The sequence below is a fragment of the Mangifera indica genome, chromosome 14, assembly GCF_011075055.1.
Source record: "Mangifera indica cultivar Alphonso chromosome 14, CATAS_Mindica_2.1, whole genome shotgun sequence".
NCBI lineage: Eukaryota > Viridiplantae > Streptophyta > Magnoliopsida > Sapindales > Anacardiaceae > Mangifera > Mangifera indica.
The window spans coordinates 13,246,998-13,319,086 of NC_058150.1; the positions used below are offsets into that span (position 1 = coordinate 13,246,998).

At 31.5% G+C, this 72,089-nt stretch overlaps 2 protein-coding genes across 4 annotated transcripts in view; both read left to right on the top strand.

The window, feature by feature from the left end:
- The window catches only part of LOC123196756 (BAG-associated GRAM protein 1-like), a 12,237-nt gene extending 5,735 nt beyond the window's left edge, over positions 1-6,502 (top strand). For 2 of the 3 annotated variants that reach the window (XM_044610867.1, XM_044610868.1), the window contains 10 exons: positions 1,110-1,139; positions 1,265-1,364; positions 1,609-1,715; positions 2,646-2,789; positions 2,883-2,987; positions 3,794-3,940; positions 4,120-4,173; positions 5,384-5,447; positions 5,976-6,037; positions 6,203-6,502. In XM_044610867.1, coding sequence (XP_044466802.1) covers positions 1,110-1,139; positions 1,265-1,364; positions 1,609-1,715; positions 2,646-2,789; positions 2,883-2,987; positions 3,794-3,940; positions 4,120-4,173; positions 5,384-5,447; positions 5,976-6,037; positions 6,203-6,337 — 948 coding nt within the window. In that variant the 3' untranslated portion in view covers positions 6,338-6,502. Of the gene's footprint in view, positions 1-1,109; positions 1,140-1,264; positions 1,365-1,608; positions 1,716-2,645; positions 2,790-2,882; positions 2,988-3,793; positions 3,941-4,119; positions 4,174-4,301; positions 4,369-5,383; positions 5,448-5,975; positions 6,038-6,202 lie in introns of those variants that run through there. The other variant, XR_006497734.1, reaches the window with a different exon arrangement.
- A 7,722-nt stretch (positions 6,503-14,224) lies between these two features.
- LOC123195679 (proline-rich protein 36-like) lies at positions 14,225-47,429 on the top strand. Its single transcript, XM_044609495.1, has 4 exons — positions 14,225-14,315; positions 28,007-29,159; positions 36,301-36,630; positions 47,176-47,429. Exons 1-4 carry the CDS (start codon positions 14,225-14,227, stop codon positions 47,264-47,266), a joined length of 1,665 nt encoding a protein of 554 aa, XP_044465430.1. The 3' UTR covers positions 47,267-47,429.
- The last annotated feature ends 24,660 nt before the right edge of the window (positions 47,430-72,089 follow it).

Consider the following 72,089-nt stretch of genomic DNA (forward strand, 5'->3'; position numbering starts at 1 on the left):
TTTTGTCAGCATTTGCTAAGTTCAAAAAAATTTTATCTTCTACTAATTTATTGGATGCATTGAGAATGTGCATTTTTAAGTTACTTTTCATGTTCTGTTTATAACCTTTTGGAAGAAAAGTGTAGATTTGCTTTTCTTGTGGTCAAGTTAAAACTTGATGCTTAGTTACATTTCTTGTGTATGCATGCTTCTTTATGTATGTTTATTTTGGCTTCTAAAATGCATGTTTGTCTTTGCAATGTGTTTAATCCCTAAAAACCAACTTTTGAGCATATATGATGCAATCCCATGATCTTTATGGTCACATTTTGAATTACAATTTTTTCATTTATGTATGTTTGATTTGGTGATTATGGAATTTTGGTGAAATGGTAAAATGATGCTTAAAAAATAAAGTGCTTCCAGTGTTCTTTTGACCTTCAGTCTGGGGTGTCAAAAGCGCACCAATTTGAATGTCTTGACATTTATGTTTGGCTTTGGGGAATTTATTTGGACTTATCTTGTGCACAGTTGAATCAATGTGAGCTTCTTAGGTGTTGACATATATATATTGAACAACATTAGGCATTTTACTAATTTATGCAAGGTAAGCATGAACAAGAAGGAAAAAGGTCACTAGAGTTGTTCAATTGAATGTAAAGTTATAGCATCCTGAGCCTCTGCAGAACTTAATATAATTTCTCTGATGTAATTTGCTTGTGATAAATTTTTTTTTCTGTGCCTTTTTGTACATAGTAGCTATGTAATAAGGGGGGTTGGATTTGATTTAAGTTGCTTGAGCTTGAATTCAAGTTTGGATTGAACAAGCCAAAGATTGGGCTCGTTTTCATAGACAAACTAACCTCAAGCTGGCTTGGATCAAGTATAAAGTTGAATTGATTTTTAGTCGAGTTCGAGTTTTAGCTCATCGATCTTGAGCCGATCTCAAGTTGGGCCTTGTTTGGGCTTGTCCGAATTGAATCCAGCCCTATGTGTAATAGATCACAGGTCTAAAGGCTTAGATTTCTTCTCTTTATATGAATAATATCCTGTTCATGCCACATGGTTGATGTGGATAATATCCTTACCAGAAAAATCCTTCTTTCTGACTATTTTTTTAAACATGGCAGGTGATTATACCATTGGGAGATATTGACGAGGTAGTCCCCTCCTTTTGAAGATATCTCCTTTAGATTATTTTCTTATTTGATGCCTGTTTTGATGAATGCTACAAACTGCTTATATGGACAGGTATTTTTTTTTTTTTTTTTTTTGCTTTTTGCAGATACGTAGGAGTCAGCATGCATTCATTAATCCTGCTATAACAATTATTCTTCGTATGGGTGCTGGTGGGCATGGTGTACCTCCCTTAGGGAGCCCTGATGGTTAGTAGCAATTTCATTGTTTAGAGTGGCTTCATTGCTGAGATCTCCATGAGATATTTATTTAATACTCCTTGAAATACTGTGTTTATAGGTTTTAAAAAATTTAAATATGACTGAGTAAAATGTGCATGCATGTTTGGGTCGATCAAATTCATGTAATTCCATATAGGAGCACATGATATATTTTCAGTTTAAATTGAGTTAGTGTGGTGCTTTTATATAGCCTCTTTCTTGCCATTTTCAGGTAGAGTCAGATATAAGTTTGCATCATTTTGGAACAGGAATAATGCATTGAGAGCATTGCAACGGGCAGTAAATAACTACCACACAATGTTAGAAGCTGAGAAGAAGGTCTATTCCTTGCTTCATTAATTGTGATTTCTCTAGCTTCTCTTATTATTATAATTTGCCTTGATAAGACTGTCTTGATTAACAATCACTAGGAATAAGGTGGTCATGATTTCGAAAACTTTGAAGGGATTTGAAACAATCTGTCTCATATGAGAAACAAAAATAATTAATATTGGTCAGGATGGAAATTAGCAGTTTGTTGTTTGCTCTAACAAAATTAGTCTGCTATGAACTTCCTGCACAGGGATGTACCATTTTATTGGATTTCAATACCAAATTTCTTGTCGTGTATATACAATAGGCTCAGTTTAAAGTTCTGAACTGTAAAGTAGGCCTGGATTTATAAATTTGTATTGAAAGCGATAGTGCGTTCTTTGTCGTTTGGCCACTAAAGTATTGTAGAGTTAATGGCTGTGGTTATAGCTCTGGGAATTGCTTACGAGCAAAGATCGATTTAATCTGAAAGGAATTCGAGTTTATCACAGTTCATTGTCTAATGAATCCTTTCTCTCTCTCACCTTGGAATTATATACTTGTTGAATGAATTGTTGGAAGCTCAGGCATGCATTTGGATATCTGGCTTATTTACCATGAGGGTAACTCTGGCAGATGCTTTGGTTAATTAAGGGCCATAGTATGATGATATTACATGTTGGATTTCTCCCCCTGTTGAAATTCAAGCCTTGCTTCTGATCTCTGGTGTTATAACATATTCAACTATCATAAATTAATTTCTTGAAATTAATTCTTATTTAATAAGTGGAGAATAAATTTGCTGAAAATTTTCTTGGCTGCTATGACATAATCATCTATCATAATTGAACTAGGATAAGTTCCAGGGATCTCAGATATATATCATGTTGAACTTTTTCTCTGAATTTTTTTATTATACCAAGAAATTTTTATCTATGTTTCTTACTGCTTTTATAGGAGAGGGCAGAATCAGCACTGCGGGCACATAGTAGTTCTATCAGAAGTAGTATTAGGGAGCCTAAGGTTTCTCAAGATAATGTGTGCAAACCTGAAAAGATTCAAGCATTTGTCAAAGAAGAGGCTCTTGTTGGTATACACAATGTATGAATCTTCTTTTTTACCATTTTCATTTCAAAATTCATGAGATCAAACATTATGCTATTATCATTATCTTACCGTTAATCTATCTTGCAGAGTGTTTTACCTTGCACAGCTGAACAGTTCTTTACTCTAATTTTAAGTGATGATTCTAGTTTCACAAAAGAGTATCGCTCACAGCGGAAGGATACTAATCTTAATGTAAGTCCAAGGTCTTCAATGAGAAATACTAATTCTAAAATGATACTATTATTTTTATTAATCTGTCTTTTGGCCAATTTAGTTTACTCCAGACCAACCAGGAAATAGATGAAGAAATTAAAGAAGAAAAACAAAGTAGGGAATCTTGGAATTCATGACTTTAGGAATTTTTATGATAATTTATGATGCTTATTGTGAGCTTAAGAGGAAAAAGGATTAAAAGAATATCTTAATATTATTGCATCATGATTTATATTAATCTTTTACATCCCCCATCTCTGTACTAACCGATTAACTGGATATTAGAAGAAAAATAAAACCACACGTGAAAGAATCAATAGGGCTTGTGAAACCTTGAAGTTTAACTTGACATGTAAGTGACTAACAATAGTATTGAAGCTATAAGTCACTCTTTCTTGTGGAAGGTGTGTGAATCTAAGAAAACTATGCAAAATGCAACATAATCAATGCAAAGGGTTACTTAAACACATAACCACTTGATCATCTAGGCTTTAATATAATGTTAAATGACCACTTCCCAGAAACTCAACTCTATGGGTTATCTGCTTAATAATGATAAAAATAGTCATTGTGGGTAAAGGCTATCCATTCCTTTCTGTCCAAACAAAGTTTTAGAGATTGGTTAAGCTTTGGAAGTGAAGCCTTCTGTATGATCATACCAATTCTTTGAGGTCTGCCCAGATTATTGAGGGCAGGGCCATGAACTTACCTATCAAGGCTTTATATTAATTGTTGGTTGATATGATCTGAACAATATTTGTTTATTATTTTTTTCCTATTTCCAGATTGGACAGTGGCATGCGGCAGATGAATATGATGGTCAAGTAAGAGAGATAACATATAGATGTCTCTGTACCAATCCCATGTGTCCCCCGGACACAGGCATGACAGAGTACCAGCATGCAGTTCTATCACCAGATAAGAAAACACTTGTGAGACCATGTCTCATTTTTCTTTTATGTTCACATCAAGAAAACAGTCATTCTTGTTGCCTCTTAATTAATTTCTATAATGCTCAGAATTGTCTGTCTTTTTATTGCTGTCTTTTGACATCAAATGCTTGCTTATTACAAACCATAATTTTTCAATTAAAATTCTGATCCTTATTCAGGTTTTTGAGACGGTACAACAGGCACATGATGTTCCATTTGGATCTTACTTTGAGGTATGAAATTGGTTTTGGTTGACACACTTTTTCTTAGAAATTTCTCATTGGACATCAGTTTTAAACTTAAATACCTTTGACATATTCATATGCTTTACAAGACCTTCACTAGCTAGTCTCATAGGCAGATCTGAGTTTTCTCGTTCCAGTGCCGAGCATTATTCTACCATCGCTCAAGCCAGAGATTTATTTCAGGTTCTCCATTTCATATGCCTAATATTTCTGACCCCCATCTAAACTATCATACCTGTGACTGCTGTTTGACACCTGATTTCTACTGAGCTATATTGTGCTTTGAGAACTTGCAATTAGTGTTACTTTCTGTTTCTGGGTAACATTGAAGCAAATGAATCACAAGTCTCTGGCATTGGTGGTTGATGCAACTTTATAAAACCCAGATGATGAGCCCTAAACTAGTCACTAGTTTAGGGCAGAAATGAGTCTTTGGAAAAGTTACAATTGATGTCGAAAATGAGTCAAATGATAAGATTGATGTTGAAAGTGATGAGATTGATGCCGTCAATGATGAGATCGATGTCATAAATGGTGGGATTGACACTGGAAAGGAATCAAATGGTGAGATTGATGTCGGGAGGAGATGAAAATGATGACTTTGCCGCTGGAAGGAGCTTCCAGTGAGCAGATCAACAGCGGAGTGAAAAACGGAAGAGATTAGTGTGCAGTACGCTAGGAGTTTTCGGCCTTGGTTTTCATGCACTTAGGGGAAAATTTTTCTTCTGTCCCTGCACAAAATAAAAATGACGAAATCACCCTTGAATACATATTTGTTTAACCCCTAAACAAAACAAAAGATACAATATCACCCTTAAATAGTTTACTGGTCTGACTGTCAGTTGACTTGGATTGGCCCCTTCATCGAGTCAATGTGTTGACCTGCTATTCCTGCACCAGAACACAACACCTCAGGCATCACACTTTAGGCTGATCTAAATTCAGTATTATACCTTAGTCTAGAAGAATTTTAAAGTGATCTTTTTAAAAGTAGTTGCTTTCTACCCATATCATTTGATGCAGCACTTAATTTTTCAGTTTAGATGGCAAGTTTTCAAATTTGGTTATACGTCTCTGCTTTTATGGTGTTCTAGTACATGAGGAGCATTTATTTCTTTTTTTTAATTCTTATTTCTTATATCTAATGTCATCTTAAATTTTACCTCACTAGTGACATCCAATTATTCTGTGATATCAGATTCACTGTCGGTGGTGTCTAGAGACCAATATTGAAAGCACATGTGCCTTGGATATTAAAGTGGGTAAGTTCGAATCAGCCTCTAGGCTTCATCTTCTCAATTTTATTTCTACTAAATCTGCAATTCTCTAGAACTTCTGGAAGACACATTGATAGCCATTATTACAATATATTTAAAATGATTGTATGATCTCATTCATTGGTGTCAAATTTGGGATAGGAGGAAAGATGTTGATTGATTCATGTTGCTCGTTGATGGGGAATATAGTTTTGGATCATGTTTTACCAAATTGTTTTGGTGCCAGTTGATATACTTCATTTACGCATAATACCATATTTTTATTATAATTCATCTTAAAGACTAATATGAATCTTGGGATACCCATGTCTTAAAGACTAACTATTAAGATTGGTAAACCTAAAACAATATAAATCTCATACCAAAAGTGTATACTTTCCGATGTAGGATCTATATCTTATACATTGTACTTGAGATCCTAACAAAGACACTCTTCTTTGCATAGAGTATTTCCATGAATTTACATTGTTGTTTTTTATTGAGGATGATAAGTGATTTTTGCCATATCTACAGGTGCACATTTTAAGAAATGGTGTGTGATGCAGTCCAAAATCAAGTCAGGGGCTGTTAGTGAGGTTGGTGTTTCCTGTATTCAATCATTTTCTTTCTTTTAAGCGTTCGTTTCACTGCAAAGATGAATTTAATTCTTTTAATATACTGACAAATCCTTTAATTAGTTTCAAATGGAAAACAAAAAAAAAGTTAAAACATTCATCTTAACGTTTATGGTCACCTTGTAGAACAAGAAAGAGTTGGAGATGATGGTAGATATGGCTGGTTCATATGTCAAGTCATGCACTTCCGGGGGTGAGACAAGCAAGTCATTGCCATCACCATCGCCGTTGCCCTCTTCCTCTGTAACACAAGATTTGTAAATAATATTGTTCTCATATTTTTTCGGTTCAGTGTTGTACTGTTCTCTTGCAACTGCCCTTGATCTCTCTGTGCTTCATTTCGCCTTTTTCTCTGCTTAGAAATAGTGTGATGTAGATTTTGATAGTTAAAGAATATATATGATCAAATTTGAGCTGTTGTACACATTTATGCGTAGTTGTCGGCATTCTGACTTGTTATGCTGGAAAATTATTCTGTTGGGATGTTTGGTTTAGAATTTTCTGAACTGATATGATATTAGGGTGTGAAGACTCTTTAATTTCCTGAAGTCTTCTGTTTGTGGGAGATTCTTTGTTCCATCAACTTGATACCAGATATTAAGTATTAAATACAGAAAGGTTGATAGTATGGTCATGAGCATGGTTATTAGTATTGTTAGATAAGAAACACATATTGTATAATACGATAGAAGTAAAAAAATATATTAATATTATTAGTGAGTAAAAAATTGGAATGATAAGTGGGCATATCATACTCTATGTATCGGCCTGGATTGGTTGTTTTACTTATCCACCAGTTTGGAATAGTTATATGATAAAATTGTGTTTGAAACATTTTAGATTTTTTCTGGTGTTTTGTGTATTTTTAAAATGATAAAATAATGATTGAAAATTTTTATTATGTTATTATTATTATTATTATTTTTAAAGCGTATATCTTATAATATGATTATGTAATTTAAAAAATTTAGATTTTTGATATATAATATGGTATATAATTTAATTACTAAGATTGACTATTTAGTATAATTTAATCAAATCATGTAAGGTTTGATGAAATATCATATTTTCATCTCTCAAGTTTGAAAACACTAATTTTTCTCCCATTTAGTGACTGTATAAACAATGGATATTAATGAGAAAACATGAAATAACTTATCATAATATTAAATTTTATGATGATATATTAATTTGTTTACACTAATATTTGATAATAAAAAAAAATGCCTTGTGACATAAAATCAATAATGAATTAGTAGATGGCTAATAATGCAAAAAATCATCTTAAGCATGGAACTTAAAATACAAAATTCTAACGTATCTAGGGGAATTATGCAAGAAATTTTCCCTTTCTAATGTTAACTAGACCAACTTTAAGTTTGGTTCGGTTAACATTAAAAAGGGGTTTACTTGTTAACTCGATCAAAATCAATAAATTGGATAAATTGATCAAAATCGATAGAATTAGATTTAAGCAAAATTTAGGTTTTTTTAAAAAATTTAATTATTTTTGAGTAATTTAATTAATTTAGATTAGACTGGATGAATTTTTAAAAGTCTACAAGAAAAACATAAATTTAAAAATAAAATGAAAAAAGAAAAAAAATGTATCTCATACCTATTGAAATATCTTCTGTAAATAATAACTTACAAAAATTTTTTATATTATTATAAGGTAGAAACATTTTTTTATCTAATTGTTTCATTAAAAACAGATAAATAATTATTATTTATTAAAAATGATATATTTTAATTACTATAGAGTTGAGTATACTAATTAATTTTATTATTTTTAAATTTTTAAATAAAATTTATCTATTGATTTGATATTATTTAAAAGTTTTATTATAATTTTATAATAAATTAAATCGGTTGGTATTCAATGTAACCATAAATTAATAAAATAATTAATTCAATTTTAAAAGGCCAAACGACTATTTCCCACCCAAGGTTTAGCGTTTTCTCAAATGTCCCCTCTTTAACTATGGAAACACCAAACACCCACCCATAACCAGTTAGATTTAACCAAACCCTAACGCCTAAAAATTTTATCTCATTTTGTCCCCCTAAACTTTAAAAACTAAAATTTTCCCCCAGCCTAAGTTTTAAAAAATCACAATTTCACCCTAGGGTTTGGTTTTGAAATCTCCGACGACCGTTCTGACTCTGTTGCCGACGGTCTCTCCCTCCCGAAGCAGCCTCTCCTTCCGGCGAATGCTTTCCTCCCATTTGGAGGCTCGATCGGCGTCGAAAACGGGAAGAGGGACGAAGAACTTCGTTGGGGAAGACGAAGTTCTTCGTCTCCCCAGACGAAGACGAAGCCGTAAAGAAAAGTTTGGCCATCTCTCTAGGCCACAAAATCGTCTTGATTCTTTTAGATCGGATGAATTTGTTAAAATAAATATTATTTTATTTATTATTAAATAAAACAAGGTTATTTGATCATACTGTATCAGAATTTATGTTAATTAACTTTTTTACATTGCAAATCCTTACGGGAAAAATGCTAATCAAAATATTATTATTGCTTACTTTGTTTGATCGGCCAACACTTTAAGAATATTTTGAATTGCGATCCCAAATTAATGGTGTTATATATTATCATTGCATGCATATATTTTCTATAAAATAAAATTATATACACTAATAAAAAAACATAAATTATTTGAAATTTTATTTTGGTTTATATTTTTTAATAAATTAAAATTATTTTTTCTAGGTAAATTTGGGTTCACATTTTGATATAAGTGGTTTGATATAAAACAAATGTCAAAATGAGTTGTGACGCAGTTCACACAAACAATAAAATGTTTATCTCCTTCAACAAATATAGAACAATAATGCAAAAGTAATTCTTATGAGTTTTGATAAATGAATGATATAAAATCCTAGCAATTCTTTTTTTTTTCCTCAGTGTTATATTGTTCAGCAACTCAAATGAACTAGTCATTTTGAATTAGAGTCAAGGTCAAGTTGACATTTTTTCAAATTTGACTCGACTCACATATGCTCCTAATTATAATTTGTGTTATTATTTAAATTTACTTACAAAAATTTTGGACTCAACAATATATAGTAGATGATGATATTAATAGGTACAAACAACAATATATCATTATGTGATAAAATATTACTTCATATTTAATTCAAAATTTTTAATCATATAATACTATGTCAATAAGTTGAAAATGGAGGAATACATATTCATGATTGAATATAGAGGAGAGCTTTTTGGTTATGTAGGTTATGTAGGTATTCACATAAAGGTGGCAAAGGGGTTGGATAAGCTTGAGACCACACCTTAGCCCCCTGTTTTTAGCCGATCCGCAAGTGCACAACTTACAACTATAGTAGATTGTGCCAAACCCATGGTTGTCCAAGTCGTGCTGCGGGCTTAGACTTCAAGCTCGCAAGTTGGCCTAACATGACCTACAACTAAGTAAATGTTTAAAAATTTCCTTATTAATTTTAATTTGGTTTATATAGATGCAAAACGGCTTTTGCACTCGCAAAAGCTATTGACTTGGCCAAAAAGTAACTTAACATCTTGATTGAGAATTATTTTATTTTTATTCAAAATCATTTAATCATATAATAATATATATTAATTTGACAATGAATTGTAATTGTGGCTAGGGTTGACTATCATGATTTGAACTTTTCAAAATCATATATATATATATATATATATATATATAATTAAATGAATTATAATTTTATAAAACATAATATAAATATGTAAAATAAATATAAAATATATTTTAAAAAATGATAAAATAAATATAAAAAAATAGAAGTTGTATATCTAATTCTTTATTGAAAATTTTTGTTAAATATAATATATATATATATATATTAAAGAAATATAATTTACGTTTTGGTTTAATTTAAAAATTATTAAAAGATATCTCATTCTAAAAAAATTAGTTTAAAAAACTTTTGAGCTAAATTAAACCTTTTTATAAACTAAATTAAATCAAATTGTAATTAAAAAATAGTTTAAAAATTTTTTAATTCAAATTAAATAATTTTATAAATTGAACGAAATTAATCTATAATTTTTAAATATTTTAATTTAATTTTATAATCTGAAGGGAAATTATTAAAAATAGACAAAATTAAAGGGGTCAAAGCGAAATTGCCCAAAAAATTTAGATTCAAGCAAAAATGCCCATGTTTTGTGAAATGACGAAACTACCCCCATATATAAACTTAACAAATTATCACTGTACAACGGAGAGAAAATTCCAAAGTTTTCCACCTCCCACGGCAATCCCACGGCGAACGTCATTTCCGTCGATTTTCTTTCGTTCCGGCAACCGAAAATGACAAATAAGGTTAGTATATCTCTCGTAATCTTCTTTGGATCAAGTTATTACTATTATTACTGAGATTTGATTGAGAATTTTAGGTTTGAAATTTTAGGGTTTACGGGTTGAATAATGCTTAAAATGTTTCGATTTTTGGTTGTTTTCGTTGAATTAATTGAGGGGTTTTATGTTATACAATGTGTAGATTTGATTTATGTGAAAATCGGAGGTCGAAAAGACCAAAAATTGGCCGAAAATGCTGCCGAATGGATCGGCTGTCTTGCCGTAGAAACGAAGTTTCCCACGGCAAGAGATTTCTCCCACGGCAGCTAAATGGACAATGGGTTTTTTTTGGGGGGGGGGGGGGGGGGGGGGGGGAGGGGGGGAGGGGTGAAATGGCTTTTTTAAAACATTGGGTTTTCGGGGAAATATTTAGCCCACGTCGGGTTTTTATGATATTTCGCACGTTGTCGTGGGAAAAACGTAATTACGAAACTGCCCCCCTTTATAAGCACAACAAAATTTCATTTCCTCCCACGGCAAGTTTGCGTTTTCACTGTGCATTTCCACGAAAATTCCAAAACCATTCCACCTCCCACGACAATCCCACGGCGAACACCATTTCCGTCGATTTTGAAGCTTCCCGGCAACCGCAAATGGCAAAGAAGGTTAGTATATCTCCCGTAATCTTGTTTGGATCAAGTTATTGCTGAAATAATTGAGATTTGATTGAGAATTTTGGTTTTGAAATTTTAGGGTTTACGGTTTGAATAATGCTTAAAATCTTTCTATTTTTGGTTGTTTTGGTTGAATTGATTGAGGGCTTTGATGTTATACAATGTCTAGCTTTGATGTATGTGAAAATCGGAGGTCGAAACGACCAAAATTGGGTCGAAAATGGCTGCCAAATGAATCGACAGTCTGCCGTGGGAACGGCGTTTCCCACGGCAGCACGAGTTTTCCCACGGTAGCGAATTTTCCTGGTTTAGTTGGGGGGTGAAGTGGGTTTTTTAAAACCTTGGGGAGTCGGATGAGATTCGTTATAGCACAGGGGGTTTTATGGAAATTTGTCATGTAACAATGGACTTTTTTTATTAAAGAATTTTCATGAGGCGTTAAATTGAGAATTTTCTTATCTACGGTTTCTGATCGTGTAGTTTTCGAATTTTATATCTATTTTTTCTGTTTTAGGTTTTTCTATATCTATTTTTCAAATTTCAAATTCGAGTTTTCGAATTTTGGTGCTTTTTGACACAACTTACGATGTAACGACGTAATTTCAACTTAATGTTTTGATTTTTTCGTTTATAGGATATATTGATTCGTTTTTTCCAATTTTTCAAATGATTTTTCAGTTAGCGACATTCATAGGTATTTCAACGTATAGAATTCGAATTTTAGTCTCATTTTTTCGAATTTCACCATTTTAGGATATATCGATTCGTATTTTCACGATCTCCGAACGATTTCCCGAGTATCATCACTTTTAGGTATTTCAACGTATAGAATTCGAATTTCAGTTTCGTTTTTTCGAATTTCACCATTTTAGGATATATCGATTCGTATTTTCAAGATTTTCGAACCATTTTCTGAGTATCGTCACTTTAAGGTATTTCAACGTATAGAATTCGAAATTCAGTTCCGTTTTTTCGAATTTCACCATTTTAGGGTATATCGATTCATATTTTCAAGATCTCCGAACGATTTTCCGAATATCGTCACTTTTAGGTATTTCAACGTGTATAATTCGAATTTTAGTTCCGTTTTTTCAAATTTCACCATTTTAGGATATATCGATTCGTATTTTCAAGATTTCTGAACGATTTTCTGAGTATCATCACTTTAATCTATTTCAACGTGTATAATTCGAATTTTAGTTCCGTTTTTTCAAATTTCACCATTTTAGGATATATCGATTCGTATTTTCAAGATCTTCAAACGATTTTCTGAGTATCGTCACTTTAAGGTATTTCAACGTATAGAATTCGAATTTTAATTCCGTTTTTTTGAATTTCACCATTTTAGGGTAAATCGATTCGTATTTTCAAGATCTCCGAACGATTTTCTGAGTATTGTCACTTTAAGGTATTTCAACGTATATAATTCGAATTACAATTCTGTTTTCCTGAATTTCACCATTTTAGGATATATCGATTCGTATTTTCAAGATTTTTGAACGATTTTTTGAGTATCGTCACTTTAAGGTATTTTAATGTATAGAATTCGAATTTCAGTTCCGTTTTTCTGAATTTCACCATTTTAGGATATATCGATTCATATTTTCAAGATCTCCGAACGATTTTCTGAGTATCGTCACTTTAAGGTATTTCAATGTATAGAATTCGAAATTCAATTCCGTTTTTTCAAATTTCACCATTTTAGGGTATATCAATTCGTATTTTCAAGATCTCCGAAAGATTTTTCAAATATCGTCACTTTTAGGTATTTCAATGTATAGAATTCGAATTTCAGTTCCGTTTTTCTGAATTTCACTATTTTAGGATATATCGATTCGTATTTTCAAGATTTCCAAATGATTTTTCAAGTATTGTCACTTTAAGGTATTTCATTGTCTATAATTCGAATTTCAGTTCCGTTTTTTCAAATTTCACCATTTTAGGATATATCGATTCGTATTTTCAAAATCTTCAAACTATTTTTCGAGTATCGTCACTTTAAGTTATTTCAACGTATAGAATTCGAATTTCAGTTCCGTTTTTTTGAATTTCACCATTTTAGGATATATCGATTCGTATTTTCAAGATTTCCGAATCATTTTTTGATTATCGTCACTTTAAGGTATTTCAACATTTAGAATTCGAATTTCAGTTCCGTTTTTTTCAATTTCACCATTTTAGGATATATCGATTCGTATTTTTAAGATTTCCGAAATATTTTCCGATTATCGTCACTTTAAGGTATTTCAACGTGTAGAATTCGAATTTCAGTTCCGTTTTTTTGAATTTCACCATTTTAGGATATATCGATTCGTATTTTCAAGATTTTCGAATCATTTTCTGATTTCGTCACTTTAAGGTATTTCAACATTTAGAATTCGAATTTCAGTTCCGTTTTTTCGAATTTCATCATTTTAGGATATATCGATTCGTATTTTCAAGATTTTCGAAATATTTTCTGATTATCGTCACTTTAAGGTATTTCATTGTATAGAATTCAAATTTCAGTTTCGTTTTTTCGAATTTCACCATTTTAGGATATATCGATTCGTATTTTCAAGATTTTCGAATCATTTTCTGATTATCGTCACTTTAAGGTATTTCAACATATAGAATTCAAATTTCAGTTCCGTTTTTTCCAATTTCATCATTTTAGGATATATCGATTCGTATTTTCAAGATTTTCGAACCATTTTTCGATTATCGTCACTTTAAGGTATTTCATTGTATAGAATTTGAATTTCAGTTCCTTTTTTTCAAATTTCACCATTTTAGGATATATCGATTCGTATTTTCAAAATTTTCGAACAATTTCCTGATTATCGTCACTTTAAGGTATTTCAACCTATAAAATTTGAATTTCAGTTTCGTTTTTTCTATTTTTCGTCATTTCAGGATAACTTAATTCATATTTTGTTATTTTCGATCGAATTTTTGATTGTTAACATTCTACGAAAGTTGAACGTATAGAACTCGAATTTCAGTTCTTATTTCTTAAGTTTTGTCATTTTCATTTTGATTATTTGATATTTCTCATCTTTTTATATTTTTTTCACTAATATATTTGTTTACATATTTATTTTTATGAATGTCTAACAATTTTTACGTGATTGTTACAGGATATTTCTCGCAAAAGAAGACGAGTTGATAGCGAGCTACGCATGCCCGACGAGTCCAGACACTTCCAAGCAGATACGATATCTCGTGCACAGCGTACTGCATTATCTCAGATTTCTGCTATATTGATCCCGCGTCAGCTGCGACTATTTGAGAGGACATGTTTCGGGTCCTTCCTTCGTTTACCCGAAACCAAATTCTGCGGGATATTAGTTCATGCATTTCTACTACGACAGTTACATCCACCCTTTGCCAGAGACGAGTTTTGGTTTAGGATTAGCGGGGTCGATGTGAGGTTTAGCCCGTTCGAGTTTGTGTTGGTGACAGGGCTTTCATTTAGCTGTCGGACTGATGTTTCTTCATATATTCCTCGCTCCTCCGGACATAGGATCAGATCTACGTACTTTTGCGGTTGTTCGAAGGTGCAGTATCACGACATTGAGTCTGTTTTCTTGTCGAGGCCATGGGGTGATGACGATGTTGACGCTGTCAAGCTCGCTATCCGGTGACTGTGGCGTGTTTATGTTACGATTTTTTGAGTGTTTGGCGTTGTCACGGAGCTACGTTTTCCCCCGGGAGTCGTCTACCTCTATGTGTCGACGATTAGTGGCGCAGTTGTACTTTCACTGTATCGAGTAGCACATAGATGTATATTTATCGTTCTTCCTATGTTTATATGTATATATTTATTGTCTAGTCGTCTACCTCTATGTGTATGATATACTTTATCTGTGGTTATATATGGATATGTTTCGTATTTGATTTCATTTTTTTAATCATCTTGACATGAAAAAACAATAAAAACGTATGATTACTCAAACATGTAAAAACTTAAAACAAATAGAGGAAATCTAGTAATACTGAAATAACTCATAAGAAACACTAAATTTATTACATCAAATGACAATACAATTACACGTTTGAAACAATAATAAAAGTACATCGGTTACATATCAGTTCCACAATGAAGAATAATATAACAAACAAAATTAAGTATAAGCATGTCAAGATCTCGTTCCTTTGTCTTTTGTAGATGAATGCTGCGGGGCAGAGCTCGGGACCGGTGTTGGGGATTTACAGTGGGTTCGTGTGTGCCCAGTTCATGGCAACGACTACAAATCCTTGGTGTAACTATTTCTCCTTGCGATGGACGTCGATTTCTGTTTGATGGACAACCTGCACGACGACTATCAAGGACAGGGGGCAATATAACTCTCTCCTCCGGTGAGTGTAACCAATCAGATTGATTTCCAAGAGGATTGATCGGTTCTTGATATATTGCACGGTAAATGTCGGTGCGAAAGAATGGATGAACCCAGACGTGCACATTCGTGAGTCTCATATGTCGTGCAACGGCAATGGCATGCTTGCATGAAATACGTGAAAGCTGAAACTTTCTACACGTGCAAGACATGTCACCAAAGTCCACAATACCCATGAATCCACTAAATCCAACAACCTGATACCGAGTAGGTGTAATCGGTCGAACCTCCAGACTTGCAGACTTTGAAAGGCGATTGTTGATCTTCTCTTTTGCCCAAAGGGTGAGGAAGTTATGAGATTCACCTGTAATTCGGAAAAAATATTAAGAATACATTTGGTAATATGATTAACAAAGTGGAAAAAAGTATATGAGATAACTTTTAATTAAGATCGATTTGATACTTACTTGCATGGGTTCTCCTCTCGTAAAACCATCGTTGCATGGTACCACGAATAAACTCCAAAAGCATGGTTATAGGTAGGCCCCGAGCGTGTCTGACAAGGGCATTAAATGACTCAGTAATATTTGTGGTCATGATGTTGTATCGAGTCCTGGAAAGTACGCTCTACTCCAACGGTGAAAGCCGACATCCCGTAGATAAGCTCCAGCTTGGGGGTTCATTGAGTCAATGGATTGCATCATCGAACCAAATTCAGACTCTGTGTATGATTTAGCGGCTTTCCAATATGCCCCGGCGACCTGTAAGATGGTAAAAAATATGAAAACTCATTGTAAGCAAAATGTTTGAAAATGATAAACTGTTATAAATTTAATTACTTGTTTACAATATACCTTTGAGTCTCGTTTATACTTTGCCCGTATGTTACACAGAAGGTGATGACAACAACATCCATGGTGGACATCTGGAAAGACTTCAGCCATTGCCGAGTAGATAGCATGATGTCGATCGAAGATTATTGCAAGCTCAGAGAGGTCAGGGATGCATTCTTTAATTCTCATAAGAAACCAACACTACGTGTCGTGATATTCTTTTTTGCCGACATCGAAACCAATAGGGTATATTTGATTATTACCATCAAGAGTCATCGCAATAAATAAATGCCTCAGATATCGACCTTTAAGGAAAGCAGCGTCAATGCAAATAACGGGGCAAAGATATTGACTAAACGCACGAACGAAACATCCTAACGCCATGAAAAAATTTGTAAATCGATGCTCATCATCTGTTTCAATAGCAGTAATGGTGCCCGGATTAGTATGTTGTAAATTGTAACAATAATCTGGTAACAGCATAAAAGATTCCTCCGGTGAACCCCTCAATGAATTGATAGCCCAATTTCTTGCCCGCCAAGCCTGTGAGTAGGAAATATCAATTTTATATTGGTCGACGATATCAACAATTATTTCTTTAGGCCGATAAATTCGATCAATCATCACAAACTTTGATCTCATTAATTGACCTAAAGCTCGGGCGCCAACTTGTCTGTGATGTGGCAAGATTTGATCAACTAAGCATGTGTGGGTAGGATTCATAGAGTTGATACCCCACACATCACCAACAGTGGACTTGGTTGCATGTATATACCACTTACAATTTTCGACCGTGCACTTAATTTCCCACCGTTTCTTGTCAGACTTTTTGACATCAAATTGAAATCCTTTCAGTAAGGCGAATTGCTTCATAACGTCTTTCAATTGGACTTTATTATGGAAAATATCCCCTATCTTAACACCATGCTCCTCTCGGATCGATCTGAAACTACTTGATGATGCTGATGGCTGTAGAGGAAAATCAGGAAGCCACCTAAATGGATCAGTGGGGACATTGTCAAAAAATGGCCCAGAATAATTTCCACCACCTGAAATAGGATCTTCAAGCTGTAAACTATTCATACCCTCGGTAACTGATGTCATATACTCAGGCTCTACATCTTCTGAAGGAATGTCGGACATATCATTTCCATCAAAGTCACCCTAATAGGGAACTATATCTTTTTCTCCATGAGCCCATGAGTTTGCAATATACAACGGGTCATTATTGAAATCAATCAACTTTTCCAAATCATATTCTTTTTTGACCCAACTACTTTCGTTTTCATCTTCATCCTCCTGCCCTTCAATTGGGGTACATGCAACAAATACAGGAATACATTCCTGAAAGTACTGGGACATATCAAGAAGACTCTGGACATCTTCATCATTTTGGATCTGGATGGGGCTGTCGAGCTCAATTTTTCTTGGCTTCATTGATACTTGAATGTAGTTTTTCATTGGATCAATACTGCAAGACTCCGTCAAAAGCTCAATAAATCCCTCGAATGTTGTTCCATAAGGGATTTTAATCAATTGTTTGGCTCCTCCAACATATTTCATTGTGTTGTTGCGACCTTGAATCCATTCTCCCTGATAACGAACTGATGCATAACCATCCATTTTAATTATGAATCCTGCAATGACCAGTTTTTGAAGATAATTATTCATTTATAATAAAAAAATCAATAATAACTATGAAAAACAATCGTACAATTATTAATAATTAAAAAAAACTCCTAATATTTTTCTAATAATTTATTTATTCCCCTATAATTATTTGACAATTTATATAACAATTTATATAACACTTCGTATGTTATTTTACCCCTCAAAATGCATCTATCTGTTTGTAACGTTCTATTTAAAACGTTTTTATAATATCTATACTTTGAAATAGATATTCAAATTCTATACTTTGAAATGCTTTAAAATGTCAATAATAAAAAATTTCTTCAGAAATCTGGAAAATACTAGTGGATATATCTTAAAACAATAAAATTCAAAAAAACAGAACTGAAATTCAAATTCTAAAAATTGAAATACCCTAGAATGGTAATAATCGAACAATTCTTCGAAAATCTGAAAAATACAAGTTGATATATCCTAAAACGGTGAAATTCAAAAAAACAGAATTGAAATTTGAATTCTAAAAGTTGAAATACCCTAGAATAACATCAATCAAAAAATTCTTCAGAAATCTTAAAAATACGAATTGATATATCCTAAAGGGATGAAATTCAAAAAAACGGAACTGAAATTCGAAATTTAAAAGTTGAAATACCCTAGTATGACAACAATAAAAAAATTCTGCAAAAAACTGGAAAATGTGAATTGATATATCCTAAAGGAGTGAAACTCGAAAAAACCTATAATTTCAATTATAATGCGTCTACCATGTTTAATATGAAAATGCGCTCTAATTTTAAAACATTTCATTTGACATTTTAGAAAAATAATTAAATAAATAAATAAATAAATATCAAAATGTCTTTATAATGTAAAATATCTAAAAACCCCCATATTTATCCTAAATTATTTAACCCCCTATACTTGTGAAACATTTATTTAACCCCCATATTATAGCATAAAAACTAAACTTAACAAATGAAATTAAGTTTTAGACTAAGATTGACATAAATACCTTTTTTTGATAAATAGTATTTTTTCGAGTCGAATATAGAAATATGAACTTCTTCCGTCCGAACGAATCCTTACTAATTGATGTTGAATAAAAATGAAAGTGAGAGTGAGTGTTTGAGTGATATGAGAAGTGTGTGTAAATAAAGGGAGTGAGGAGGGTTTATATAGATGAGAGGAAGGGTAATTTTGACATTTTAGAAAAAGTAAATAAATAAATAAATAAATAAATATGAAAATGTCTTTATAATGTAAAATATCTAAAAACACCTCATATTTATCCTAAATTACTTTAACCCCCTATACTTGTGAAGCATTACATTTAACCTCCATATTATGACATAAAAACTAAACTTAACAAATGAAATTAAGTTTTAGACTAAGATTGACATAAATACCTTTTTTTGATGAATAGTGTTTTTTCGAGTCGAATATAGAAATATGAACTTCTTCCGTCCGAACGAATCCCTACTAATTGATGTTGAATAAAAATGAAAGTGAGAGTGAGTGTTTGAGTGATATGAGAAGTGTGTGTAAATAAAGGGAGTGAGGAGGGTTTATATAGATGAGAGGAAGGGTAATTTTGACATTTTAAAAAAAGTAATTAAATAAATAAATAAATATGAAAATGTCTTTATAATGTAAAATATCTGGAAACACTCCATATTTATGCTAAATTACATTTAACCCTCTATACTTGTGAAGCATTACATTTAACCTCCATATTATGACATAAAAACTAAACTTAACAAATGAAATTAAGTTTTAGACTAAGATTGACATAAATACATTTTTTTTGATAAATAGTGTTTTTTTGAGTCGAACACAAAAATACGAACTTCTTCCGTCCGAACGAATCCCTACTAATTGATGTTGAAAAAAAATGAAAGTGAGAGTAAGCGTTTGAGTGATATGAGAAATGTGTGTAAATAAAGGGAATGAGGAAGGTTTATATAGATGAGAGGAAGAGTAATTTTGACATTTTAGAAAAAGTAATTAAATAAATAAATAAATAAATATGAAAATGTCTTTATAATGTATAATATCTAAAAAACCCCCATATTTATCTTAAATTACATTTAACCTCCTATACTTGTGAAGCATTGCATTTAACTCTCATATTATGACATAAAAATTAAACTTAACAAATGAAATTAAATTTTAGACTAAGATTTACATAAATACCTTTTTTTGATGAGTAATATTTTTTCGAGTCGAATACAGAAATACGAACTTCTTCCGTCCGAACGAATCCCTACTAATTGATGTTGAAAAAAAATGAAAATGAGAGTGAGTGTTTGAGTGATATGAGAAGTGTGTGTAAATAAAATGAGTGAGGAGGGTTTATATAGATGAGGGGAAGGGTAATTTTGACATTTTAGAAAAAGTTTGAAATAAATAAATAAATATGAAAATGCCTTTACAATGTAAAATATCCAAAAACCCCCTATATTTATCTAAAATTTTTTAACCCCCATAATGAGTGAGGGGAGTTATATAAATGAAGAGAAGGGTAATTTTGACATTTTAGAAAACGTTTGAAATAAATAAATAAATATCAAAATGTCTTTATAATGTAAAATATCCAAAAATCTCTCATAGTTATCTAAAATTACATTAAAACACCATAGTAAGTAGGAGAGTTATATAAATATGAGGGGAAGGGTAGTTTTGGTATCAAAAAAAGTCATAGGCTTTTTTTTTGAAACAGTAATTTTGGGCATTTTGGCTTGAAAATAATAATTTTGGGTATTTTTGCTTAATGGGGGGGCATTTTGTCCATTTTTTAAAATTTCCCTAATCTGAATCTAATTATAATCATCCCTAACGTTTAAGTTACACCGTAAGTTAGTTATCCTGGTTAACAGTTGTCGGCGCTCAAGTCAAAGCCACTGGCTGAAATCAGTTCGTGCGTGCATCTTACGACTGACACGTCAACTGATACAAAATGATAAGACTGGCATGGACCCACGCGTTTCACCCACTAGCTTTAATTTTCGCTGTAGTCATTGTCAGCAATCAAATCCATAAGGCCAAAGATTTACTCCCACCCAAGCTACAGTAAATTTTCCAACTTTTATCCTTACAAATTCAAATACTTATCTAGAAAATTTTTATTAAAAATTTTAATTAAAATTAGAAGTAAAATTATTATTTAATAAAGAGAATTTAAAAAACTAAATTTTTATCATATTCTTTTCCTTCAAATTAGAAACTCATAATTTTTTCCTTAAAATTTTTTGTAAAGTTTAAAAAGTAACAATTTTTTTATAGAAATTTTTTCTTTTTACTCTAATGACAATTTGTTATCTCTGCTTATCGGTCATTCTCTCTCCCACTTTATCTTTCCCTCTACTGTTTAGCCACAGATCGACAAAAATTATTTTAAAATTCAAACCATTTTTGTTTAAATATCGTTGTGTAGACAAAAAATCACTAATTGATTCTTTATCTGGCCAACTAAGGCAACATCTAGACAACAATGCCTTCATCGTCTAGATGAATCATCTGGATTCATCGAATCTAAAAGAATTAAGATGATGTTGTGGCCTAGAGAGAGATGACCAAACTTTATTTTGCGGATTAAGGTTGAAAGTACTGTCGCCGATGGTTGGAGAGTAGAGGAAGAAAACCCTAAGTTTTGGGGGGCTGGGAGAGAATGCTACTTTTCAAAGATTGAAAATTTTTGGTATGGGTGAAGTTATTAATTTTTAAAATTTAAAATTCAGGAGAAAAAATGTAATGAATTTTATGTTTTTAAATTATTTAGTTAAATGATAGTTTTACCTATAATTTTAATTGAATTTCTTAACAAAATTTTGCTTATAGATGGATAATTGAGTATTCTAAAGTTAGAAAAGATCATTTTAAGATTTCACTATATCTTAGATAGAAACAAATGTTTTGACTAATCCATAATCAACGAGGTGGATCAGTGCAATCTAACTCACGGCTAGTAATTAGTTTATTTAGTTTGGATATAAATAACACATAAATCATATCAAGTATTTGTTAAAATAAATATTATTTTATTTATTATTAAATAAAATAACGTTATTTGATTATATTGTATCAGAATTTATGTTAATTAACTTTTTCACATTGCAAATTCTGATGGGTAAAGTACTAATCAAAACATTGTTATTGCTTTGCTTGATCGGCCAACACTTAAGAATATTTTGAATTGCGATCCCAAATTAATGGTGTTATAGATTATCATTTCATGTATATATTTTCTATAAAATAAAATTATATACACTAATTAAAAAACATAAATTATTTGAAATTTTATTTGAGCTCATATTTTTTTCAATAAATTAAAATTATTTTTTTGGGGTAAATCTGGGTTCATATTTTGATAAAAGTCGTCTGATATAAAACAAATGTCAAAATGAGTTGTGATGTGGTTCACGCAAACAATAAATTGTTAATCTCCTTCAACAAATATTGAACAATAATGCAGAAGTAATTCTTATGACTTTTGATAAATGAATGATATAAAATGCTAGCAATTCTTTTTTTTTTTCGTAAATTCATTTTATTTATTCGTGTTATATCGGTCATCAACTCAAATGAAATAAACTCAAACTAGTCATTTTAAATTAGAGTCAAGGTCAAGTTGACACTTTTTTAAGTTTGACTTGACTTAGATATACTCTTAATTACAATTTGTGTTATCATATAAATTTACTTACTTACACAAATTTTGGACATATATAAATAGATACAAACAATAATGTATTATTATGTAATAAAGTGTTACTTCATGTTTAATTCAAAATTATCAATCACATGATACCACGTCAATAAGTTGAATATTGAGGAATACATATTCATGATTGAATATAGATGAAAGCTTTTTGGTTTTCTAGGTTACGTAAGTATTCACATAAAAGTGGCAAGGGGGCTGGCCGACCTTAGCCCCCCTGTTTTTACTCTGATCTACGAGAGCACAACTTACAACTATAGTAGCTCGTGCCAAACCCGTGACTGTTTAGGTCGTGCTACGGGCTTGGACTTCAGCCTTGCGAGCTGGCCTGACATGACCAAAAACTATGTAGACATTTAAAAATTTCCTTAATAATTTTAATTTGGTTCATATAGATACAGTAACTTAACATCTTGATTGAATTCAAAGTCACTTAATTATATGATAATATATATTAAATATATAATTATTGATACACCCAAAATAAATATGCATACTTTTACTGTTCTTTTAGACAGTTATTTTGCTAAACCACCAAAAATTATATTAATGAAGAGACTTGACTGCTTCTAACATTCTTTGTTTTTTGCCATTATTGGCCAACTTTGATCATTTTCTTGTGATTATTTGCAGAATTTGTATAAACTGCTCTGATGGGATTCCAATAAATAAACAAGTCTTCACACCTCACGATCCTCCTAATTGCCTTGAAATGAACTGACAAATTTTTTACTTTTTGGAAAAATTAACTTTTGAAAATTCATTATCTAAAAGTGTCATTTCAATTAGGAAACATAACCCAATAACATTGCCAATTGTAAATAGGTGTTATTATTAATTGGGATAATATCAGCTGTTCGAGTTATATTCTTTTTTATCTTTTATATATATATATAAACCTATTTACATTATAGATTTAGACCACATACAGGTTTATGTTATTTGGTTTATATATTTGTAGTATGTTTATGTAATGGTAGAGCATGGTATATGTATTTGTATGCCTCAATTTTGTCTGGAAGCCATGGGTTGCTCCAGACACCTCACGGACTGATCTGCATTCAGTGTTATGCCTTATGCTAGAAGAATTTTAAAGTGATCTTTTCAGGACTAGTTGCTTTCTACCCATATCATTTTTGAATTCTTATTTCTTATATCTAATGTTATCTTAAATTTTGCCTCATAAGTGACATTCAATTGTTCTGTAGTAACAGATTCACTGTCGATGGTGTCTAGAGACCAATTTTGAACGCACATGTGCCTTGGATATTAAAGTGGGTAAGTTTGACTCAGCCTCTAGGCTTCATCTTCTCAATTTTATTTCTACTAAATCTGCAATTCTCTCGAACTTCTGGAAAACATATTAATGGTGTGAAAATTAAACCAACTTTTATTAGTGTATTTAATTAGTTTTTGTAGATTTGTTTTCACATTATTACAGCCCTTAAGTTAGTTTTATATTACAAAGGTTATTGTAAGTTTCTTTTAGAGTGGTTGATTTCTTTCTTTTTACATCTACTTTGCGGTTAGCGTTGAGTAAAGTTTTTTTTTTGTTTTGTAATTATTCTATGCAATAAATTAAAAATTAAAAAGTTCTGTCTCACAAATTTGGGATAAGAAGAAAGATATTGATTGATTCATGTTGCTCATTTATGGAGAATATAGTTTTGGATCATGTTTTACTAAATCATTTGGTCGTGTACTGAGTGCCATGTATACATACATCTATACATATACATACAAATTAAAAAGTAAAATTTTAACTATCATTATCCCAATTGTCAAATTACATTTTGGTCTTTAAAGTTTTGCAAAATTGTAATTCAACATTAAAGCTCAAGAAAATCTCCATTTAATGCAAATTCAATAAAACAGGGGTAAACTAGAATTTTTAATTATGTCAGACGTGCAAGTATGACATCCAACCGTGCATATGGAATTCAATAAAATTCTAAAATATTGCCTAATTGGAGTCACAACTTGGGAATGGTTGGAGGGTAACCTAAAATCTTGAGTGGGGGAAATTGCAAGATTTTTAAATCTGTGAAGGAAAATGTGATAAAAATTTATTTTTGAATTTTTTTAATAAATAACAGTTTTACCTCTAATCTTAATTAAGATTTTAAACAAAAATTAACTCACAAATAAATATTTAAGTTTTTAAAAGTTAAAAGATGAGACTTTAGATTTTTACTATAGCTTGGATGTGAACATGTCCTTTGGCCTTATATGTATAATACAAGTTGCTATATTATTTTGCTTATATGTATTTAATTTCGTCCAACAAATCATTAATAACAAAATTTGGCAGTATATTTTGTAATTTTTATCAATATTTTCTTCTTTTATCATTATCCAAAATATCTCCAAATATGAAATCTGACATTCAACAATGGAGGAAAAATTTGATAGAAAGGCAACTTAACAAAATTGGGAAATTTTAACTTGAAAATTAAATTAACTTTGAAATACTAAATATAAAGAGGCAAATAAAAAATGTATTCTTTTTTAATTTTTCAATGAAAATTTGTCACGATATTAATTTTTCAGCATCATTTATTTATGTTTTGATGATAACAATTAAACCCATCTAATATTATCCATTCAAGCATTATTTAAAAAATTAAAAAATGTATATATTAAAAAAAAAAACCTAATTTTACGACTAAAAAACATATAATACATACAATACAAATTGTATAAACAAACAAATTTTACTAATTTGTCTCTTACTCTAAAATCATCCAATCATATATATTATCACATCAATTTGTATGAATAACTTAATAAAATTTGTTTTTATATGTAACATCTCTAATCAATATTGCATATTTTATGTTCAATAATATTTCAGGTAGAAAATATTAATGGGTACAAACAATTGAAATTGTTATCATATGATTAACTGATTTTAAATTATAGTTGAAGTAATGTTCAATTACATAATGATAAATCAGATTATTTATACCCATTGGTACCTACTGTTTATATATCTTTTTTAAATTTTTTTTAAAAGACAATATTTAGGGGTCGTTTGGTTCCAGAGATTTAAAGATTATCTTAGTAATATATCGTTTATTACTTATATTAACTTGTTTGGTTTATTAATAATAAAATATAACGATAATATTCAATTATCAATGCTAACGTCATAGGTAATATATGTGGTAATCTAATTATCACCTCCACCTTAGGTATTAAAAGATTATCAAGGTAATTTTGATTTTATTATAATTATATTATTATTTATTAATTTTTTGAGACAAAAATAAATTTATTTTTAATTAATATAACAAATAATATAAAAATATTTAAGAATAATTATATTCAAAGGTATTTAAGCAAAATAATTTACTAATATTCTTTTATTCATTTTAATCAAATACAATAATTATTTATACTTATTAAATTTTATTAAATATAATAATAATTTATATTCAGTAATTTTCTAAATAATCTATTTTCAAGATAATCTCTCTATTTTGATAATAAAACATTACTTAAATCAAACGTCATGTTTTTTTATTGCCTCACTAACACATATAACATTAACTTCATATCTAAAAGGGGAACTTTAATATTAAACGATTATGATATATTTTTTTTGTTATTAAAACTATTTAATGACAAGAAATATATTTTTAACAATTATTTTTTTTATTAAAGTCATATATTTATTTAGTTTTAATAATAAGATAAACAATTAATTATTAAAATCATAAAAAAAAGTACTTATAACAATATTCGTTAATTATTTATTCTCTTCTTACTATAAGTCAAATTAAAGCAAGCGTATATTCTAGGTCAAATGCAACGCAAGCTCCAGAAACTTTGCATTTTCATGAAAGTAATCGGTTTTATTTAAAGGGAATATAAAATTTAGTTTTATTTAAGTGAAAGAAAAATATATATATTTTTATATTTATCAATATTATATAATATACGATGTAAATTAAAAAGTGATAGGTATTTTATAATATATCAAAAATTTTTATAATAAAATGTGTGAATTATATAATACTATATGTATCAATAACATTAATGATACAAATCAAACACCATTTTTAATAAATTGGGCAGGTCAAACTTAAAACTAAATTATCAAATTGAATTTATTTTTTATTGTAAAGTTAGATATTTAATATATAACTACATATTTTTATTTATTTATTTTATTATACTATGTATTTTGTTTAATAAATTTAATAAAATAATTTTAGCCTTTCATTAATTTATGTTTTAAAAGCAGTGATTATATTAAATTAAAGTAAAACAAAAAGTATAAAAACTTCAACTTATTCTTTAAGATTTTAATTGATTTGTTATTAATTTAATTTTAAAAGAGGGATCTTAGATACGATATAAAATCGTGATTCAATTATTATGATCCTTTTGCAGAACGGTTGGAAAAGAAATAATTTTTTTTCTTTTAAGTGGAAAGAAAATTGCTTTTAATATGTACATCGGGTTTGCAATTAAAAAATTAAAAGGGGAAAATTGTCTAAACCACTCAAATTAAATTCCAATAAAGAAATAAAGAACCGGTCTTTAACTTTCTTCGCTAGTCAGATTCCTCAAAAGATCAATAAATTAATTGTGAATCGTCCCTTGAAATGGGACCTAACTCAGTTTGACATTGTTGAATGTTGACCATTCACTTCCAATTACACAGTGACAATTGTCCAAATGCGAATCTTATCCACCGTATAATTTGTTGGGCTGGAAAAAGTGTTGGTTGTATTTTTATTTTTTTGTTTTCATACCGCATACACACCAACCTCATTTTCTGCCTCTTCGTCTTGTTGTCTTTCTCAGCAGCGGCTAAGTTTGTTTGTTGGCCGAAGGTCTAGTTCTCACCCAAGGTATGTTGCATTACATTTCCCCCATTTTTACTTTAAAAATCTTAAATACATATCTATAAGTACTTAAAATTAACAAAACTTTAACTTCTTTAAATTTTATCTCTTTTTATCTTCTTAAATTTTAGAAACTAAAAATTTTTCTTAACTTAAGCTTTAAAAAATGATAATTTTCTCTTAGAGTTTCGTTTCCAAATCTCTATGGCTCCTCCCATGCTAATTGAGCATCCAAATGAGAGGAGAGAGACCATCAGAGAGAGTGGAGGCTTTGAGAGGGAGAAACCACTGACAATAACACTAGAGATGACATTAGGGATCTGAAAATGAAACTTTAGAGAAATATTGTTATTTTTTAAAATTTAGATTAGAAAAAACTTTTAGTTTTTAAAGTTTAGGAGGACAAAAGTAGATTATATTTTAATTTATTTTTAATATTATAGATAAAATAATGATTTTATCTTTATTTATGTTAATTTTAACTATTTATGGGTAGATATTTAAGAGTTTTAAAATTAAAAAAAAAAAATTTGAGAATGCAATATACTTTGGGTGGGAAATGGTCCTTTGGCCTTGTTTGTTCTAGGGTTTTATAGCTCTAGTGGGAGCTACCCCACAAGCTCTAGCTACCCCACAAGCAACACGGTTAGGATATTTCCGTCAATTGTAACGGCTTCCTCGTTGTATAAAAGGTATATTCGCTGCCGGTACGGCACATCTCTCTCCCTCTCTCTCTCTGCTTTCTTCTTTATTCTCGATTCTTCTCTCCGACCACAGCCTCAACAGCCGGAAAGTTTGTCTGTTCAATCTCTGATGGCAGCGAGCCCACCAGCATCACCCCTTCTCACTCCACCACCGCCTCAGCAGTCACCAAGTTTGTCCGTCGGTGCTCCGATGGCTGATGGCCGACCAGCGCCGCCTCGGCAGCCTCCATATTTGTTTGTTGAGGATCCGATGGCAGCGAGTCCACTAGCACCACCACTGCATCAGCGGCTGCTAAATTTGTTTTTAGTAGCTCTGATCGCACGTGGCCAACCACCGCTATCTCCCCCCGTTCCACCACTGCCTCAGCAGTCTCCAAGTTTGCCAGTTGAACTACCTCTCCTCACCCCACCACAGCCTGAGGAGCCGCCAAGTTTGTATGTTGAGGCTTCGACGGCAGGGAGCCCACCAGCACTGCCTCTCAAAACTCCACTGCCTGAGCAGCCACCAAGTTTGCCCGTTGAAGTACCTCTCCTCACCCCACCACAGCCTGAGGAGCCGCCAAGTTTGTATGTTGAGGCTTCGACGGCAGGGAGCCCACCAGCACTGCCTCTCAAAACTCCACTGCCTGAGCAGCCACCAAATTTGTCTGTCGATGCTCCGATGGCTGCTGCCCGACTAGCACCACCTCTCCTCACTCCACCACTGCCTGAGCAGCCACCAAGTTTGCCCGTTGAAGTACCTCTCCTCACCCCACCACAGCCTGAGGAGCCGCCAAGTTTGTATGTTGAGGCTTCGACGGCAGGGAGCCCACCAGCACTGCCTCTCAAAACTCCACTGCCTGAGCAGCCACCAAATTTGCCCGTTGAACTACCTCTCCTCACCCCACCACAGCCCGAGGAGCCGCCAAGTTTGTATGTTGAGGCTTCGACGGCAGGGAGCCCACCAGCACTGCCTCTCAAAACTCCACTGCCTGAGCAGCCACCAAATTTGTCTGTCGATGCTCCGTTGGCTGCTGCCCGACTAGCACCACCTCTCCTCACTCAACCACTGCCTGAGCAGCCACCAAGTTTGTCTGTCAATGTTCCCATGGTCGCTAGCCGACCGGCACCGACTTCCCCCGTTCCAGCACTGCCTGAGCAGCCACCAAGTTTGTCTTTGGAAGCTCCGATGCCCGCTGAAGAACCAACAGCACCTCGTCCTAGTTGTGGCAAAAGATGGTAATTAAGCAATTGATGGCTCTTTTCACTTACTATTTCTTTAAAATTTGTTAATATATTTATGACTAATAGTTTAATTTTGTTTTTGTCTTGAATGAGGATGAAACGGTGGATGTGCCTGGTTCGTACGGAGAATTGCTTCCACCACTGTTGGGACTACGTCACTTGCTCCGAATGCGATACGGAGTGAGACTCAGACCTTCCTGTGAAAGCAAATCGGGATTGCTTCAATCTTTTATCTGCTATGTAAATAGTGTCCTATATATAGCTGAGTGACATAAATAGTTGTTATATATGTTGTTTATTGAATGGATTTCTCCATGGAATGATACATTATATAATTCCATTTGTAACTTGTTGTGAATCAGAGCAGAAGAAGTAGAAGTAAACCCCAACGGAAAATGCCATGGCTGGATGCAATACATTAACACTAAAAGTTTAACTAAAAGCCTAATTAAAGCAAGAATATATTCCAGATCAAGAGCATCATGGCCCAGTTTTCATCATTGTATCGTGTTTTCTTGGTATTACTTGTAGAATTTGAATTCCAATAAAGAAACACACAACCTGAGTCTTTAACTTTATTCACAATCCTCCTAATTCCTTAGAAGGTAAATGAAGTTTTGAAAGATTTTATTCTACTCCTCGCTAAATCTCAATCTTTATATTTCAATCCTCGTTTGATTTCTATTACATTTACAATAGGAGGTACTTTTTATTATCATTTAACGAATATTCAGCATAAATGTTAAGCAAAATCAGAATCTAGTAAAATAGCACTTTTGTCCTAACTTAATTGGCGAGAAAAAGAAATGAAATGAAAAGAAAAGAAAAGAAAAGAAAAGAAAAGAAAAGCGAAGGGAGCAGAGATTAAAGTGGAAGCCCTACAGGGACACATGTTCCAATGGGTTAGTTTGAAGGTAGGGCCGCCACTGTATAGATAATTGACGTCTGTCAGAAATATTATATATAATAACAATTACTTTCGCGGAACGGGACCTCTAGAGCCACTGTTCACACACAGAACAGTGAAGTTCACAAAACAGTGTCAGTGGAGATACTGTTCACAGATTGAACAGAGATTTCATGAAACAGCGCTTCGTGAGCGTGAACAGTGATTTCCACGGAATATGCGTCGTGAGGTTCAGTGTTCACACGAAGCACTGTTTATTACAAATTTTAATCTCCAAAAATTAAATTAATTGTTCAAAAATAATAATAGGCCCAAAGCAACAATAAATTCATCCAAAACACAAAAAAAATTACCATATAATCAATAGTACAAATTAAAAAACCCTAACCTAAATAATATTGAACATTTTTGTTTTGAGAATAAATTATAGTTTATATTTAGATTCATATAAATATTTTATTATTACGAAATGATTTTTTTTATTTGAACTCAGAACATGAGTTTATATGGAAGAAAGAAAATTCGTGATGACTATTGCCTCATGTGAACAGTAAATCTCACGAGACCCTGTTATGTGAAATTCACTGTTATTAGGGTATTTTTGTTTTTAAGTGTAAAATTAGGGTTTTCTTTTTTTAGTTTTGAATATATTAGAGTGTTTAATTTAACATTCTTATATCATCAAACACCAATTATAATCTTACTTTGTATAAAACAAGTAAATTTATACTGTCTGTTTGAGATCGAAAAGGTACATGTTAAAGGTGGCAGAAAGAAAGATGCTGTTGTCAGGATGGACAACAAACATTTCATCTGATTTTTAGCAGAACTTTGATTTCAGATGATTGGCAGAAAATTCTTTCTTCATTTCAGAATTTCTGTCAGGGGTTGGAAATAATTAAGTAGAGTTTCGTTTGAGGTACGATGTGGCAAAGGCCTCTCTCAGGCTTTCAAGAGTATATGGTAACAGCCTGGCCAGATGGAAATGGAATCCTAATAAAGAAAATAAGAACGAAAGCATGAAGTCATATACACGCAAGGAGATCAAACTCGCTCCTTCTGTGACACGTGGATGACAAATTGAAAATAAAAAAGACATGTAGGGTTTGCTGGGATTTCCCTGGCATTACTAGTTTTTCTTGTATGTTACAATATGTGGCCCATATAATAGGATACAGACTGAAAAAGAAATTTTTTTTAAAGTACATTAAATTTTGATGTGATGTATTAAATTCATTATATGATATGATAAATATTATAAATATAAATATATATATTTTTTAAGAATTAATAACATGATATGGGTGTATTTAAAAATTTTAGAATTTTAGTAGATGTTTATGATATTTTATTAAGATGATAATATAGTAATTAAAATTTTAGTTTTTTAAAATAATAAAATTATGTAGATAAATAATATGTGTAATTTTGTATATAAAGAATGATAGATTATATAATAAAATATTATTTTATCTTAAATTTAAAACTATTTAATTATATTATAACATATTATTATTTATATATAAATTTTATATATTATTTATGTATATAATATTATTTTTATTAAAACAAAAATATCTCACACTGAAAATTAGATTTACAATTGTAGGGCTTTGGGGGAGAAGTCTTAAAAAGAAATTGCATTTTCCCCGGCAATTATCTTGGAATAACATACGCATAGTTTTCGTGCATGTAAAGTAAATGCACCGTCTTTGAAAATGGCTTCTAGCCTTCTAAAAAACAGATGATGTAAGAATGTCTACGACCGTAAAGATGATCTAAACAACGAGAAAATTAAAGCTAGTGGGAGACGGGAAATTTCTTATAGAATATATTAATTGTATATTCTCCCTGCAGAAAAAGAGTGGCGGAGATTGAATACGCTACCTATGTTTCTTGTACTCTAGTTCATTTTGAAGTGAGTCGGTTGTAAATATCAACTAGGCACTAGAAGAGGTGCAGTGGGTCTGTCCGGTCCCACATGTTCATATTGGCTTGGTTTGGGTAGGCGTGACAAAAAGAATACGTGTAATTTGGATAATATTTTACAATTAAAATTAAAATATTATTTTAAATATAAATTATTTAAAAAATTATTTAGATATAAATAATTATTATATTTGATAAAATTTGATAAATATAAATAATTATTGTATTTAATTAGAGATAATAAAATAATATTAATAAATTATTTTACTTAAATGACTTTTAATATAATTATTCTAAAATATTTTTATATTATTTTATTATATTAATTAAAAATATGATTAATTTTATATTAACAAATTAATAAATAAAAATATAATTATAATAAAATCAAATTGTTATAAGTAATTATTTTGTTAACTTTTGTTTTTGGTATAATTCCTTCTTTTATCATAATCCAAAATATCTTGTTGGAATAAAATTACAAGATCAAAATTATGCATACTCGATTTGTATTCTATGCGTATACGATGATGATACCAGTTTTGTTGATGATCTGAGCTTTTCATAATTATTTTCACTACACTCTTTGCTATTTCTTATATTGTGCTTTCTGTGTGATTTTTTGTAATATTAGAGTATAGAGAAAAAATAGAGGAGAGGGAGTACAGTGTTTTATGATTTGTGTATTTTGCCTTGTCAGTTAGTTATGTGGCAATTTTTTTTTTTTTTTTATAATTAAAGATACCTGCTTCCATAATAGCCATGGGTAGTGTAGTAATTGTGCCTTTAATTATCATGGGTAGTATCATAAATCCATGTCGTATTGGGCGAGAGTCGAGTCAATCCATCATGGCTAGACCAAACCCAATATCTCTTACTCACATACGATGGGTAATTCGAACTAAAAACTTATATACAAAAATCTCAAGTAATAGTATATTTCATACTTACAAATATGTCATACGATCTTGCGAATAATTTGCACTTAAAAGCTAATTTATTATGTATCTATTAGAAATAATATAGTCATTTCAATCCGAACAAAATATAATAAAATATTAGTCTTGTTGTACCCTGAACTTACTCGATAATACTAAGTCTCTTTAATCTCTCACTTATTATTATGTTATTTTTTTATGTATTTATGATTAATTCAAATATCTCATATGATTGATAAGATCGGTCAATCAATAGATACACATAATATATAACTTAACATCTTGATTGTGAGCTGCCTGACATGACCCACAACTGTGTAGACGTTTAAAAATTTCCTTCTTAATTTTAATTTGGTTTATGTAAATGCAAAACGCAAAAGCCATTAACTTGGGCAAAAAGTAACTTAACATCTTGATTGATTATTATTTTATTTTTATTTAAAATTAATTAATTATATAATAATATATATTAAATATATAATTATTTATATATTTAAAATAAATACACATAATTTAAGTAGCCTCCTTGACAATTACTTTGCTAAACCACCAAAAACTAGATTAACGAAGAGAATTGACTGCTTCTAACATCCTTTCTTTTTTGCCATTATTGGCTAACTTCTGATCATTTGCTTGTGATTCCGTGCGGTATTATTTGTCGAATTTGTATAAACTACTCTGATGGAATTCCAATAAATAAATAAATAAACAAGTCTTCACACCTCCTAATTGCCTTGAAATGAACTGACGAATTTTTTACCCTTTGGAAAAATTAACTTTTGAAAATTTATTATCTAAAAAGTGTCATTTCACTTATGAACCCTAACACAGCCATATTGCCAATTGCAAATAGGTGTTATTATTAATTGGGATAATATCAGCAGATCGAGTTATAATTTTTAATTTAAAATCATCTAATAACATAATAACATATTATTTATGGGCTCAAATTTTATAAATATATATATATTAAAACTATTTAATGATAAGAAATATATTTTTGATAATCATAGTCTTCTTATTAAAGTCATATATTTATTTAGTTTTAATGATAATATAAATAATTAAATATTTTAAAAAAAACTTATAACAATATTTGCTTATTATTTCTTCTCTTCTTACTATAGGTCAAATTAAAGCAAGCGTATATTCTAGGTCAAATGCAACACAAGCTCCAAAAACTTTGCATATTCATGAAAGTAATCGGTTTTATTTAAAGGGAATATAAAATTTAGTTTTATTTAAGAGTAAGGAAGGTATATATCATTTTCATGTTTATCAGTATTGTATAATATATGATATAAATTAAAAAATGGTATGTATGTTATAATATATCACAAATTTATACGATATAATACATATAATACAATATATATCAATAATATTAATGATACAAATCAAACACCTTTTTTAATAAATTGGGCATATCAAACTTAAAATAAGTCACCAAATTAAATTTATCTTTTATTGTAAAGTTAGATATTTAATATATATAGTTATATATTTTTGTTTATTTATTTTATTGCATTATTTATTTTGTTTAATAAGTTTAATAAAATAATTTTAATCTCTCATCAATTTATATTTAAATTAAAAAAAAGTAAAAAGTATAAAAACTTTGATTTATTCTTTAAAATTTTTTGTTGATTTGTTATTAATTTAATTTTAAAAGAGGGATCTTAGATACGATATAAAATAGTGATTCAATTTCGTTCCTGAAGTTAGGCAGACTTCCTTTGCATTATAGAATTTTTTGTAGTCACATTATGTCCCCTACTAGCTAGGGTTGGATCTAAGAGTCCAAAACAAGCTGAGTCAAGTAGTATTTAGTTTGAATTCGACTTTTATATATATATATATATATATATATATATATATAACTCAAGCTCGTTAAGTTGGTGGAATCTTAACTTCAACTCGAGCTTGAGATAAAAATAATTGGCCTAAGCTGGGCTAAAAAGTTACATTTTAATTCCTAAATTTGTTTAAAAATTCATTTAAACTTTTATAACTTCTATATTTATTAATTAATCTTTATATTTAAAACTGAAAAAAAAAAATTAAATGGTGTAAATACATTACTTGAAATTATTATTAATATTTTATGTGAATCAAATCATAAGTTCGTGAGATTATCAAGTCAATCAACATCAAGTTTAAACCCAATTCTAGAGTATAACTTGAATCAAGAGTCAAATTTAAGTGACTTGAAACTAGCTTGTCTTGAGTTTAAACAAGATGAGGCAGTTCAGTCTTGGTTTAGTATTCAATTTATATATACATCGGGTTGGAAAAGAAATTATTTTTTTTCTTTTAAGTGGAAAGAAAATTGCTTTTAATATATACATCGGGTTTGCAATTAAAAAATTAAAAGGGAAAACTTGTCTAAACTGCTCAGACAAAAGTCCAATAAAGAAATAAAGACCCTAGTCAGAATCCTCAAAAGAGCAATCACTAAATTGTGAATCGTCCCTTGAAACGGAACCTAACTCAGTTTGAGATTGTTGAATGTTGACCGTTCAAATCCAATTACACAGTGACACCTGTTCAAATGCGGATCTTATCCACCCTATAATTTTGGTTTTGGGGGGGGGGGGGGGGGGGGGGTGGTGTGGTTTGTGGAGAAAGTATGGGTTGTATTTTTCTCTTTTGGTTTTCATTACCTTATGCACATCTACCTCACTTTCTCCCCCTTCGTCTTGTCGTCTTTCTCTCAGCAGCTGCTAAGTTTGTTTGTTCTAGGCTTGTAGCCCTAGTGGGAGCTACCCCACAAGCAGCACTGTTAGGATATTTCCGTCAATTGCAATGGCTTCCTCACTGTATAAAAAGGTGTACGGCACATCTCTCTCTGCTTTCTCGATTTTCTCTCTGATAGCAGCACGACCTCCCCCAGTTCACCACCACAGCCTCAACGGCCGGAAAATTTGTCTGTTCAATCTCTGATGGCAGCGAGCCCACCAGCATCACCTCTTCTCACTCCACCACTGCCTCAGCAGTCACCAAGTTTGTCTGTCGGTGCTCCGATGGCCGCTGGCCGACCAGCACCGCCTCAGCAGCCTCCAAATTTGTCTGCTGAGGCTTCGATGGCAGCGAGTCCACTAGCACCACCTCTCCTGACTCCACCACTGCATCAGCGTCTGGTAAGTTTGTTTTTAGTAGCTCTGATGACACGTGGCCAACCACCGCGATCTCCCCCCGTTCCACCACTGCCTCAGCAGTCTCCAAGTTTGCCCGTTGAACTACCTCTCGTCACCCCACCGCAGCCTGAGGAGCCGCCAAGTTTGTATGTTGAGGCTTCGACGGCAGGGAGCCCACCAGCACTACCTCTCCAAACTCCACTGCCTGAGCAGCCACCAAATTTGTCTGTCGATGCTCCGTTGGCTGCTGCCCGACTAGCACCACCTCTCCTCACTCCACCACTGCCTGAGCAGCCACCAAGTTTGTCCTTGGAAGCTCCGATGCCCGCTGAAGAACCAACAGCACCTCGTCCTAGTCGTGGCAATAGATGGTAATTAAGCAATGGGAAATTATTAAAAATAGGCAAAAGTAAGGGGGCTTAATTGAAGTTACCCAAAAAATTAATATTTAAGCAAAAATACCCAACATTTGTGAAATGTCTAAACTACCCCTATATATAAACAAGCTAAAATTTCATAAATCCCACTGTAAAACGCCCATAATCACTGTGCAAATCCAAAAAAATTAGACTTTTCTCCCACTGTGAACTGCGTTCCACTGTCGGCCCACTGTGAAGCGATTTCCGACGATTTTCTTGCTCTCCGACGACCGAAAATGGTCAACAAGGTTAGTATATCTTCCGTGATCTTGTTTGAATCAAGTTATTGTTCATATTATTGAGATTTGAGTGAGAATTTACGGTTTGAAATATTAGGGTTTGCAGTTTGAACATTGCTTAATATGTTTTTATTTTTGGTTGTTTTTGTTAAATTGGTTGAGGGGTTTTGTGTTAAAGCATATCTAGATTTGATTCATGTTGAAATTGGAGTCCGAAAAGAGCGATTTTTGGCCGAAAATTGCGTCGAAAGTCATCGGCAGTGCGACAGTGGAACACTGTTTTCTATTGTAAAGATGAACAGCCCACTGTGACAGTGGTTAGGGAGGTTAAGTGGCTTTTTAAAAATATTAGGGATCCATTTGTTATTGTTTGTCCACTGTAGGCGTTTCTGATAATTGCCATATCACAGTGGATTGGGGGAAAATTAACAATTTTGAAACTGCAGGGCGGTAAGAACTTCAAGAATTACTGAGGGGCAAGGGATAAATATTGGACCTGTTTGTAATAGACATTTTATCAGGGGGTAAATTGAGATTTTTCACATCCAGGGTTTCTCGACACGTAGTTTTCGAATTTTATATCCGTTTTTTCTGTTTTAAGATTTTTCAATACATAGTTTTAGAATTTTAGATTAAGTTTCTCGATTTTTGTGCCTCTTGGACATATTTTACGATGTAATAACCTCGTATTTTTAAAATTTCCGAAAATTTTTTCGATTATTACCATTATATGGGATTTCAACTTTTAGAATTCGATTTTTAGTTCCGTTTTTTCGAATTTTACTGTTTTACGATAATCGATTAGTACTTTTCAGATTTTCGAAGAATTTTTCGATTATTGCCGTTCTAGGGTTTTTCAACCTTTAGAATTCGAATTTCAGTTCCGTTTTTTCGAATTTCACCGTTTTAAGATATATCGACTCGTATTTGTCAGATTTCTAAAGAATTTCTCGATTGTTCCCATTCTAGGGTTTTTCAACCTTTAGAATTCGAATTTTAGTTCGGTGTTTTCGAATTTCACTGTTTTACGATAATCGACTTGTACTTTTTAGATTTCGGAAGAATTTTTCGATTATTGCCGTTTTAGGGTTTTTCAACCTTTAGAATTCGAATTTCAGTTCTGTTTTTTCTAATTTCACCGTTTTACGATATATCGACTCGTATTTGTCAGATTTCCAAAGAATTTCTCGATTGTTGCCATTCTAGAGTTTTTCAACCTTTAGAATTCGAATTTCTGTTTCGTTTTTTCAAATTTTACTATTTTACGATAATTGACTTGTACTTTTCAGATTTCCGAAGAATTTTTTGATTATTGTCGTTTTAGGGTTTTTCAACCTTTAGAATTCGAATTTCAGTTCTGTTTTTTCGAATTTTACCGTTTTATGATATATCGACTCGTATTTGTCAGATTTCCAAAGAATTTCTCGATTGTTGCCATTCTAGGGTTTTTCAACCTTTAGAATTCGAATTTCTATTTCGTTTTTTTGAATTTCACTATTTTACGATAATCGACTTGTACTTTTCAGATTTCTGAAGAATTTTTCGATTATTGTCATTCTAGGGTTTTTCAACCTTTAGAATTCGAATTTCAGTTCTGTTTTTTCGAATTTCATCGTTTTATGATATATCGACTCGTATTTGTCAGATTTTTAAAGAATTTCTCGATTGTTGCCATTCTAGGGTTTTTTAACCTTTAGAATTCAAATTTCAGTTCGATTTTTTTTAATTTCACTGTTTTACGATAATCGACTTGTACTTTTCAGATTTCCGAAGAATTTTTCGATTATTGCCGTTCTAGGGTTTTTCAACTTTTAGAATTCGAATTTCAGTTTCATTTTTTTGAATTTCACCGTTTTATGATATATCGACTCGTATTTGTCAGATTTCCAAAGAATTTCTCGATTATTGCCATTCTAGGATTTTTCAACCTTTAGAATTCGAATTTCAGTTCCGTTTTTTCAAATTTCACTATTTTACGATAATCGACTCGTACTTTTTAGATTTCTAAAGAATTTTTCGATTGTTGCCGTTCTAGGGTTTTTCAACCTTTAGAATTCGAATTTCAGTTTCGTTTTTTTGAATTTCACCGTTTTACAATCTTGAAATCTTATTTTTAAAATTTTTCAATCACCTTTATTGTTTTGTATTTTTTTTTCTTTTTATGATTTTTCCATGAAGACATTTTTTTATATATTTGCTATTTATGAATGACTAACGAATTTTGTAAATTTTCATTGGAAATTTCTCGCAAAAGAAGACGTGTTGAAAGCGAGCTGCGAATCACCGATGAGTCCAGACACTTCCGGACAGATCTGATATGTCGTAGACAGCGCACAATATTATCTAGGATTATGTCTACACTGACCCCGGAGCAGTTACGACTATTTGAGAGGACATGTTTCGGGTATTTTCTTCGTTTACCCGAGACCAAATTCTCTGGTATATTAGTTCATTCATTTATACTATGGCAACTACATCAATTTTCTGCTAGAGATGAGTTTTGGTTTCGGATTAGCGGGGTTGATGTTCGTTTTAGCTCGTTTGAGTTTGCTTTAGTGACGGGTCTTTCGTTTAGTCGACGCACTGATATTTCTTCATATATTCCTCACTCCTCCAGTCATAGGATCAGAGATACGTACTTTCGAGGTTGTTCGAAGGTGCAGTATCATGACCTAGAGCGTGTTTTCTTGTCGAGGCCGTGGGGGGATGACGATATTGATGCAGTCAAGATGGCCTTATTGTATGTTCTTCACATGGTTTTGTTAGGGAATGATCGGCGAAAGAAGGTGTCTTTAGAGTATTTACAGTTGGTCGATCATCTGGATGGGTTTAATTCCTATCCCTAGGGTGTTCCCGTGTGGCAGATGACATACGAGTCTATGTCACAGGCGAGTGATAGAGTATGCTCTGGACGGATGCCTGAGATGCGTAGATACGACCTCTACGGATTTCCTTTTGCATTTCAGGTTAGTTTTAATTTATTGATTATATATATTAATTTGAAAAAATGTCAAATGATTTATTTAAATTGTAAATAATTATATTGCAGTATTGGATATATAAGACTCTGGATATATTACACGATTGGATTGACCTCGTTGATCTCTATGTGGCCCCACATATGTTTAGGTGGCGTACGTGAGATGTCCCTAGTTGGACTCATATCGGTCGTATTTTCACTGGTGATCCGGTATGTACAAGTTAATTATTAAGTCGATTAATTCATTATATGTTACAATTATTTTGACTTATATATCTTCATCATTAGGAGGATGTCACATTCCCTCTTCGTCCATCATTGATCGAGGAGGGTTTACCCTGGTACGGTGAGATTCGTGAGTACACTGGTTTACCCGATGCTGATTCCTCCTCATCTTCTTCGATTCCGACCGTGACTAGAGACGGGGCGTCTCCAGCATCAGGACCTTTAGTTATACCCGTCGAGTCTTCTGAGTCACATGAGGAGCCTATTTAGCCTCCTGTTATGGAGCAGCCTATATGTTTCCCTGTAGTTCAGAGCCCACGGACGGCAGACCATCCTGGAGAGGAGGACTATCCTAGAATGGAGGACCATCTTGGAGAGGAGGACTATCCTAGAGTGGAGGACCATCCTGCAGTGGAGGACCGCACTACCCATCATGCCACTGAGTAGTGTCCCCCATTCATAGCACCCAGTATTTCTACATTAGATGCTACATTAGCGCACTGGGGTGCTACGATTTTACGTGAGATATCGAGTTTTTGTGACGATATCTCTTCCCAGATGTCTCGATTACGTGACGATATCTCTTCCCAGATGACTCGATTAGAGGATCGTATGACTCGTTTCGTATGACTCGTTTGGAGGACATCGTCACACGTACATATCTAGCCCCCGTCGCTCAAGTTGTAAAACCACTTCTAATTTATTACTTAAAAAAATGTCTATAGTATTATTATTCTGACAACTATTATTACATTCGTATAGGAGAGAGACGATGATATCCGACCGACGTCCCCCATTGATACCGCAATACCATCTCATCACTCACACGAGGTTCGTATGACATTTTAAATTTATATTTATTGTTAAATGTCACTAATTAAGTTATTATTACTATTATCTTAGGGTAGTCACCAGGAGGACGCATCGGTTAGCCCTTCTGTTGCATTACCTGTCCGAGCTGAGGTATTTCACTTATCAATGGAACTTTATTTTGTATTTTTTCGAATATCGATTAATATAGGGAATATATATTCGTATAGGGTCTTCCTCATGAGGGTCATCCGGTCGGATCTCATACAGGTTCTTTAGATCCTCTACATGAGGTATGATAATTATTATACATTATATCAACTTTTAGATATGATATTATCTTTTATATGAAATATCATTTACCATTTTGTCCTTTTCATGTATATAGGAAACCGTTATTGATATATTATCGATCGAGGGTTCTCTCCGAACACCTTCCCCGGAAGTCCAGGTTATAGGGATTTAAGAAATATCATTGATCAGTTTGTTTTTAATATTATATTTTTTTTAATGAAGTTTTATCTCTTTTTCAGGACGAGCGACTATGGTTACTTGCTGATATCCCGAGCTCGACCAAAAAGCTTGTGGATATTAGTTCACAGGAGGAGGACTTCCAGGAGGATGTTTCTGAGACCGTCCACATTGAGGTTTGTCAATTATAATTAGTAAATAAATATAATTGATAAATATATGTCACTAAGATGTTTTTATATATAATTACGTAGTCTGTCGAGGGAGCACGCGATGTGGACATGACCGTGATTCAGGATTCTCCAGCCAAACCTCTTCCCGCATACGTGGAGAAGGTAACATAAATCGAATAATGTGTATGATTTTATAGAATGAAATAATGAATTAATAGTTTTTTGTATCATGCAGTTGTTTCGTACAGCACGTGGTCGGATTGTCCAGAAGGGTCCACTGGTTCGCACCCCGTATACAAATCCACTCAGAGGGAGGGCGAAACGGTAACTCACGACGATTCCATCCTCTGCGTCACAGCGTGAGGAATCTTTCCTCACATGGTATACCAGAGCTGTGACTTCTGACACACATGATGTCTACTTCATAGGATCGAAGTCGAAAGACAGCTTTTGGAGGCTTGTAGTAGAGTTGCGTGAGTGGTTGATCGACGATGTGAGTTGTCTATACTATATAAGGCCAAACGACTATTTCCCACCCAAGGTTTAATGCATTCTCAAAAGTCCCCCCTTTAACTATGGAAACACCAAATACCCACCCATGGTCGGTTAGATTTAACCAAACCCTAACGCCTAAAAATTTTATCTTATTTTACCCCCCTAAACTTTAAAAACTGAAATTTTCCCCTCGCCTAAGTTTTAAAAAATTACAGTTTCACCCTAGGGTTTGGTTTTGAAATCTCCGGTGACCTCTCCGGCTCCGTTACCGACGGTCGCTCCCTCCCGAGGCAACCTCTCCTTCCGACGATCTCTTTTCTCCCATTTGGAGGTCCGATCGACGCCCGGAGACGCCGTGGAAGACGAAGAACTTCATCGGGAAGACGAAGTTCTTCGTCTTCCCAGACGAAGCTGACGCCGTCGTCTTCGTCTGGAAAGATGATCGTCTTCCCAGAAGAAGACCTCTGGGAAGACGAAGAACTTCGTCTTCTCGACGAAGTTCTTTGTCTCCCACGACGTCTCTGGGCTCCGATCGGACCTCCAAATGGGAGGAAAGAGATCGTCGAAAGGAGAGGTTACCTCGGGAGGGAGCGGCCGTTGGCAACGGAGCAGGAGAGGTCACCGGAGATTTCAAAACCAAACTCTAGGGTGAAACTGTGATTTTTTAAAACTTAGGGTGGGGGAAAATTTTAGTTTTTAAAGTTTAGGGGGGCAAAATTAGATTCTATTTTAGTTTATTTTTAATATTATAGTAAAATGACAATTTTACCCCTACCACCGTTAGGGTTTGGTTAAATCTAACTGGCCATGGGTGGGTGTTTGGTGTTTCCATAGTTAAAGGGGGGACTTTTGAGAAAACGCTAAACCTTGGGTGGGAAATAGTCGTTTGGCCACTATATAATTTGGTAAAAAGCTTGATATATTTATTAATAACTAACACGTGAACTTGTTTATACCATTTTAGCATGTGGATTCCTTTTTGGCTTTATTACGTCGGCATCAGGCCGATCGCCAGTCGACTGTCTCACAGCGTTGGACGACTACCCACACATTCTTTGTAGGCCATATTGAGATGGCTTGGAAGAGTTGGCAGACCACACCGATTGGCGAGTTTGAGTTTTCAGGGCTCTTTACGAGGATGGTTGATGCAGCGTACACCCCGGGATTACTGTACAAACCATGGGGGATGATCGATCAGGTATAGTATATATATATATATATATTTATATTACATATTACATTCAATTGATTAACGACAATGATAATTAACTAAAATGTGTCACTGTTTATAGGTTTTCATCCCTATAAACTTCGAGAACGCACATTGGGTCGCTGGAGTTATAGATTTCCGTGAGTGGACGATTACGGTATACGATTCGGAGGTATCATATTCAGGGAATATAGGGACTCTTGAGCAATGGATGCGACCGTATATGACATTCATTCTCGCGTTATTAGAGGCGACGAGTTTTTGGACAGCTTCGGGGAGGCCTCCACGATGTGATTCCCTCACTTTGCATCGAGCGACGGATGTCCCTCAGCAGGGAGTGGGCTCCGGTGACTGTGGCGTGTTCATGTTACAATTTTTTGAGTGTTTGGCGTTGTCACGGAGCTACGGATTTCCCCGAGAGTCGTCTACCTCTATGCGTCGACGTTTAGCGGCGCAGTTGTATTTTCATTGTATCGAGTAGCTCACGGATGTATATTTAGTTGACTCATTGTTTATTTATTGTTCTTTCTATGTTTAGATGTATTTATTTATTGTATGTGCGTATGTGTATGATATACTTTATCTGTGGTTATATATGGATATGTGATTTCAGTGATGTTACTATTAAGCATGAGTTGATATATCGTAAAACGGTAAAATTTGAAAAAATGGAATTGAAATTCAAATTCTAAAGGTTGAAAAACCTTAGAATGATAACAATCGAAAAATTCTTTGAAAATCTGAAAATACGAGTCGATATATCGTAAAACGGTAAAATTCAAAAAAATAAAATTGAAATTCGAATTCTAAAAGTTGAAAAACCCTAGAATGACAACAATCGAAAAATTCTTCGAAAATCTGAAAATACGAGTCGATATATCGTAAAACGACAAAATTCGAAAAAACAGAACTGAAATTCGAATTCTAAAAGTTAAAAAACCCTACAATGGCAACAATAAAAAATTTCTTCAAAAATCTGAAAAATACGAGTCGATATATCGTAAAACGATAAAGTTTAAAAAAACGGAATTGAAATTCGAATTCTAAAAGTTGAAAAACCCTAGAATGGCAATAATCTAAAAATTCTTCAGAAATATGAAAATACGAGTCGATATATCGCAAAACAATAAAATTCGAAAAAACGAAACTGAAATTTGAATTCTAAAAGTTAAAAAACCCAACAATGGCAACAATCGAGAAATTCTTCGAAATTATGAAAAATACGAGTCGATATATCGTAAAACGATAAAATTCAAAAAAACAGAATTGAAATTCGAATTCTAAAAGTTGAAAAACCTTAGAATGGCAACAATAAAAAAATTTCTTCAAAAAGCTGAAAAATACGAGTCGATATATCGTAAAACGATAAAATTTGAAAAAACGGAATTGAAATTCGAATTCTAAAAGTTGAAAAACCCTAGATTGACAACAATCGAAAAATTTTTCGAAAATCTGAAAATACGAGTCGATATATCGTAAAACGATAAAATTCAAAAAAACAGAACTGAAATTCGAATTCTAAAAGTTAAAAAACCCTACAATGGCAACAATCAAAAATTTCTCCAAAAATCTGAAAAATACGAGTCGATATATCGTAAAACGATAAAATTTAAAAAAACGAAATTAAAATTCGAATTCTAAAAGATGAAAAACCCTAGAATGGCAACAATCGAAAAATTTTTCAGAAATATGAAAATACGAGTCGATATATCCTAAAACAATAAAATTCGAAAAAACGGAACTGAAATTCGAATTCTAAAAGTTAAAAAACCCTACAATGGCAACAATAAAAAAATTCTTCGAAATTCTGAAAAATACGAGTCGATATATCGTAAAACGATAAAATTCAAAAAAACGGAATTGAAATTCGAATTCTAAAAGATGAAAAACCCTAGAATGGCAACAATCAAAAAATTCTTCAGAAATATGAAAATACGAGTCGATATATCCTAAAACAATAAAATTCGAAAAAACGGAACTGAAATTCGAATTCTAAAAGTTAAAAAACCCTACAATGGCAACAATAAAAAAATTCTTCGAAATTCTGAAAAATACGAGTTGATATATCGTAAAACGATAAAATTCAAAAAAACGGAATTGAAATTCGAATTCTATAAGTTGAAAAACCCTAGAATGACAACAATAAAAAAATTCTTCGGAAATCTGAAAATACGAGTCGATATATCGTAAAATGATAAAATTCGAAAAAACAGAACTGAAATTCGAATTCTAAAAGTTAAAAAACCCTACAATGGCAACAATCAAAAAATTCTTCGAAAATATGAAAAATATGAGTTGATATATCGTAAAACGATAAAATTTAAAAAAACGGAACTGAAATTCGAATTCTATAAGTTGAAAAACCCTAGAATGGCAACAATCGAAAAATTCTTCTAAAATTTGAAAAATAAGAGTCGATATATCGTAAAACGATAAAATTCAAAAAAACAGAATTGAAATTCGAATTCTAAAAGTTGAAAAACCTTAGAATGACAACAATCGAAAAATTCTTCAGAAATCTGAAAAATACGAGTCGATATATCGTAAAACGATAAAATTCGAAAAAATAAAATTGAAATTCGGATTCTATAAGTTGAAAAACCCTAGAATGGCAATAATCGAAAAATTCTTCGGAAATCTGAAAATACGAGTCGATATATTGTAAAACGATAAAATTCGAAAAAACAGAACTGAAATTCGAATTCTAAAAGTTAAAAAACCCTACAATGGCAAAAATCAAAAAATTCTTCGAAAATCTGAAAAATACGAGTCGATATATCGTAAAACGATAAAATTCGAAAAAACAGAACTAAAATTTGAATTCTAAAAGTTGAAAAACCCTAGAATGGCAACAATCAAAAAATTCTTCAGAAATCTGAAAAATACGAGTCGACATATCGTAAAACGATAAAATTCGAAAAAATGAAACTGAAATTCGAATTCTAAAAGTTAAAAAACCCTAGAATGGCAACAATCAAAAAATTCTTCAGAAATCTGAAAAATACGAGTCGATATATCGTAAAACGATAAAATTTGAAAAAACGAAACTGAAATTCGAATTCTAAAAGTTGAAAAACCCTAGAATGATAACAATCGAAAAATTTTTCAGAAATTTGAAAAATACGAGTCGATATATCGTAAAACGATAAAATTCGAAAAAACGGAACTGAAATTCGAATTCTAAAAGTTAAAAAACCCTATAATGGCAACAATCGAAAAATTCTTCGGAAATCTGAAAAATACAAGTCGATATATCGTAAAACGGTCAAATTCGAAAAAACGAGATTAAAATTCGAATTCTAAAAGTTGAAAAACCTTAAAATGACAACAATCGAAAAATTCTTCGAAAATCTGAAAAATACGAGTCGATATATTGTAAAACAGTAAAATTCGAAAAAACGGAATTGAAATTCGAATTCTAAAGGTTGAAAAACCCTAGAATGGGAATAATCGAAAAATTCTTCAGAAATCTCAAAAATACGAATCGATATATCAAAATGCGTCCAAAATTTTAACAACATTTCATTTAACCCCTCAATTATCTATTTCTAATATTTCATTAATACTCTTAGAATATTTAATATCAAAATACCCCCTAATTTTAATAAATTTCATTTAACTCTTTTTAGTTAGTGAGAAGGTTTATATAAATGAAAGAAAGGGTAATTTTGATATTTTAAAAAAAGTAATGGGCATTTTTGTTTAGGAATAGTGAATTTGTCTATTTTTGCTTGAAAATAGTGATTTTAGGCTTTTTTGCTTAATAGGGGGGTATTTTGGACATTTTTAATAATTTCCCTTAAGCAATTGATGGCTCTTTTCACTTACTATTTCTTTAAAATTTGTTAATATATTTATGACTAATAGTTTAATTTTGTTTTTGTCTTGAATGAGGATGAAACGGTGGATGTGCCTGGTTCGTACGGAGAATTGCTTCCACCACTGTTGGGACTACGTCAGTTGCTCCGAATGCGATACGGAGTGAGACTCAGAGCTTCCTGTGAAAGCAAATTGGGATTGCTTCAATCTTTTATCTGTTATGTAAATAGTGTCCTATATATAGCTGAGTGACATAAATAGTTGTTATATATGTTGTTTATTGAATGGATTTCTCCATGGAATGATACATTATATAATTCCATTTGTAACTTGTTGTGAATCAGAGCAGAAGAAGTAAAAGTAAACCCCAACGGAAAATGCCATGGCTGGATGCAATACATTAACACTAAAAGTTTAACTAAAAGCCTAATTAAAGCAAGAATATATTCCAGATCAAGAGCATCATGGCCCAGTTTTCATCATTGTATCGTGTTTTCTTGGTATTACTTGTAGAATTTGAATTCCGATAAAGAAACACATAACCTGAGTCTTTAACTTTCTTCACAATCCTCCTAATTCCTTTGAAGGTAAATGAAGTTTTGAAAGATTTTATTCTAATCCTCGCTAGATCTCAATCTTTATATTTCAATCCTCGTTTGATTTCCACTACATTTACAACAGGAGGTACTTTTTTGTTTTTTTCAATCATTTAACTAATATTCAACATAAACGTTAAGCAAAATCAGAATCTGGCAAAATGGCCCTTGTGCCCTAACTTAACTGGCAAGAATAAGAAGAGAAAAGCGAAGGGAGGAGAGATAAAAGTGGAAGCCCCACAGGGACACATGTTGCAATGGGTTTGATTGAAGGTACGCCGTCCACCGTGTAGATAATTGACATCTGTCAGAAATATTATATATAATAACAATTACATCAGCGGAGCAGTACCTCGTGAGCCACTGTTCACACGACCGAACAGTGAATTTCACAAAAACAGTGTCAGTGGAGATACTGTTCACAGATTGAACCGAAATTTTATGGAACAGCGCTTCGTGAGCGTGAACAGTGATTTTCCACGGAATGTGCGTCGCCAGGTTCAGCGTTCACACGAGGCACTGTTTATTACAAATTTTAATCTCCAAAAATTAAATTAATTGTTCAAAAATAATAATAGGCCCAAAGCAACAATAACTTCATCCAAAACACAAAAAAATTTACCATATAATCAATAGTACAAATTTAAAAACCCTAACCTAAATAATATTGATCATTTTTGTTTTGAGAATAAATTATATTTTATATTTAGATTCGTATAAATATGTTATTATTACGAAATGATTTTTTCTTATTTGAACTCACATCATGAGTTCATATGGAAGAAAGAAAATTCGTGATGACTACAGCCTCGTGTGAACAGTAAATCTCACGAGACCCTGTTATGTGAAATTCACTGTTATTAGGGTATTTTTGTTTTAAGTGTAAAATTAGGGTTTTCTTTTTTCAGTTTTGAATATATTAGGGTGTTTAATTAAACATTCTTATATCATCAAACACCAATTATAATCTTACTTTGTATAAAACAAGTAAATTTGTACTGTCTGTTTGAAATCGAAAAGGTGTTTGTTAAAGGTGGCAGAAAGAAAGATGCTGTTGTCAGGATGGACAACAAACATTTCATCTGATTTTTAGCATAACATGATTTCAGATGATTGGCAGAAAATTCTTTCTTCATTTCAGAATTTCTGTCAGTGGCTGGAAATAATTAAGTAGAGTTATGTTTGAGGCAAGATGTGGCAAAGGGCCTCTCTCAGGCTTTCAAGAAGATATGATAACAGCCCGGTCAGATGGAAATGGAATCCCAATAAAGAAAATAAGAACGAAAGCATGAAGTCATATACATGGAAGGAGATCAAACTCGCTCCTTCTGTGACACGTGGATGACAAATTGAAAATGAAAAAGATATGTAGGGTTTGCTGGGATTTCTCTGGCATTACTAGTTTTTCTTGTATGTTACAATATGTGGTCCATATGATAGGACACAGACTGAAAAAAAAAATAAAATTAAAAGTATATTAAATTTTGATGTAATGTGTTAAATATATTATATGATATGATAAATATTATCGGTATAAATATATATATATTTTTTCAGAATTAATAACATGATAGAGATGTACTTAAAAAAATTTAGAATTTTAGTAGATGTTTATAATATTTTATTAAAATGATAATTTAGTAATTAAAATTTTAGTTTTTTTTAATAATAAAACTATATAGATAAATAATATGTATAATTTCATATATAAATAATGATATATTATTATATGATTAAATATTATTTTATCTCAAATTTAAAACTACTCAATTATATTAGAATATATTATTATTTATATATAAATTTTATATATTATTTATGTATATAATATTCTTTTTATTAAAACAAAAATATCTCACACTGAAAATTAGATATACAATTGCAGGGCTTTGGGGGGAGAAGTCTTAAAAAGAAATTGCATTTTCCCCGGCAATTATCTTGGAATAATATGTGCACCTTCTCTGAAAATGGTTTCTAGCCTTTTAAAAAACACATGATGTAAAAATGTTTACTACCGTAAAGATGGTCTAAACTAAACAGAGAGAAAATTAAAGCTAGTGGGAGACAGGACCGCGTCGAAGTTTCTTATAGAATATATTTAGTTGTATGTTCTCCCTGCAGAAAAATAGTGGCGGAGATTGAACACGCTACCTATGTTTTTGTACTGTAATTTTTGAAGTAGTTTAGTTGTCAATACCAACTAGGCTTTAGAAGAGGTGCAGTAGGTCTGTCCAGTCCCACATGTTTATTATATTGGCTTGGCTTGGCTTGGCTAGGCGTGACAAAAAAATGTGTAGTTTCGATTTTATTTTAAATATAAATTATTAAAAAATTATTTAGATATAAAAAATTATTATATTTAATAAAATTTGCTAAGTATAAATAATTATTGTGTTTAGTTAAAGACATAAGGTTTATATATAAAGGGAGAGTAAAGTCAACAAAGGCATATCATCTCATTTTTTTTTCTATCATCTTCTTCTCCCGTAAGAAGCTCCAGCAGCCAACCTCCTTTTATGTTCTTTTCTTTGCTTTCTTGAAGCCAAAGGAAGAAGTTGAAGGAATATTAGAAGATAAAATAAGAAGAAAAGAAAAGGAAGCACTTGGAAGCTTTGGTAACCAAAGATCTCCTTCCTTCTTCTTTCATCTATGTTTATATGCATGTTATGTGAATATGTTAGAGTGTTTTGGTATTGATTTAAAGTGATCTTGGTGATAAAGGAAGCAAAACAAAGAGGAGGAAGTCAACTTTCAAAGATTTGGCTTAAAGCAAGGTAAGGGGTTTCCTCTTTGTTATGTGATATGTTTTAGGGTTTTGGTTCCTTAGATCTATATTATATATGTTGATTTTGATGTTGAAGAATGTTGTTTTGCCATTTGGGATGTCTATGTATGTGATTTGTTCATGGCAGAAAGTTACAGAATATTTACAGTTTTTGCCACTGAGTTCGTCCCATGTTTTGGCTGCCTTATTGAATGAATTATGAGTGCTATTATATCTTGTTGGAAAGATCTTTGAATCCTCTTTCCAATGATATATAGCTTGTATGAATTAGAGATCATTTGGACTGTTAAAGATTGTATAAACCGAAAGGACTGTTTTACTAAAGAAAAACAGGGGAGGCAGTTTTTGCCACTGACTTTATCTGCTGTTTTGACTGCCTGATTGAATGAATTATGAGTGCTATTATAGGTCGTTGGAAAGATCTTTGAATCCTCTTTCCAATGATATATAGCTTGTATGAATTAGAGATCATTTGGACTGTTAAAGATTGTATAAACCGAAAGGACTGTTTTACTAAAGAAAAACAGGGGAGGCAGTTTTTGCCACTGACTTTATCTGCTGTTTTGACTGCCTGATTGAATGAATTATGAGTGCTATTATAGGTCGTTGGAAAGATCTTTGAATCCTATTTCCAATGATATATAGTTTGTATGAATTAGAGATCATTTGGACTGTTAAAGATTGTATAAACCGAAAGGACTGTTTTACTAAAGAAAAACAGGGGAGGCAGTTTTTGCCACTGACTTTATCTGCTGTTTTGACTGTCTGATTGAATGAATTATGAGTGCTATTATAGGTCGTTGGAAATATCTTTGAATCCTCTTTTCAACGATATATAGCTTGTATGAATTAGAAACCGTTTGGGATGTTAAATTGTATGAAAAAGAAGGTTGCCCTGTTAAATGACTGTTCTGTGAACAGTGTTTCGCAATTCTGGGCAAGAAAGGAAGAAAGAAAGAAAGAAAGAAAAGGAAGAAGAAGGAAAGAAAGGAAAGGAAAGAAAGGAAAGGAAAGAAAGGAAAGGAAAGGAAAGAAAAGAAGGAAAGAAAAAGAAAGAAAAATAAGAAAAAGAATTTAGGACTCAAGATTTAGGGGTCGTCCCAAGAGTAATGTCTGGTGAGTTATGAATAAAATTAAATGGAAGCAAATTTAGTAAAATATAAGACCCGTATGTATGCTATAAACTATGAGGGGGCACTTTACACTACACCGCCCGCAGTAGGGCACGTCCGCAGTAGGACACGTCCGTAGTAGGACATAGACCCCCAGTAGGGTCCGCTCGCAGTAGAGCATGCTCGCAGTAGAGCTTAATTCAGAGTCAGAAATAGTGTAGTGAAAGAAAAAGAGCTTGAGCTTAAAAAAAAAAAGTGTCAAATCCCTATAGTTAGCTTCCAGAAAGTATTAAATAGACACCATATGGGACAAAGTATGACCCAAATAGTAAAGAGTGAACTAAATTACCCCCTCAATCTCTTATAGAGGTTAGGATGTGGGGTTGAGTCCCAAAAGTGAGTTAGAACAGGAAAAAAGGATAGTTTACTTAATTTTTCCCCTTACTGAGTGTTCTTATCACTCACTCCCTTTTCTTTCCTGATTGCAGGTACAGGTGATCGAGGTAGCTGCGAGGCAGGGTCAGGTCAGCGTAGGTAGATCCAGCTGGAGCAGGTTATCTCTGGTTTATATTACATGCATACAGTGGCATGTTTTTATCGATTTTTGACTTTTTGAGATTATGGTATAGTTGCATATGATTACTCCTTGTTTTCAGATGCTTTCAGATGAGTTTTCATATGAGTATATACATCTTTTGTTCGCTTTCAGATTTTCAGTTTTCTTGGAATACTTTTTAAACACTTTTAAAGATGCGTTTATTGTAAAGTATTTTTAAAAAGAAAAAAATAGACGCTACGAATATTAATTCGTAACATTCCTCCTTCGGTGGGTAGTACTTCTAGGGAGAGATGTTACAAAACCCAATATCTCTTACTCACATACGATGGATAATTCGAACTAAGAACTTATGCACAAAAATCTCAAGTGATAGTATATTTCATACTAACAAATGTGCCGTATGATCTTGCGAACAACCTACACGTAGGAGCTAATTTACTATATATTTATTAGAAATAACGTAGTCATTTCAATTCGAACAAAATATAATAAAACATTAGTCTTGTTGTACCCTAGACTTACTCGATAATATTAACTCTCTTTAATCCCTCAATTATTATTGTGTTATTTTTTTATGTATCCATGATTAAGTTAAATCTCTTATATGATCGATAAGATTAGCCAACCAATGGATACACGTAATATATAAGTCTTCCTCTTTAACTTAAAATTTTTAATTTAAATTTAGCTACTTTTCTAGTCATGTTTCATAGACTGAATCGTGTGTGATTATAAGTGTCAAGCTAAAATAGCAAACATTAAGAGTAAATATCAAATAACAGTAAAGAGTTTAATAGTACCAAAATTAGATAATCCTTATATAGTCTTACAGTGAGAGAGTAGAGATTCATTCTCTCACTACATCAATTGGTCGTTTTACTTATGCACAAATAGTATGAAACATGTGCTACAGTATATATATTCCACAAATATCATTACATTAATAATATACAAATCTTAGTTCAGTTACTATACCCAACGCCTAACTTGAGTTCTTAAACATCTTTTCAAACTTGTTGATATTTTTATTCATTAAGAACTCACATGTGACATTCACAAGTTATTTAGACATGAAAAATTCAAACAGATCATTATTAAATTGATCTATTCATAATCTCATCTTGATTAATCATCAAGACAACATTTTAACTTTAATAATTCTTTTCTCAAGAAACATTTCTCTCCTCTTTGCACACTCTCTCAACGACACTTTTCTCATAAAATATGTCTCTTCTTTGCACGTTCTCTCAATGTAAAAAACGATTACTCATGTAAGTGAGTCAATCTCTAACTTGTGTGACATTATAATCTTGTTAAGCTTCTAAATAAAATAACGTGTATACAGTGAAACACCAAGAATTCAGACATGCAATAAAATAATCTTGAATTCCATGGTTTTCAAAGTTGTGTTACAAGTATAATATGTGCTCAACAATTCATCTATCATAATTTATGCAATCTAAGAGATTTAATATGTGCAAGATATATGTCTCTTGGAATTGGTTTGGTTAAAGGATCAACAACCATGTGATGCGTAGAACTATTTTGTACATTCACTTACTTTTTTGAAATGATGACTTTGACGAAATTATATCTAGTGTCGATATTTTTGGTTTTATTATGAAATTTGAGATCTTTTGTGAAAGCTATCGTAGCTTGATTATCACAAAAAACAACTAATGGATCGATGGCTTTGTCCTGTATACCCAAATTTATAAAAAATCTTATTAATCAAACACCTTTTTACATAGTTGTGAAATAGGGTACAAATTTGACCATCATTGTGGATAAGACTATACATGTATGTTTTTTATTGCTCCAAGATGTGATACCTTTTTGGAGTAAGAAAGCATAGCCAAATGTTGATTTGCGTTGGTCTAAATCGCTACCCCAGTCAATATTTGAATAGCCAATGATACGTAAATTTGACCTTTGATAGTATGAACAGTAATCCACAATGCCTTTTATATATTTTAGTATCATCTTGACAACTGTCCAATGTTCCTATACATGATTTGATTAATATAGACTAATTAGCTCGACAGCAAAACAAATATCGGGGCATGTACACATTATAATGTACATAAGGCTTCCAACTGCATTCCAATAAGGTATCAAGGACATTTCTTTTCTTTCATCTTGATTCTTGGGACACATTTCTTGACTCAATGATTCGCCTTTTAATTCAAGATAATCTATGGGTCTGTAGTTTGCTATATTTAATCATTATAAAACCTTTTAGATATAATTCTCTTGTGACATAGTCAAAATTTTTTTGAAACGATCCCTCTTTATTTTAATACCCAAAATATCCTTTGCTTCACCCATGTCCTTCATATCAAAATTCGTAGATAACCAAATCTTAATGGTTATCACATACTCCAAGTCATTCTCAGTTATCAGTACATTATCTATATAAAAAGATAAAATTGCAAACTTGTCATCAGACTTTTTTACATAGACATAATAGTTTTATTCTATCATCTTAAAATCATAAGACATTATAACCTTATGAAATTTTATGTACCGTTATCTCAATAACTGTTTTAGGCCATATATTGATTTTTGGAGCGTACATACTTTGCGCTCGTAATCTTTTACTACGAAACCTACATGATGTTACATGTAGATCTTTTTGTCAAGTTCTCTATTAAGGAAAGTTATGTTGACATCCATTTGATGCAATTCTAAATTTAAATGTGCAATTACAACTAGAATTAAATGAATTGAATTAAATCTCATAACAGGCGAAAATGTTTTCTTCGTAGTCTATACTTTTCTATTGGGAATAACCTTTTGCCATAAAATGAGCTTTATATCAATCTATTGAGTCATTTGCTTGACATTTTATTTTGAAAATCCATTTGCTCTTAATTGGTTTTCAACTTGGCAATAAGTCAACCAAACTCCAAACTTGGCAATAAGTCAACCAAACTTCAAACTTGGCTTATTTTCATAAATTTCATTTTTTTCCAATGCTTCTTGTCATCTTTCCTTATCAGGGGATGTAAGAGATTATTTGATATTTTTAGGCTCTTTGTCTTCTTAAAAAGTGGTTATAAAAAATTCATTTTCAATTTCAAAAAGTTTCTTGGGCATTCTTGGACGTTCACTCATACGTAATTAAGGATTTTCGCTACCCTTATCCAAAATAGGTTGGAGCTCAATCTCATTGCTTCTATTAGGTTGAGATGGATGGGGCAATTTCTTATTGCTCATACTATTAGGAACAGGCAAAGGTATTATCTCTTGAGACTTAACTAATAGTCGTTGAGATGCACCTTCTCCCAATTCCTCTTCCGTCTCATATAGATGAAGACTTTTATCAATATAAACCCTATTAGGAAAATCATCTTCTATGAATGTCACATCTCTAAATTCAATTTCGGTTACTCTCCATTAGAATTCTCCCTAATGAACATGTACCCTTTTTCACTACATAAGTCCTTGAATTCCATAAATAAATATTCATTGCCTTGATCAGTTTTCAAGGCTTTGATTCTTTTATTTAATTGATTTTCAACTTCATTTATACAATATCTAAAACAATCTATTACTTCAGACTCATGAGAGATCAAATAGGACCAAATTGTGTATAATAATCTATGAAAGTAATGAAGTATGAGACACCATGCCTTACTTTGACATTTATAGGATCACAAATATCTGAGTGCATAAATTGCAAAGGAAGCTTAGCTCTAACAATTTTGCTAAATGGTTTTCTTGTAGTTTTTCCAACTAGGCAATGCTTATAAACAAACAAGCCCAATTTTGTGATAGGTCCCAATAAACCTTCATAGGCTAATTTATTCATTTTATCTTGACCACTGTGTTCTAATCCATCATGTCATATAATTGCATCTACATCCATACTAGTAGGAGTTGCAAATAACGAAAAACTAATAGAATTATCATAATTATAGAATAAGGAGTCTAGCACTGTAAAACCATTCAAAATAAATCAAGATCCATAAAACATAGTACCAAAGTAGATTTTAATAGAGTTATGAGAGAAATGTAAATTATATCCTAACTTTATAAGAATAAGCTTAGATATTAGATTTTGCCAAATTTCTTAAGAGTATAAGACTTCATGTTGGTATAAGGTTTGACCACCACACAAAAATAATTTGCATATGCCTATTCTTTATCTTTTACTTTTGCATTATTGCTTATATAAATCCATTGAGTCTCTTTCGATATCTGACGAAACTTTACAAAAGCTCCCCTTTTGTGAGTTACATGGTTTGTGGCTCTTGAGTCTATAGTTTATATAGGATGAGATTCAGATAATAAAATAGTATTGAAGACATAAATCTCATAATTCAAGATAAGATAAGACAATACTTTTTTGGGCTCTGTGTAGTCATAGGCAAAGTGAACCTTTGTGCTATGGTTATAGCATGTCATTTTGGGCTTATCTCATTTTCCAACACACTAACCTCCTTTGCATTTGAATCGTTTGTTTTTATTTATCAGTTTTTGAGTGATCATTTTTCCCTTTCTTAGACTTACGCCACTTTCACTTGTAGCCAGAGAATTTCTTGAAACTAGACTTGGTAACATATTTGTGAGCATCTAATCCGATAGCTTCTAATTGTTTATCTTTCAGCTTGGGATAGTGAGCAATATCTTCAAAAGTCCTAATGTTCTTATTATAGGTCATATTGACTTTCATATGCTTTCAACTATTAAGGAGAGATCGTATACCAACCTGTACTTACTGATCATTAGTCACGTTATGCCTAACCTTTTTTAGCTTCATTACCATGTTCGACATTTCCTTGAATGTTGCTTCATTATCTTATTAGGAACCTTTTCATACATGTCAAACATTATAGTTAATTGTCTAAGTTTGGAGACAGTGGTTCCTCCAAACTTTTCTTTTAATACCACCAATATGGCATGTGCAATTTCATAGTGCTCGTACTTGTAGTCAAGTCTTTCTTTTTCCAAGCGTTATATGCATTTATATCACGTTTATACTAGGTATTGTTAGGATTTTACCCCTCAGCTAGTTGGGTTTATCTATTTCCTGATTGACAACCTCTAAGGGCTCTTATTCATCAATGATATAATGCATTCTCAACTCCAAATATTATAATTGTCCCCGTTCAATCTTTCTCCCTTATTTAAGTCAGCATTAATATTTTTCGATGTCATTGTTTATAAGATTACAAAGACATATTAACACAACATCAACTAATAAAGATATATACACATTCATTGTCACTACTGTGAATTAAAATTAAAAAAAATCTCATAAGACATATAATCGAAAATTCACTATATTCCCAATCATATTCTATGATTCAAATGTTTGATATTTTAAAATTTAATTCAATTATGTCAATGTTAATTCTAGATGAGAATTTTATAATTCTATCAATATCAAAATTCCCACAAAACAACATGATAATTATTGAATCAACAAATGGTTCAATATTGATATATAATACAACATATAGTTTAATGCAAAGAACATTTCTAATGTAAAGGGTTATATACATGAAATCCAAACAATTTCAACGATAACTAGGAACAACTATAACTAGGACCAACTTCTGAACTATTATTAATTCGAGGCTTATAATCATTAAAACATGACATATTAACTATTAATCGCTCTTCATATCTATACCAATTGGAGGGGAAGGGGTGAATTCTTCATCCCAAACAATCCTTAGTGTAACTTTATCCATAATAAAACTTTTATATTGTTTGCGATAGCCTATGTGCCTTGCACTTCGTTGATTTGGGAAAATAGATAGAGCTATGAATTTCCTTATATTTATTATGATTAATCGCTTTTCAGCAAGTTGTAATTTATTCACATAATCCTAAAAGGTCTTTTCTTTCTTGTCTTGGATAAGATTGATAATTGTGGGAATGCAATGATTAGACAAAGACATTAGAAGACCATATATCTTCTCTTTTTGGGTCAAGAATATGTGTGCATGTTTTAAATCACAATGTCTCTCTGCCATAATCCCAAAGTGAATGTAAAGACGGTAAGATGACATCATCTTATAGTTTAGATATTAATCATTAGTCAATGTGCTTATCCTATACAAAAAAAGGGCAAAATTAAATTATAAATGCTTAACAATATAAACACCATATGTTCACATGTTATCAAGTAATATATAATTTAAAACATGTCCCGAAAACACCGTTATGAGTTTGTTTTAAACAAAAAATGGTTATACAAACTCTTATGCGTGATAGGACCTATGGGAGTTGAATCCATAAGCTGATCCGAGCTTGTATGTGTTTTCTGCGTGATTTTTTGTAATACTAGAGTACAAAGAAAAAATAGAGGAAAAGAAGTAGAATTTTTTCTAGTTTGCATATTCTACCTTGTCAATCAGTTATGTGGTAGTTTGTCTTTTTTATAAATAAAGATAACTGTTTAATAACAGTAATGGGTAGTATAGTAATTGTGACTTTAACTACCATAATATAATGGTTTTAAATTAAAAATAAAATAACACTCAATCACTTGATAACACATTAGTTTATTTATATCTATTAGTACTCAATCACTTGACATAGTGATTATCTTAAAAATATAACTTTAAGGTAAAAAATTTGACATAGTCAAGGGAAATATAAAAGAAATATGACTCTTGGTTTTTTTGTGAAAATTTGTATGAGTTGTTACATGTACAAACGAGTAAAGTAATTAAAGAGTAAATTATCTTCTAACTATCAGATGCATAAGATGGAGAAACTATCACTGAAGCATTTTTCTCCATTCTTATTCTTTCTTGCTATGAAATTATTTAAGGTTGGAAGTAACAAAAGGGGTAACATGAGAGCATATAAGTTAAGTTGGATGCATTAAAACAAATATATCATGTGGCAATGCTAAGAAAGATGCAAAGTGGTAGACTGTCGAACAACTTCCATACTAAGGAAGAAACTAAATGTACCCAAGTCCCAATAAGCGAAGACAGAGCACAAGGTAGATATACAATCGGTAACAATTGATGTATCATAACCAATCATAACTAAATCATCTATATGAACAAGTGGAATCTCAACTAATGATGATGCATGACAAATGAACAGTGATAGACTAGATTGGTTGTTAATAAACTTATAATAAAAAAAGAAGAAGTACAATTGATGATACCGCACATGAGTTACATGTTTAAGCCTATAGATAGCCTTAACAAGATGACAAACATGAGATTGTCAACTGATGAAAAGTCATTGCCATTGTCATTTGCCCTATTCTTTTGTAACATGTACAAAATTGAATGGAAAATAATTTTTGCTCATATATTATTGATATAACAATGCATGTATAGATAAAAATTAGGAATCCTATATTAGGAAAGTAGAATATTTAATTTCCTATGATTACAATCCTATAATCAAGTTCTACCATAGTTAAATCTTTATAATCAATTCCTATTATTTGTATAATCTACTCCTATATGGTAATATATAATTTATATATTTTGTAACACTTTCCCTTAAGTTGAAGCATAAATGTTAATCATGCCCAATTGATTACAAATATAATCAATCTGAACCCCATTTACAGCCTTAGTAAAAATATCTCCTAGTTGTTCTTCTATATTCACATATCTTGTAAAAATCAAATTTTGTTGAATTTTCTCACGAATGAAATGGTAGCCAATTTTGATATGCTTTGTTCGTTTATGAAACCTAGGATTAGAAGCAATGTAAAAAGTCATTTGGTTATCGCACAATAATTATTCTGGTAATGAAATCTGGAAACCAACTTCAATCAAAAGTTGATATATTCATATTATTTTGCACACAAATTGTGTCATAGCTCTATATTCTGATTTCGCACTAGATCGGGACATAACATTTTGTTTCTTACTCTTTTAAGATACCAAATTTCCTCTAACAAAGACACTAACTAGTAGTAGATCTTTTATTTGTCTTGGAACTTACCCAATCTATATCTAAGAAACATTCAATGTGCATATGTCTGTGATTTTCATACAGAATGCCACATCTAGAGGCTCCCTTCAAATAGGATAGGATATGTTCTAAAGTTGTCTAATGATCAATTGTTGGAAAAGACATGAATTGAATTACAACACTGACGGAATATGCAATATCAAGATGAGTCACTATAAAATAATTTTATATTTCTTAGGGTCATCAAACAATTCACCATCTTTTGTAAATTGCAAATTAGAAATCATCGGAGCACTACATTATTTAGCCCTTAATTTTCCTGTCTTAGTCAACAAGTCAAACACATATTTCCTTTGAGATAAAAAAATGCCTTTCTTGCTCCTCGTCACTTTAATACCCAAGAAATATTTAAATATCCCTAAATCTTTTGTTTAAAACTAAGTGTGAAAAAATGATTTGAGAGATGAAATTCCTATAGTGTCACTTCCAATAATAACAAAGTCATCAACATATATAACTAGAAGAATACTACCAATTTCAAACTGTTTATAGAAAATTAAGTGATCACACTTCCTCTTTACTAGGCCAAAATTTTGAACTACTTGACCATATTTTTTAAACCAACCACGAGGACTTTGTTTCAAACTATACAAGGATTTGTGAAGCTGACAAACCTTCTTATGCTCTCTTTAAGCAACAAACCCTGGTGATTGCTCCATATAAACTTATTCTTAAAGGTCACTATGTAAAAATGCATTTTTTATGTCTAATTGATGTAAGGATCAATCGTTTGTAGTTGCTATAGAACTAAATAAGTGGATAAATGTCATCTTAGCTATAGGGGATAAAGTGTTAGAGTAATCCATTCTATACGTTTGGGCATATCTTTTAGCAACAAGACGTGCTTTAAGGTGAGCTAGTAATCCATCAAGGTTAATCTTAACTGCAAACACCCATTTACATCTAATAGCTTTCTTTCTTGCAGGTAGGTTTACCAAGTCCCAAGTATCATTATCATCTAAAGCATTCATCTCTTCCACCATAACATCACACTAGCTAGGATGAGATAAGGCTTCCTAAATAGTTTAAGGAATAGAAATAGTGTTGAAAGAGGTAATAAAAGAACAAGTGGAAGAAGACAAGTGATCATAAGAAACAAAAGATGAAATATGATAAGTGTACTGGTGTTTACCTTTCCAAAGAGCAATAGGAAAATCAAGATCACTTGAGACTAGATCTATTGATGAAGAGATCGATTCAAGACATGTATTTAGAGGTTGTTGCTGTATGGAATAAACTTGGGTAATAGATGGCCTAGCATGTGTAAATTCATTATGTGGAGAAACCTCTGGAGAACTACTAGGTATAAGATTAGTAAGTGGAAACACTTCTGGTAAATTAGGAGATATAACAGTGTATACCAGCAAATCATCATCCTCCTCCTAAACAGAATAAGTAGGGGAGGTAGAAAAGAAAAGAGTGTTCTCTAAAAAGGTAATATCAATTGACACAAAAGATCGTTTAAAAGTAGGACAAAAACACCTATAACTCTTTTGAAGACGAGTAACCAAGAAAGACACATTTTAAAGATTTTGGATCTAACTATATGACATAAGGATGAATATCACGAACAAAACAAGTACTACTAAATATTTTAGGTTCAATAAAAAATAAAACTTTATTTGGAAAAAAGAACACTATAAGGAATCTGATCTTGAAGAACAGATGAAAACAAGATGTGGAGACTACATCAACCTAAAACTGTTTTGGAACTTGCATTTAGAATAAGAGAGTTTAAGTTGTCTCAAGGAGGTGTCTATTTTTCCTCTTAGCTATATCATTTTGAGATGGTGTGATAGCACAAGAGGATTGATGAAACATGCCATTTTGAATCATGTATGATTGGAAAGATTCAAAAAAATATTCCTTAGCATTATCATTCATAACGTATGTATAAAAATATTAAATTGTGTTTTTATTTCAACACAAAAGGCATGAAAATGAGAAAATACCTCAGAATGATTTTTCATTAAATAAACTCAAGTCATATGAGAATAATCATTAACAAAAGTAGCAAAATACTTAAACCCAGTCTTAGAAACAATAGGACACGAACCCCAAATATCTGAATGAACTAATTCAAAAAGAAAACTAGCTAGTTTATTTACTCTAGAACTTGAAGACAGACAATGATGTTTGGCAAACTGACACGATTCACACTCTAATGAAGATATATGATGAAATTGAGGGCATAACATCTTCCATAAAGGTAGAGAAGGATGTTCCAATAGACAATATGCTTCGAATGGAGTTAAGGCATTGGAATAAGCAATGGGTCTTAGTATTTGTATGTTAAGGATGTATAGACCCCAAATTCATGTCCTTTACTAATAATCTGCTTCGTCATAAGATCCTGAAATAGACAATGATCATGAAAAATAAGACACAATAATTAAGGGCATAAGTGAGCTTATTTATAAAAATTAAATTGAAAGAAAATTTTGGTAGTGTTAAGACAGATAACAGGGAAATTACTGGAGTTGGATCAATAGTGTCAGAACCAAGACCATATGATGATGATCCATCTATTAAAGTAACAATAGAAGGAGATGTATGTGACTGGAAAGTAGCAAAGAGACTAGGATTACCTGTCATATGATCAGTGGCATTAGAATCAATGACTTATTTGGATGATGGGAAAACAAGACATATGTTTAGTTTACCTGACTCTACAATAATAGTGGAAGAAGTAGATGAAGAATTCAGTGATTCCGGGTACTAAGAGAACTTGACAAATTCATCTACAAAAATCATAATAGTCTCTTCAAATGATTTGGTTACAGTGTTGGTAATTGTAATATGTGCTGACTGAGATTTCTGAGTTCGATTCTATAATTTTTTACAAGTGCGCTTTGTATGTCCAGGCTCATGACAATGATAGTAGACAATCTTTTTTAAATCCTAACTGTGATTATGAATAATTCTTTCATGATTATTGGTTTCCTTTCCTTTATTACCACTTTTATTAAATAGATGTCTAGTTTCATATTGACTACTTTTACCAACAAGTGCACTATTATTCTAACACAATGAGATACTAGGATTACCTGTCATATGATCAGTGGCATTAGAATCAATGACCTATTTGGATGATGGGAAAACAAGACATGTGTTTAGTTTACCTAACTCTACAATAATAGTGGAAGAAGTAGATGAAGAATTCAGTGATTCCGGGTACTAAGAGAACTTGACAAATTCATCTACAAAAATCATAATAGTCTCTTCAAATAATTTGGTTACAGTGTTGGTAATTGTAATATGTGCTGACTGAGATTTCTGAGTTCGATTCTATAATTTTTTACAAGTGCGCTTTGTATGTCCAGGCTCATGACAATGATAGTAGACAATCTTTTTTAAATCCTAACTGTGATTATGAATAATTCTTTCATGATTATTGGTTTCCTTTCCTTTATTACCACTTTTATTAAATAGATGTCTAGTTTCATATTGACTACTTTTACCAACAAGTGCACTATTATTCTAACACAATGAGATACTTTTTGTGTGAAGTACCCTGGTAAATGTGTCATGCAATGATGAAATCTTAAGACTAACAAGTATTTGAACTTAGTAGTCTCAAACTCAAGAGGACGATTGGCTAGGAAACTCATGATGGCCATTTGCTCCCATTGGGCTTGTTGAACTTTCACATCAGGACTGAATGGTAATAGTATATTGAGTTCTTCATAAATTATTTTAAAGTCTATAAAAATAAGAAGTAATAATCCTATATTGTTTTTCTACATGATAAAAGGCTTTGCATATCTCATATATGCGAGAAATATTCATTCTTCTAGAATACAAAAAATCTAGATACTCCATCAATTCTTTAACCAATTCATAGTGATTAATTAAGCTAATTACCTCAATTTCAATGGAATTCTGTATCTATAAGAATAATCGGGCATCATCTTTCAGCCATATCTATCTAGTACCATCAGTAGGAGGGGTTTCTGTAAAGTGATTATTTTTCTCAAGGCTTAACAAATAAAGTTAATTTGTCTTGCTCTAGTCCATATAATTGGAGCCATTAAGCTTGTGTTCCATGATTTTTGACATTATAATAACCATATCAACCATAATATTATTCAAAACAACCAAAAGTCAAATATAGCAAAAATGTGCCTAATCGAATGATTTTATAGCAATAGAGGACCAAGATATGTTGTAAAGAAAGAGACAATACAAAAAAGAGGTGTATGAAGTCAAAGCAAAGAGAAAATCTAATGAAGACAACTATTCCAACAATCATGATGACGCGTGTAATAGTAAACGGTGATAGGTTTTTGAGGTTATGATCGTCGACGACATCTGAGTGCAATGGTGTTAGTGGTAAGACCTCACGCTTGTCGGAGAAAGAGATCAATGACTGATGTTACCGAGGAAAAAAGTGGCACGTGCAACTCATATGTAGGTTTTTTGATGACCAAATTCTAGGAAATGGCTAATCTTCAGGTGGTGCTTCTTCCTAGGCCAATGATGAGGTGAAATAGTCACTTTACAAGGGTGACTCAAGAACTTTGCTCAGTAAAGCAAAATGAAATAAACAAGTTTGCACACTAAGGCAAACCTCGCTCTGATACCATGTACAAAATTGAATGGAAAATAATTTTTGTTCATATATTATTGATATAACAATGCATGTATATATACAAATTAGGAATCCTATATTAGGAAAGCAAAATATTTAATTTCCTATGATTATGATCCTATAATCAAGTTCTACCATAGTTAAATCCCTATAATCAATTCTTGTTATCTGTATAATCCAATCTTATATGGTAATATATAATTTACATATTCTGTAACATAAAACAAGATTTGTAAGTAATATTGTTCTTATATTTTTTCATTGCAGTGTTGTTGTATTATTCTCTTGCAACTGACCTCAATCTTTCTATGCTTCATTTCACTTTTATCTCCGCTTAGAAATTGTGTGATGTAGATTTTGATAGTTAATGAATACACATGATCAAATTTGAGCTGTTGTACATGTTTATGCGAAGTTGTTGATATCTTGGGTTGTTTTGTCAGAAAATAATTTTGTTAGGATGTTTGGTTCAAAAATTCCTAGACTGATATGATATCAAGGTTCTAATACTTTTTAATTTCTAGAGGTCTTGTGTTTGTGGGAGATTCTTGGTTCCATCAACATGATACCAAATATTAAGTATCAAATATAGAAAGGTTAATATATAATGTGATCATGAGCATAGTTATTAGTATTGTTAAATACTTCATATATATTTTATGATATGATACGAGTGAATAAAGATATGGATCTTACATTGATTCAAAAATTGGTTTGATAAGCGGGTGTGATGACAGGTGTATTGATGATACATATCGGTCTGTATTAGTTACTTTAGTAATACAGTTTTTTGAAAAGGGATTTTTATGGTAAAGGTATATTTGAGAAATTTTAAAATTTTAGAGGTGTTTGTGATTTTTTAAGAGGATGAAATGATGCTTGAAAGTTTTTATAATGTTGTCGTTATTACTATATTTAAAAAGGTATATCCTATAATATGATACACAATATATGATTTAAAAATTTAGATTTTCAATGTACAATATGATACATAGTTTGACTATTCAATAAAATTTGGCCAAATAATTATTTCCCACCAAGGTTTAATGAAATGATAAATTTAAATTTTTTTAAGTTTGGAAAAACTAATTTCCCACTCATCTATTTACAGTGTATTTATTAACGATCGATATTAATGACTCTAGATGAAATGACATGTCATAACACTCAATCGAGAGGTGGTTAATAATTCAAGAAATCAACTTAAACATACAATTTTAAGGTACTAACATATTTAGGGGTGAAATACAAGAAATGAGAGTCTTAAGTTATTTTGTGAGAATTTGGACGAGTTGTTACATGTCCAAACAAGCAAAGTAATTAAAGAGTAAATTAGCTCCTACCTACAAGATATGTAAGATGGAGAAGGTATCATTGAAGCTTGTTTCTCTGCTCTTATTCCTTCTTGCTATGGAATAAGAGGTGGATTTGATATGAGTTAACTTGGATTGAATTTACGGTTGGCTCGAAATGAGTTGATTTGGAGTCGGAACAATTTTTATATTATCATGAGATGCCACCTAAGCAACAATTGACCATTTCTTCTATTCATATGGATGTAGATTCTTAAATAAAATGTTTAAATTAACTATTAACTCATAATATGTGACTGACAATTATTCATCAAAAAGCTCAACTCAAATTTAGCAAGTTTTCATAAAAAGTTATGCTTTGCATTTAGGTCATACTTCAACAATTCAAAACTCTTCCTTTGCAAATAATTTAATTGCATTTGGGTAGAGAGAATACCAACCTTACATAGTTATTGGGAAAACATCAATTACACCTCCATCAAAGTATATTATATTGCATAAATCCTTCTAGATTGATTAATAACAATTTAACCCATAATTTATTATTAAACTTATACTTTATGTTAATTACACATAGACCACATTAATGAAAATATTCTTACAAGAACATCTTATGTGTAAGGGTAGATTTGGTCCGAATCAAGCCAAACCTTCAAGTGGCTCAAGCTTGAATTGAAGCCAATATATCTAGCTCAAACTTGAGTTTGAGTTTATTCGAACTAATGCATATTGACACCATAGTGTTTTGATGCGGTGAACATATTATCATTAGGGTGGTGAACAACTAATATTGTCAGTGGAATAAATAGTGTTGGACTCTTAGGTGTTTTAATTATGCCAATACTAAATTTAAAGTTGTTAATTTATATTTAATAAGCTAATTAAGTCCATGACATAAATTCTTATGATCGAAAGATGGGTAAAATTTATGTTTTCAACTTTTCAAATACGGGATACCTACCCCCAAATGTGGGACATCCTTTCCTTTGATTATCCCATGCTCGTCCTTACAAGTCTGAAGCTCTCGAAAATTTTTGTCAAATGAAGAGGGACGCTCATCCTAATAATTGGGACACCGATCCCCTTTCTTGAGAGCCCATCCCTATGACTGAGATTCCCATCCCTATGAAAGGGTTGCTCATCCATTCACGTCTAAAGTATTTTGAAATTCTGAAGGTGCAAGGTAAGATGTCCATCCCGAAAAAAGGGATGTTTATCACTCGATTGGTGCATTTCAAAAATTTGATTGTTGGATGTTTGATTCAAAGCTGTCAAAGCCAGAATGTGTAAGAGGGTGTCTGTCCCTCAAAATAGGATGTCTTTCCCATCGTGTTTTTAAAGCCAAAACAACATTTTCAAAGCTTAATGGATATATTATCCCAATCAATGATCATTTGAGCCATTTCAACTATCCAAAACTATAAATTGAAGACTTTTGATGGATAATAGATTAGAGATTACTAATGTGAAATCTTATACTCTTCTCCTTTCCAAAATTCTTTCTAAAAAGCTTATAACTCATATTGTTGAGAGACACATTGAACTTAATCTTTGTACCAACCTTGTTAAGGCATTTTATACTTAATCTTTATGTATTCAAACAAACTTGGGCAAAATTCCAAATAACTATTGTAGTGGGCAAAATCTCAGATAACTGTTAAGTTGGGCACAATCCCGAATTAACTAGTGAATGTGGATGAAATTCTAAATAACTATTGTAAAGAGACAATATCTTTATGAGTAGAATTTCAAATGGTTTGCTTGAAGGAGTGGACATAAGAGGCCTAGAAAAGAAAACTCCGAACCACTATAAATTTTGAGCATTTCCTTTCTCTACTCTCTTTATTTTATGTTTTATGTTTGTGTTATATGTTTTGACAATTTGTTGAATATTGTTGATGCTTAATTACTTGAGTTTGTTGGTTATTAGATTTGCTTGAATATCTTGCTGAATTCATTTGTTTGGTTGTGACTGATTATAAATTTGCTTAAGGAATTTTTATTTGGTTCAAAGTTTTAGATAATCCTATTCACCCCCTCTAGGATTATTAGCCATTTAGGGTCTTTTTAATTGTATTTGGTTGGCCTGTTATTAAGCCATTACCTTGGGTGCGTTTGGTTTGAGTAATTTTTTGTACTAAAAATTAAATATTATTACAAAGACAGATTATCTGAAAGATTATTAAGTATAAAGTATTATTATGTTTAAAAAAAATTGATAAATATAAATAATTTTAATGTTTGGTGGGTGTAATAAAAGATTACTATGATGTTATTTTATTTCAATGTCATTGGGTATAGTTATTTTAAAACATTTTTCATATTACTTTTTATATTAATTAAAAATAAGGGTATTTTTGTCTTACATAATTAATAAGTAAATATAAATATATAACAAAATAAAAATTAACTTGATAATGTTTTAATGCGTAAGGTAAAGTTGGTAATAAAATTATTTTTATATTACATGTCATATCATTATTGGTAGTAGAAAATTACTAGAATATTTTAATACTTATAAACTAAATAAAATAATACAAATAATAAAAAATAAATTATTAGAATAATTTTTTTATCCCTTGAATTGAATCCCCTTAATATTGTTGAAACTTTGAGGCAAGACAAGCTTTGCAGCCAGTGCTCCAAATGTGAAAGTAAATTTCTTGCTAGTGAAGCTTATCCCAATATGATAGGGTTTGGTGACAAACCAATTTGGGACATCTTAAAGTCAAATAATGTGGAAGCGAATGACAGAGGAGTTTACTCAATTCTGGATGTCAAAGGTAGTGACTCTGAAGGATATAATTTTAAAAATGTTTTTCTAATTTGAACAAAAAAATTGTTAAGCTTGTGCTCGACTTCTATGTCTCAAGCTTGAACCATTTTTAAAACCATAGCTTGAGCTCAAGTTCGAGCTCGAGCCATGGTTACTTAGTTTAGGTTTATTTGAGTTAAGTTGAAAATTGAGTTTGAATTAGCTCAATACGAATACAATCCTATTTATTAGAACAATTCATATTTTATTGGTCATTCCAAGCCCAATTGGATTTATCAAAATTATTGTTTTATTTTTTTTTGTAAGTATTTATGGAATTTATGTTCAACCCACTTGAAACTCAAATTTCTAATATATTGAAGGGACAAATAGTGGAAATTTGTAGGTGTTGTTACATGTACAAAACAGGTGAAAGTAAAATAATTAACCAACGCCTACCGATGGCACATAAAATGGCATGACACAGGCATTGCCTAAGATTGGGTAACTTACATTGTCCCACACAAGGTTTGGTTTTAAAATGCTTTTCCATTTTTAGTTGATATAAAATAACACTTTCCTATCTAAAATCAACTATAAATATTACTTTTTTACTCAACATTAAACTCTATTAATAAAAAAGTAGTACTAGAGAATAAAATGATAATTTTAATTTTTAAAATTATCATATAACCTTAAATGAATAAAAATTAAAAACAATATTTTAAATATCCAAATTGTATAAGAAACCTCTTATATATATTTTCCTCTTTTAAATTATAATTTTTAACAAATATTTGGGTCTTTTAAAAATTTTGAAGTGTTCTTAGAAATTTGAAAAGCATTTTAGAGTCTTTTACAAAATTTTAGAAAATTTTAAAATATTAATTTATCCTTTAATAATTTCAAAGATGATGTTACAATCTCAAAAAATTGAACAGAATGCAACAAAGTTTTTTAAAGCTTGTAATGTATAATACATTTAGGTCTAATAGAAAGCTTTTTTAATTAAATTAATAAATACTAAAATTACTATTTTATCTATACAATTTTTTTTAACATAATTTGAATTTAAGAGAAAAAATTCTATTTATGCTAAATAGAGGGGACTCAGTGTTTTTAGTGCAAACCTTTGGTGGGTACATAAAGGTAGGCAATTTAATATGCCTTGTACTGATCTTCAGACATATACAGAGGAAATGCATGCCTCTGTTGACACATGACATAAATTAGTAATAAGACTAACAGATTTCAACGAGATTCGGTAGATTCAATCCAATCACATGACAGCTGAAGAGATGCTTCCATCTCAGTCTTGGGCACAGCTCAACTCGGTATGAAAGTGATCGAAGACTAAGTCTTACAAAAAAGCATCAGAAAATGACAGTCAAACTTTTATGATAATTTAATGCCAGCCGCCCCTTCTCTCTCTCCATCTCTCTTGTCTTCTTTCTATTTTTAACCCAACCCGATGCAGACATCATCGATGTGATAAATTCAGCATTACTTTTGATATTTATTTTTTCTCGTACACGTTCCTCTCATGTATATTTTTATAGTTAAGTCATGAATTTTATTCTGCTTCAACAAATTAGTTTAAGAAAAATAGTTCAATTTGAACTTTAGCAAAGGCTTATAAGCTAGAAAGATGGTTCAAATAATTACGGTAAAATATTTTTAATAATATTTACAGTTAAGTCATTGATATTATAAATCGATAATTACATATACTATATCATAAAAGGTTTAATATAACGATTGATTTCTTTACCTAAAGTTTAAAGTCTTTGATTAACTAACAATAAAAATAACTGTTACATTAATAACTCAAATATAGTAGTTTTGGTACGGTTTAAACCAACTATTTTTTTAATCCCTAAATGTGTATTTAAAATGTTTATATATATTATCTAATTAAGTAAATTTATACTAAAAATAAATAAATATCTAATTATAGAATAATACATTATTAATACCAAAATCAAGTGTACATAGCTTCATTCTATAAATATCATCAACACCAACCTTTGAATCTAACTTCGTTATCTTGAGCTTTCCATGGTAATTGAATTGGGCATCTGGTATTCTCAAGCCTATATTATCTGAAGTTACCTTGTTGGGACATTAGATGGGTTTGGTACTATTTGTTTTGGCCCATTAATCTCTTACCCTAACATGTCGCATACAACAACCTTATGTAGTATATTGTAGGTAAGGTCCATGGTTATTGCAAGAGTTCTGATTAGATTTGATCGAATTAAATTTGAGCAAAATTAGTTTCAAATCAATTTAAATAAAAAAGAGTCGTTTTTTTTTTACCAATATATTTTAGAACAATAAAGCCAATGGGCTCATATGGAAAAGCCCACTTAATTCATAAACAAAAATAACAAGATTAGCTTTGTGACAATATTGTTGATGTTACATACGGTTGAATTTGATTTGAATCGATTTTAAATAAGGTCCAGTTGGCAACATATCAAATCTAAATGAGATAATTTGAGAGTTGAGATTGGTTTGAGATCGATGAACTAAGGTTTAAACTCGATTAAAAAATAATTTAATTTCAAATATGATTTGAGTTAATTCGAATTCAAACATTAAAATCAACTTATTTATAAAAACAAGTGTAATTTTTTGCTCAAACTCGAATCATTTGATCTGAACTTAAAGTCAAGTTAAAATTGTTGAGATGGTATCCAACCCTTGCAAAAGGTGTATATTTATAATAAAATCATTCATGTTTTTTGTAAGTAATACCTTCTTATCAATTATATATTTATCCTTTCTTCTTGCTTATTTAGTGTTTTAATTATTATTTTTATATTTTAAATATATATATATATATATATTATAGATGTATAGATGAATGCATGAGAGTACATCCCAATGAAGTATGAGTGGATTTAAGCCAAGCCTAACAATGGTCAACTTAAATTTTGTTCAAATTAAGAATGGTCAACTCAAGTGTGAATTTGTCCATTTGAATGTTGTACAATGACATCGAGAAGAAAAATAAAAGTCATCAAAAAAAATAAAGATCATATGAAAAGAGAATAAAGAACAAAAACAACTCCAATGTGATGATACTAATAACTGCTCTAACATGAGCCTATTTTCCTTTTTAATTCAAGTTTAACTCATTTTATACAAACATAGATTCCAATTTGAGTACTTTTTAAATCCAGATTAAAGAGGGCAGGGCCATTAACTTATCTATTAAGGCTTTATATTAATTATTGGCTGATATGATCTAAATAATATTTGTTTACTATATGATGGTCAAGGAAGAGAGAGAGAGAGAGAGAACATA

What these genes read in the sequence shown, in the direction of transcription:
- LOC123195679 (XM_044609495.1), top strand. Translation starts at nt 14,225, where the DNA reads ATGCCCGACGAGTCCAGACACTTCCAAGCAGATACGATATCTCGTGCA. An exon ending in TTCTGCTATATTGATCCCGC is followed by an intron (nt 14,316 to 28,006) that starts GTCAGCTGCGAC and finishes TGTTTGTTCTAG; the next exon opens with GGTTTTATAGCTCTAGTGGG. An exon ending in GCCCGACTAGCACCACCTCT is followed by an intron (nt 29,160 to 36,300) that starts CCTCACTCAACC and finishes GACACGTGGCCA; the next exon opens with ACCACCGCGATCTCCCCCCG.